At 37.3% G+C, this 72,089-nt stretch overlaps 4 protein-coding genes across 24 annotated transcripts in view; 2 read left to right on the forward strand and 2 right to left on the reverse strand.

The window, feature by feature from the left end:
• Positions 1-356: 356 nt before the first annotated feature.
• On the reverse strand, positions 357-1,334 carry LOC103544186 (olfactory receptor 2D2-like). The gene has a single exon (XM_008511039.2). It carries the CDS (start codon positions 1,332-1,334, stop codon positions 357-359), a length of 978 nt encoding a protein of 325 aa, XP_008509261.2.
• Positions 1,335-17,365: 16,031 nt separating this feature from the next.
• Positions 17,366-24,207, forward strand: LOC139084203 (olfactory receptor 2D3). Its single transcript, XM_070626173.1, has one exon. It carries the CDS (start codon positions 18,091-18,093, stop codon positions 19,033-19,035), a length of 945 nt encoding a protein of 314 aa, XP_070482274.1. The 5' UTR covers positions 17,366-18,090; the 3' UTR covers positions 19,036-24,207.
• Positions 24,193-49,765, forward strand: ZNF215 (zinc finger protein 215). Of its 18 annotated transcripts, XM_070626161.1 has the most exons (9): positions 24,193-24,485; positions 24,592-24,697; positions 24,819-24,840; positions 31,247-31,815; positions 34,245-34,347; positions 40,158-40,246; positions 41,650-41,782; positions 42,109-42,204; positions 48,131-49,765. In XM_070626161.1, exons 6-9 carry the CDS (start codon positions 40,160-40,162, stop codon positions 49,081-49,083), a joined length of 1,269 nt encoding a protein of 422 aa, XP_070482262.1. In that variant the 5' UTR covers positions 24,193-24,485; positions 24,592-24,697; positions 24,819-24,840; positions 31,247-31,815; positions 34,245-34,347; positions 40,158-40,159; the 3' UTR covers positions 49,084-49,765. The 18 variants fall into 18 exon arrangements, with proteins under 18 accessions (XP_070482262.1, XP_070482258.1, XP_070482264.1 ...); XM_070626157.1 differs by having other exon boundaries at positions 24,592-24,840; XM_070626163.1 differs by lacking the exon at positions 31,247-31,815.
• A 13,516-nt stretch (positions 49,766-63,281) lies between these two features.
• Positions 63,282-72,089, reverse strand: part of ZNF214 (zinc finger protein 214) — a 20,668-nt gene continuing 11,860 nt past the window's right edge. For all 4 annotated transcript variants that reach the window (XM_008514567.2, XM_008514583.2, XM_008514593.2 and 1 more), the window contains 2 exons: positions 71,492-71,653; positions 63,282-70,057 (listed from right to left, as the gene is read on the reverse strand). In XM_008514567.2, the coding sequence (XP_008512789.2) occupies positions 68,364-70,057; positions 71,492-71,653 (1,856 nt within the window). In that variant the 3' untranslated portion in view covers positions 63,282-68,363. The remainder of the gene's footprint in view (positions 70,058-71,491; positions 71,654-72,089) is intronic.

Consider the following 72,089-nt stretch of genomic DNA (forward strand, 5'->3'; position numbering starts at 1 on the left):
CACCTAGCTCACAGTAAGTGCTTAAGTGATGTTTGTTAATTTATAGATTATTTGATGATACAAAGAGATTCAGAAATACCAAAAGATAAAGGAGTTGCTGTAGGATCTGGGATAGATAGATAGCATTATACAGCATGATAAAAAAGATTTCACAGGTTTCTGGGTTTATAAAATGTGAATGTTTCTCAGAAGATATCCTAACTCTTAGGTGCCAAAAGACCATGGTCCATGAATTATTGTCCTTTTTCTTCTACAAAGAAAGTGCTGGATGAAGGATGGAGGGTAGATCCACAACCAGGCCCAAGGATGAGAATTGTACCATATTCCAGTCTTTTGAAGGAAGTACTGAGTAAGTCTTACAAGTAGGGAGCCAAGAGGGTGTCACTGTCAGTGGAAAATCCCAAGCCTGCTGGGAAATTCCTTGTGGCTGCTTTCCGGAGAGATCCCTTCACATCCTTGTTCCTCAGGCTGTAGATTAGGGGGTCAAGCATGGGGGTCACCATTGCATAGAACACAGACACCAGTTTTTCCTGTTCTTTGGAAGACTTTGGTGTCATGTAGGTGACAATTCCTGACCCATAAAAAAGAATAACGACCATGAGGTGGGCGCCACAGGTAGAGAACGCCTTGAGCCTTCCCTCAGCTGCCTTCATCCTGACCACAGTCTCTATGATGCGGCCATAGGAGATCAGAATTAGAGAAACAGGTATGAGGAGAATCATGACACCCATGAGGAAAATGACCATCTCTGAAGTGCGAGTATTTGTGGATGCCAGGATCAACAGTGCAGGGGCCTCACAAAAGAAATGAGCAATACTATTGCTGCCTTGGTAGGGTAGCCTTAGTGTGAACGTGGTGTTCACAACAGACAAAGCAATGTCACTCGTCCATGATCCTACAGCCAGCTGGGCACACACCCTCCACGTCATGAGGCTCAGGTAATGCAAAGGGTTGCAGATGGCCACATACCGATCATAAGACATCACTGCCAGAAGGGCACACTGTGTACACCCAAAAATGAGGAAGAGTAGAAGCTGAGCTACAAAACGTGTGAATGAAATGGGCTTCTTCCTGGATAGCAGGTGGGCTTGGGTCTGAGGAACGACGTTGGTAGAGAAATAGTGGTCAGCCAGAGATAAGTTGAAGAGAAAAAAATACATGGGTGTGTGAAGCTGGGAGTCGACCTGAACAAGGGACATGAGAAGCAGATTCCCAAGCACAGTGACCAGGTAGACACCCAGGAATAAGATGAATAACAGCTGCTGGGTGTGTGGGTCATCAGAGAGTCCCAGAGGGAGGAATTTGGTCACCTGTGTCTGATTTGTCTGTGTCATAGTTTGCCATTTTTTCAGTATGCTAAACATAGGTGTATATAACATATAAAATTATATAATTCAGCATTGGAGGGCTTAGGAATTGCCCCCAGTCACTACCAACTATTTCAAGAATCCCCTTTATAAAGTTTTTAGGTGATCGGGCTGCTTTGGTTGGACTGCGAAACTTAATACTTAAAAATGATGCATTCATTTCTGCCATCATCTGGCAAGTGTAGAGTAGATCAAAAGAATCATCTTCTTTATTTAGAATATCACACTTATAATAATAAAAACATATATTGAATTCATCTTTAAAGTCACGGCATTTAATTTCACTTTATTATCAACTAAAACCCTTGAGTCTTATGCTGCTCTTCCCATACCTCCCCCATCTCATGAGAGTGTTGATTTTTTTTCATTCGTTGGACATTCAGCTGTTCCTGTTGTCTCTTCCCTGAGAAGACAGGAATTAAAGTATAAGAAATAAAAAAGAGAGAAAGTGCTTTGCAGAACTGACATTTTTTCTTGGACAAAATAACCTATTTTAAAAGAGCTAGGAAACAAAGGGGTAACTCTAGAGACTTTGCCATAATCTCTTTGGCAATCCCATCCCCAGCTTCAGCTGGAGCTCCCAAATATCACTCTTAACTGTCAGTGATCATCTAAAATAGCAGACACAACATCACAGCGTTATTTCCATAATAAGCCACAAGCTTGGCTCATTTCCTCTATTCACACTAAAAAGCACTAACGTACCACCTCCAACCCATTGTCTCTCATTGCCTTGCATTATCTGTCTATTCCTCTCAGAGATTAAAATGTCCTCTGAAACTGTGCCTGTATTTTCATTTGTGTTCTTTATTAGACAGAACAGAACTTTATTCAACATCCCAATTTAATAATGGAGAAAGAACTTGAAAAGGCGTGTCTCCAAAGAAGACATACAAATGGCTAACAAGAACATGAAAAGATGCTCAACATTATTAGGCATTTGGGAAATGCAAATTAAAAAACCACAATGAGCTACCATTTAACAACCATGTGGATAGCTATAATTTTTTAAAAAGGAAGAGAGGGAGGGAGGAAGCGGGTAAGGAAGGAAGGAAGGAATGAAGCAAGGACAGAAGGAAGGAAGGAAAGGAGTATTGGTAAGGATGTGGGTAAACTGGAACCCCATACATTGCTGTTGGGAATGGAAAATGGTGCAGCCTCTGTGAGAAAGAGCTTGGTGATTCCTCAATAAGGTAAGTATAAAATTACCATCTGACTCAGCAATTCCACTCCCACGTAGATACCCAAGAGAACTGAAAACAAATGTTCAAACAAATGCTGGTACATGAATGTTCACAGCAGCACTATTCACAATAGCCTAAAAATGGAGACAACCCAAATGCCCATCAGCTGAGGAATGAATAAACCAAATGTGGTATATCCATACAACGAATATTATTCACCCTAAAAAGAAATGAAGTGCTGATACATGCTACAACATGGAAGAACTCTGAAAACATGCTGAGTGGAAGAAGCCAGGCACAAAAGTCACACATTGTATGACTCTATTTAAATATCTAAAATGAGCAAGTACATAGAGATAGGAAGCAGATTAGTGGCAAATAGCAGCTGAAGAGAGGGATGATATGGTACAGTTAACAGTAGAGGGGTTCCTTTCAGGGTGCTAAAGTGTTCTATAACTAGATACTGGTGACAGTTTCATAAGATCATGAATGTACTAAATGTCACTGGATTGTTCCTTTTAATGGTAAATTTTATGATGTGTATTTTACCACAACTAGATAAATAAATAAATAGTAGAAGAAACACACAAAATAATGACAACACTAGGGACCCAAGTGTATTTATTAAAATGCACGACAAAGGTGCTCTGAAGATTTTGTTATTTCTCAAGCAACATAAATCAAACCCATGGTCATTTTTGCAAATTATGTGGAGCAATGTTTTTCTCTTCTGATGCAATATTTAAGTAAAAAAATAAAAATCGTGACTTTCATTTGAAAAATGAGTGATTTTTTAAAAGGAGAGAAAATCAAATAAAATATTGGGTAATAGGAAAATAATTACAGATAAAACTTTAATTAAATGAAAGACTATTATGAACAACTATATGCCAATAAATTTTAAAATAGATGAAATGAATAAATTCATAGAAAACATAAAATGTGAAATTAATGCACAAAATAATTGAAGGAGAACTTGAAATGACAAATACCACTGAAAATAAAACCACAAAGACTTCCCTTCCCAATATACTCCTGGTCTGGGTAGTCTCACAGTTGAGTTCTACCAGGCTTTCATGAAACAGTCCATTACTTTCTTTGTACATTTTTCCCTAAAAAACAAGAAAAAAACTTAAAGCTTCCTGTCTTATTTTATAAGGCCTGCATAAATTTGAGTAGTACAAAACTACATAATAGTGTATATAAGAAAAGAAAAATGTAGATTCATTTCACTTAGGAATGTGGATGCAAAAATCCTAACTAAAATTAGAGCTAATTGATTTCAAAAGTGTATTTAAAAATAATACAGCATGATCAAATATAAATTGTCTCTGGGATGCAAATATGTTTTAACATCAGAAACCATACAAAGAAATTTATGAATTATTATACTGAAGGATAAAAATTAGATAATAATCTCAGCAATGTAAGAAAAGTATTTGTTAAAGAAAAACACCTATTTGTTATTTTTTAATCTTTGTAAACCAGGAATACAATAAAGGTTCTTTTACCTCATCAATTATACAACAAAAACCCAACAATATCTCATATTTAATAAATTTTAGGTGCAGTCTCTAAGACCAGGAACAAGACAAGAATGTTGCTATCACCATTCTGTTTAGCATAGTACTGAAAGTCATTTAAAACACCATGAAAAAAGATACAATATATGAGAATTGGAAGAGAAGAAATAAAACTGTACTATTTGCTGATCATGTGATTACCCACCTAGAAAAAACAAAAACAAAAAAATTCAATGAGCAAGTCGTTAGAGGTAGCAAAGAAAGACTTCCTGGATCAGAGCCCAACCAAAAAGAAAAAACAAAAAGCAAATTTCTCAACCAGCAATAATCAACTGGAAAATATAATTTTTAAAATAGGGTACAATTTCACAATAGCAATAAAAATTATAAAGTATGTAGAAACAAAAAATACACAAGACCTCCATAGGGAAAAACATGACACAGAGAACAAAGGCAAAAAGTCTTCCCCAGAGCAAAAAAACTGTGAGATAAGCTTTGCTAACTGCTGCTGTGCATATTCAGCATAATCAATTGTTTAAAAGTAACCAGGTCTTCCTGTTCCTCCTTAGTATATGAGGGAGCTGTCTTTCCCAGGAAGCCAAGGTCCAGATGTCAAGATTCAGCCTCACAAGGTCAAAGGCAGGCTGAAGATGAAAACTATCCAGAAAAGTCCAGACAGTCAAGGGAAAAGAAATTCAGTCTTCAAGGCCAAACAAAGGCTGATGGAAATGTGCCAACCAGCAAGGCCACATGCTCCTGCTCCCCTACCTAAAACCCTAGCACATGCTCTCCCTCCCCTACCTAAAACCCCAGATAAAACCCTTACCTTTTTCCCTTTGAGAAAGTGGATCTGAGTTCTAACTCCCATCTCCTTGTCTGGCTGCCTTTCGATAGTAGATCTCTTTCCTTGCCACAAGCCTGGCATTTCAGTGTTTTTCTTTATTGGCCCTCCAGTGCGGCAGGTAAATGAACCTGTGTTTGAATTTGGTAACAAACACAGCTCTAGTAAAGTAGAAGATGATCTGAATAAATGCAGAAGTATTTCATCTCTTGGATTAGATGACTTTAATACTATAAAGATATCATTTCTCCCCAAATTGATGTATAAATTTAGGGTAATACCAATAATAATTAAAACGAGATTTTTAGTAACAATAGATTTATTCTCAAATTTATGTGGACACATAAAAATCCACAATTAGAATATGAAAAGGGGTAGGATAGGAATGCCCTACCAGATATTAAGACATATTGCCAAGGCACAAAAATAAAAGCCAGGAGGTAAGTGGGGCAAAAGAAGACTAATAAACGAATGGAACAGAATTGAGAGCTCACAGATAAACCCAAGTGGAAATTTAATGTACTACAAAGTTAATTGCAAAAAATCATTAGGAAAAGGACAAATAGTTTAGTAAATAATGTTCGTAAAATTAGCTTACTACATAGAGAAAAATAAACCTGGATCCCTACCTAGCATGATATAAGAAGGTACCCTCTAAATGGATTAAATGTCTAAAAGTTAGAAAAATGGCATTAAAGAGAAAAAACAGAACATCTTTCTGACTTACAAAAGTAGACACCATAATGAAAAATGTGATGAATTTGATTTCATTAAAATATGAGATTTGTCTTCAATAAAGAATAGAGGAATACTCAAATTCATTAGTAATCAAAGGTATACAAATTTAAAAAACAAAGAGGTATCTATTCACTTGTATTAAATATGCAGAAATTAGAAAGTCTGCAATAAAGTGTTGCAAAAAAAAGTAGAAAATAGAGAAACTCTCATTCACATTTGGGAAGAATGTAGAGATGCACAGCCATTCTGGGAAGGAATTTAGTGTTATTTGGTCATCTTATGCTTATGCATATTCTATAAGGTAGAATTAATGCTAAATATAGAGCCAAAAAAGTTCTCACACAGACTCATGTGGTACATTGCTGGGATATTTATGGTTCAGTTATTTGTGTTGGCCAGGTGTTGTGTAATTTGGATATCCTTCAGTGGGACAGGAGATAAATGAAAATGCAATGGATGAACACTAAGGATGTCCACAGCGGTTTGAAGGAAGACATTAGATGTACATGTGGAAACGTGAATGATCTTAGAGAGTAGACTTAGAGCTGAGTAAAAAAATAAGAAACAAAGGAGCATATAACACATCATTTATATAAATTAAAAATACATGCACAGGGGCTGGCCCCGTGGCCGAGTGGTTAAGTTCGTGCTCTCCGCTGCAGGCGGCCCAGTGTTTCGTTGGTTCAAATCCTGGGCGCGGCCATGGCACTGCTCATCAAGCCACACTGAGGCAGCGTCCCACATGCCACAACTAGAAGAACCCACAACGAAGAATATACAACTATGTACTGGGGGGTTTTGGGGAGAAAAAGGAAAAAAAAATCTTTAAAAAAAAAATACATGCACAAAAAAATCATTTTATGAGAACAAAATAAAAGCATGGCATACATAAGAATGGTTATGAGATCAACAGGAATGAGGTATGGGTATATATTAAGCAAACAATAAATAAAATTAATGTATAAATAAATGAACAAGAGAGGGGCTTTGAAATCACTAATCATAGTGATATGTCATACACTGAGGAATATAATTAATTCAATTCTCTGTGCCTCAGAATCAAACAAATAAACAAACAAGCAAAAAACAGGAGAAATTAAGATTTCATGACACTTGTACAGAAATAGAAAGTGAGAAAAGGAACAGACAAAGTGAGTATAAAAATAGACTGGATCTATCAGGAGTTTAGTATCTTGTACAAAAGCCTTTTTAATTTGATGAAAAATTTTTCCATAAATGGTGCTGAGTGACCATTGGGGAAAAACACTAAGGATCTGTACCTTACTCCTTACACTAAAATATATTCTAGATGTATTAAGATATAAATGAAGCCATATATGTAAACAAAACTATGAAAATATTAGATGAAAAAATGGGTGATTTTTAAAAAGCATAATCTTTCAATAACAGAGGACAAATATTAACACAAAAATCAGAAGTCATAAGGAAAAAGACTGATTTGCCTAGATTAAATTATAAAACATTTGCGTAATGCAAAAATCCATAAAGAGGAGCTGGCCCTCTGAGCTAGTGGTTAAGTTTGCGCCCTCTACTTCAGAGGCTCAGGGTTTCTCCAGTTCGGATCCTGGGCACAGACCTAGCACTGCTGATCAGGCCATGCTGAAGCAGTGTGCCACATAGCACACCTAGAAGGACTTACAACTAGAATATACAACTATGCCCTGGGGGACTTTGGAGAGAAGAAGAAAAACGTAAATGATTGGCAAGAGATGTTGGCTCCAGGGCAATCTTAAAAGAAAAAAGGAAAAAAGATCCATAAAGAAAGTCAACTGGCAAAGGGGAAAAAGACTTATTTCCGAGTCAAAATCAAGGCGCCAATTTTTCATAATATTCGACGGTTTTATAAAGCAGTAAAAGAAAGTTAAACAGCTCAATAAAAGAAAAAGAGCAACGAAAATAAATAGTCCCTCCAAGAAGAAAGAAATAAAAATGATAAGTAACATAAAACTTTTCTCATCTTCAAGTATAATTAAAGTATCATCTAATAAAATAACAATGAGATTTTTTTTACATAACAGACTAGCAAAATTGAAGAGTTTGATAATACCAAATGTTAGTAAAGGTGTAACTAAATAAGAAACTTCATGCAATTTTGATGGAAGGTGTAAATTAATGTAACTAACAATATCTGTTGATATTTTAAAGGAATATGCCTTTAGACTCAGCAATTAAGCCTCAGAAAACTTATTCTTCAAATATATTTGACAAGGACATAAAGATGTACGTTCAAAGGTGTTCACTGTGGCACTTTGTTAATGTCTAAAGATTGGAAATAACCAAATGCCCATTAATATGGATATAGTTAAATAAATCATGGCATATTTATATCATAGAATGTAATCCATTTATTTTTAATGATTTCGATTTATACGTGCTATGAAACCAAAACTAAACACAAATAATATGTAAGACAAACCAGAAAACCAGTAAAACAATAGAATTCAAATTAATAGCATTTCCTTAATGTGATAGATGATGTTTTGCTGACACTAAATTGCCACTTGAAATGTGACTGGGGGACTAACACCCTCAGGGCATTTCCTTGAATCTTACACGCCTACACTTTCATCTGATCACTTGATTCTGCCACCATTTTTCTCTTACATCGTTTGGCCTTCAGATGATATGGATGCACCATTTAGATATAAAACTCACCTTTAAAAACTTTACTATAACAGCACACTCAGAACCCCTGTTGTCATGTTGATATTAGGACAATTCTAATGAAATTAAATTTCAGCACTTAAGGTGATCACATGGCACCAAAACCACCATAAACTGAAAAGAAAGTGGAAGCCCTGTGATCAAATTGCATCACTCAGTGAGAAAGGTGGCATCCAGACAATCCAATAGAGTAGTCCCCCTTATCTGAGGTTTTGCTTTCTGCAATTTCAGTTACCCACAGTCACTGCAGTCCGAAAACATTAGATGGAAAAGTCCAGAAATAAACAACTCATAACTTTTAAATTGCGTGACATTCTGAGTATCACGATGAAATCTCACACCATCCTGCTCCATCCTGCCCGGGACATGCATCCTCCCCTTGTCTGCCATATCCACTCTGTATCAGCTACCCGCCCCTTAGTCACATAGTAGCTATCTCAGTTATCAGATAGTCTGTCACAGTATCGCAGTGCTTGTGTTCAAGTCACCTCTATTTTACTTAGGAATGGCCCCAAAGCGCAAGAGTAGTGATGCTGCAATTCAGATATGCCAAAGAGAAGCCATAAAGTGCTTCTTTTAGGTGAAAAGAGGGTTGCTAAGATCTACAGTAAGAATGAATCTTCTATCTGTGAAATTGTAAAAAAGGAAAAAGAAATTGTGCTAGTTTTGCTCGCATCTCAAATAAGAATGTATAGACAAAATATGGTGTATATATAGGGTTCTGTACTATCCTTGGTTTCAAGCACTCACTGGGCATCTTGGAACACATCCCCCTGGATAAGGAGGGGCTGTATCTGCTCATTTTTTATTTCTGTTTAATTACCATGTAAGTGAAAATGCAAGCTTGACATCTTGTGAACTCTTAAGAATATATCTGCTGATGCCATTTTGAATGACATTGGTGTAAGGTTTGAAAGAGGGTGGGTATGTTTTGGAGACTTTGGTCTGTGATTTCAAATGTAACACAGAGTGCTATATTTGTCTCAGAGGATGGAGAGGTAATGAAGTTAAGGGCTCTCAAAGCTCCAGGGAACTCCCTCTTTACCTCACTCACAGGACCTCATCTTTAATCTTTCCTCGAAGGAAAATCCTCTGTACAGAAGGGACCTAGGAGGAGTGGAGAATTGGAGTTTGTACCTTGAACTGAGTTAGGCAGAAAGGCTTGGAATGGAGTCACACTCATAGGATGACTCTAGTGCAGGCCTTGGGAGGTATTGCTCAGGAGCCAGTTGAAGGACAACTGGTGCTGCCTTTCAAGCGTGGATCTGCAGGCTGGGGAAATCACTCCGTTCCATGCTTGATACTCCATCCCTTCACCAATGACCCTCAGCCCTGTTTCTGCCTGGCCTCTGCCCTCAGGTGAGACAGGGATAGCTGCTGAAGGGTCTCAGTCTGTAGGATCTTGCAATACTGGTTAGGGGTTGGGAGGTGGGCGTGGTGTCAGGAAAGATAAATTTTGTCATTTACTCTCTGACACATCAATGTGTTCCTTGCTAGACCCCCAAAGACAACAATTCTATTCCTACTCTTCTCCTGAACACCAGCCTGAAAATCCTCTTCCAGACTCTCCTTCAGGGATGAGGCTGTTTCCAGACAGAGCACAGAGACTGCACTCTCTCACATTACTTCCTCTTGATGTTGAAAAGCATCTCTGCCTGATTCTCTCCTGCCCTCTGCTGTCAGCCCTTCAGTCTTCATTGTTCCCCTCACTTTGCATTTGTTTCACCATCTTGAACAGGTCAGGAGCTGGAAGGAAACTAGGAATCTTTCCTTGAGGAACCCCATCAAAAGCTTCTTGCCCTTGAGCATGCTCTGGGTCTGGGAGATGTGAAGGTTCCAGGAACATAGGTACACTGCATTCCTAGGTTCTGGGAATGCTAGCACTGCCGCCTCCAATTCCCTGTGAGTTAGTGCAGATGGAGGAGAGTGGGTTCAGTTACAATAAGTGCCGTCCTTCTAGTCCAGAGGAGGATACTAGCCCCCACTGCTGGTGCCATCACATGTATACCCCATACTCCAACTTCTGTCCCGTACAAGTCAGGCATGGTGGGTTCCCACATGACCCAGCATTGGTCAGTATCCAAGCTGCTCAGTACTTACTATGTGACTCCTTTTGTTGTCGTGAAAGATGTGGTGGCCATGAGGATATGCATAACAATGTGAAATATTTATGTGAGTTTATCTGTGACATGTGAATGTCTGCGTGTTTGTGTGAGATCTTGTTTGTGAAGCTGAGCGAGCAGATCTATGTAGTAGGTGGTGTGTGTGTATGACAAGGAATAATCCCCATGTATGCAGTTGTGTGCATGAGAGACAGAGTCATTAAGAGAAGATATCTGCAAAGGCCATATTAGTCACAATGTTGTTAGGGCCTCAGAGGGATAAAAGATTCATTTCCCATCCTTTCAGTTTGAGGAAACAGCCAGACTTAACAGAGTTCTTGCTGTCTTCCTTTCTTCCTCCTGCTTTTTCTCCACATCTCTGGATTCCTGTCCTCTGTGTTCAGCTTCATATCTCTGCTTTCTTCTAACTTCTCTTTATTCTACTTTTCCAACTCATTTTTTCCTCTCATTTTCTCTCTATATTAAAGAGACATCATTGCTGAATTAATTAGTAAAGCTGACAAAGTGATGTGAAATCTTCAGAATGTGAAAGAGTAATTATTCCTGGCCTTCCTTGGAGTATAAATGATATTTCATCTTTTTTAGTTCCGTTTTTACGCATTTATTACGCTCCTTTCCTGTTTCGAGATAAAACCACATTCTTCCCCAATCCACATATTCACACACATGTACATAAATCTACAAATCCTATCTTTGAGAGATAGAGAGATAACTCTTCTTTACATATACTGTACATCCTCTACCTGGATTCTAAGTTTTATTGTGTGCTACGAGTTTATCAATGTGATAAGGGTATTATCTATTGGAATCAATGAAAGACACAAACACCCACACCCATATGTGAATTATACCCCAACGTGTTAATTTGCAACCCACTTTTTTTAACTCAACAGTGTGTCAGACATCTTTCTATGGAGAATATAGATCTACTTACCTTTTAATGGCTTAAGGTTATTGCATCATCATCATCATCTTGGCAGCCATTTCTGTAACGTACTTGCCAGACATTGAGCAAATTACTTTCCATTAAGTTCTTAATTTAATCTTTACCTCCGTACTATGAAGTTGTGATGTTATATCCATTTTACATTAAGAAACTGAAGCATTAAAAAGAAGAGCTAAGTAAGTTGTCCACAGCCACAGAGCTAAGAAATGGAGGAACAAGGATTCAACACACGTCTGTGTGACTCAGACATCTTCAACAGTTTCTCTATACTGTATAAATTATACCACATAGGAAAACTATACTTTAACTTATCACCTACTGTTTGGCTGTAGGTTATTTTATTCTGGAAACAATTCGATATGTGAATATTCTTTGAAACAAAGCTTTATGCATAGCTATAATTATTTTCAAAATATAAAGGCCTAAAAATAGCATTGTTCAGAAAAAAAAAGATAAACCCCTTTTGTAAATTTTTAATATTTTCAGATTGCCTTCCAGAGAGATTTTATAAATGTGCATGCCTACATTTTTCATATGTTTGCCCCATTCTCAAAAATACAATGGGTGATTTCAGTCTATTTCATCTTTGCTAATCTAATTCGAAGGAAATAATAACTATTATTTTATTTCACATTTCTGTAATTCCAAGTGAGAATGAACATTCTTTACATGGTCAGTTTTTGGGCAACTGTACTTTTTCTGTGAATTGCCTGTTTAATGTCCTGTTTCCATCATTTCCATTGGAATTCTTTATATTCTTGATTTTTAAAACTTTAGAGTTATCTTGTTAAATTTCCCATCAGAAACTGCTTATGGATTTTGATTATAATTGCAGTTGATTTTTAGATTGTTACTGGGCAATGTTTCTCAAAATATGGTCCATGGAATAATCATATCAAAATCACCAGGTAAACTCATTAAAAAGGTAAATTTCTTTGTTCAACAACAAACATACTGAAAATCTTTAGAACCCAGAAATATTTATTTTCAACAAACTCTTACAAAAAGAATTATAAGTAACATTAATATGTCAGAATCAATGATTTGGAAAGAACTGATATCTTTATAATATTTAAATTTCCCATTTAGGAATTTTAAATTTAAAAAGTTGAATCTCCATTTATTCATGTTGACTTCTATGTTCCTCATTAGGGTATAAATGATTTTTCTCCTGTGCTAGTTCTGAACATATTCTGTTAAATTCACACCTAAATATTTGGGATAGGTTGCTTTTATGAATTGTATCTACTTTTAGTTAATTATGCAATTAGTTCTCATTAAAATATAAGAAAAAATATGTATAGAAAACTACCTTGCTTAAAGATTTCTTATCATTTCTAATCAGTTTTCAGTATATTTTATTAAGATTTCCAGATGGAAAATAAAATCATCTACAATTAATAATAAATTTTCCTTTTCCTTTCCAATAATTATACCTCTCATTTCTAGATTCTATTGCTAACTTTTATTGCATTAACTCTTTGCAAACACACATTTTTCTAACCCAGAATTAAATGCGAATGTTTCTAATATATCACTTTTAAGCATGATGCTAGCTTTTGATTTCAAATAATATATACTATCATAAGACAGAAGTATATTCAAATTCCTTCTAAAAGGAAATACACCTAAGTTCCTATTTTACTAAAAGTGCTTATCAGGAATGAAAGATGAACTTTATCAAATGTCTTTTGCAGCATCTACTGAGATTATTTTTTCCCATTTTGATCTGCTAATATGAAGAATTGTTTTAATAAACTTATTAATATTGACCTATCTGAGCATTCTTGGCAAGAATTCACTTGGTCAGGATGCTTTATTCTTTTGGAATACTGTTGTAATCTATGTTTTTATTTTATTTAGACTTTATATCTATCTCATTGGAATTGGTTTTATGCCAACTTCTTAAAAATTAACTGACTTTCTCTTTTTTCTCTATGAACTAGGTAAATGAAATAGTAACTACCATTCTTCGAAAGTTCAAAAGAATTTCAATTTGTTAATATGTTATTTGCATTATCATTCAGTTTAAAATATTTTACAATTTCATTTGATTTCCTCTTTGATCCATGAGTTATTTTGAAGTGTGATAATTTCCAAATACTTGAGGATTTTCCAGATATCCTTTTGTTAGTATCGATTTGTAATTTAATTCTGTTCAGGTCAGAGAATGTGTTCTATATGATTTCAATCCTGTGTTATTGATGTTTGGCTTATTGCCTGCATACATAGTCTGTCATTAGTATATGTTCCCTTTACATTGGAAAAGAACATACATTCTGTGCTTGGCAGGTGGAGTGTTCTACAAATGTCCATTAGGTCCAGTTGGTTGTTAGTGTCCTTCAAGTCATCTATATCCCACTGATTTTCTCTGTTCTATCAGGAGAAGTATTGAAATCTCTAACTATATCTGTGAATTTTTCTAATTATTCTTTTATTTCTATCAGCTTTTCTTTATGTACTTTGAAGGTCTGTTACTACGTGTATTCATATTAAGTATAGTTTTGTCTTTGTGATGAATGACACTTGTATCATTATGAAATGTCTCTCATTATTTCTGGCAATACTCTTTATATTGAAGTTTACTTTGATATTGGTACAGTCATTCCAGTTTTCTTATGACTAGTGTTTGCATGGTATATTTTTCCATACTTTTACTTTCACTCCACTGTGGTTTTATATTTAAAATGTGTCCCTTGTAGACAAAATGTTTTCAGGTCTTCATTTTTTTGACCAATTGACAATCTCTTCCTTTTCATTAGAACGTTTCATCCATTTACTTTTCATGTAATTATGGATACCATTGTGTTTAAGTCTAAGATCTTATCTGCTCTATATTTTATCCATCTATTCTTTGTTCTTTTCATCTTTCTTGATTTCATTTTAAGTGAGTGTTCTTTATTATTCCAGTTTATATTTTCTATTTGATTTTTAGCTATAACTTGTTTTATATGTTAGTGGTTATTCTGTGGGTTACAATATGCATCCTTAATTCATCACAGCCCTGCTCCTAAGACCTGTCCTCTCTGAGGTAGCAACTCAGAGTTTTCAATGAAGCTCCTCCACTCTGGGTGGCTGGGATTCCCAAATCTTGCAGCTTCACCTGAACTCCCTAATAGTTGCTTTTGGGGGGGCTTCCTGTGCATACACAGCTTAGTATTCAGCCAAAACGTGGACAGATTCCTGCAGCCCCCTTACTGTGTAGCTACTTTCTTTCTGATACTCTCTTTCACAAATTACAGGTGTTTTGGCGCTATCCATTATGGATTTCTGTCTCCTCAACTCGACAAGGCCATCAAGCTCTGCTTAGGCTCCAGTTCCACAAACCATAGTGCTGAGGGTGCTTCCAGCCATAAAGCTACTGTGATCATGGGGATCACCTCTTTCGTTTCCACGATATACAGGATTTCTTTCTGAGCTGACTACTGTCCAATGTCTGAAAATGGTTGTTCCATATTTTGTTTTATATTTGCTTCTAGCAAGAGGGCTAGTCCCATACTAGTTACTTTATCAAGACTGAAAGTAAAAGCAACAAAGTGACTTTAGTTTAAACTATCCTCAATTAAATGCTGTTTGGATTTTCCCAGTTTTATATTTTTCCTATATTGGCAATATGTGGCCTTTCAAAGAACAACTTTAAAGCACAAAACATTAGAAAAGAAAAATAACGCATCCATAATTTCAGTAACCAGAGTATTACTCTCAACATTTTAGAAATTTTGTTCTTTCAGACTTTTCTGTGCATTTTGAAAACACACATTAGCATTGGTCCCTAAGGCATTAGCAAAAACACTTTTGGTCAGTACCAATGGAAGATGATTGTCATTATGATTATTAGTGATATTAATAATCACTATCTGCAGGTGTAGAGGAAACAGTCGTGTTCAGATAACACCTAGACAACAAGAGAAGGCGAAAGAGAAAATGACAGATATTACTTTGGGGCTGAAAGTGTTGAGAACAGGTAGGTTATTCCCTGTGGAATTTCAGAAATAATTGTGGGAGAGAAGTGGTTTTTTGAATAGGGAGAACATTTCATTAATTTTGGTACCTCTACTTACAGCCAGAGAAATAGATATTGTGCCTATTTGTTCTCAATATTGTGCTCATATCATGCCCCCTTTTACCATTCCAGTTAACATTTATTTGAAAGCACACTATGTATGAAATTTTAAGTCCTGTATTTTTCAATTAAGCCTACATAAAAAGTATTTTCAATGTTAGTTAAATCTCTTCAAAAATATTATTTAAATGATTTCACAGCATAGTATTCCATATTACAGAAGTATAATTTACCTAATCCTCTAATGTTGGCTACTTAAATTATTTACACCTTTTCAACCACTTTATTGAGGAATGACTGACATACAAAAAGTTGTTCATACTTACTGTACACAACTTGATGAGTTTGGGCATAAGTATACACCATGAAACCATCACTACAATCTATGCCATACACATAACCATCACCTCCAAAAGTTTCTTCTCTCCCTCTTATTTGTTATTATTTGTGTGTGTGTATGAGAGGCCGCTTAACTTAAGATCTACCGTATCTGCAAAATGTTAAGTATACAAAGCAGTGTTCTTAACTATAGTTGATTTTTGTATGTGGTGTGAGGTAAGTGTCCAGTTTCATTCTTTGGCAGGTGGATATCCAGTTCTCCCATCACCATTTATTAACGAGACTACCCATTCCCTGTTGTGTATTCTTGGCACCCTTGTAGAAGATCAGTTGACTGTATATTGTGGGTTTATTTCTGGGCTCTCCATTATGTTCTGTTGGTCTATATGTCTGTTGATAACCATTATTTTATTACACCATGTGACAAATATATTTTCTTGTGAACATTCTCTGAAATTTAGAGTATTTACTTAGAATGGATTCCTAGACTTGGATTTAGAAATTGGAGTAACTTTTGGGGATATTAGATGCTATTAGGCCTAGGAGATTCAGGAACTCCTGATACAACTCTACCCAATACTACTCTAATCCTGGACATTCCTCCCTTAGAGTTCTACAAAAGAAACAAAGAACAATGAAAAAAAAGCACCACTTTTATTTATCAGGCTAGTTCCTAATATCACTCAAGTTCAGAGCTCAGACAAGCTTGGGTTAGGATACTTGGTCTAATTTAAATCCCTTCAAGGACCTCAAATTCCCTTACAGTCTAAATCCATATTGTATCATCACATTACCTTCCGGCTGGCAAAACAAAGTGGTGGTGAACACACCCAGGCACCATTCAAAAACAAGAGAATAGGGCATGGTCTTAAGGGAGACCTTGTTCAACTTATCAGTCCAGTCTCCAGAAGAAGAGAGGAAATAGAAATGTGCATGACCTTTTCAAGCACAGTAACCCTACTCAGTAGTAACCATGGGGCAATCAATATCCCGGAATGTTACAAGTCAGATTTTAGCTCCTCCTGGGGAAGAAAGGACTCTTAAAAAGGATTTTCTCCCTCCCCCATACTACTGAGAACTGGGTCAAAGCATATGATCATTTAAGTGTTTTAATGTATTCGGCAAAATACAGTTAGCAAAATATTTTCCAGAAAGATTGTACTAATTTTCCTACCCAATTGCATTGTACAAAAATATATTTTTCTCTGCACTCTCATTATACAGTTAATGAATTCTGCCACTTACTAATTGTGTGATTTGGGGCAAATAACTGTGCCTCAGTTTCCTCATCTGCAAAATAAGATTAATAACGTCTGCTTCATCTGTTTCCATCTTCCTCTATTTTATACGTGGGACTCCTGCCACATGGCTCAATAAGCGGTGCATACGTCTGCGCCCGGAATCGGAACCAGTGAACCCTGGGCCACCAAAGCAGAGCACGCGAACTTAACCACTACACCACCAGGTCAGCCCCTACAGCATTTTTACTTTTGTCTGGCATCTTCCTCGAACCATTTTCCTCAGTTTGTAGATTATCTTTTAATTTTCTTCATGATATTATCTCACAGAAGTCTTTCAATTTATGTTGTAAACTCTATACATGTTTTGCTTGATGGTTTTTTACAAGGCTTTCATGCTTTTCAGCTCTGGTCCTCTCCAGATATAACGAAAATTGTAACCTTTTTCTTTTTTTATTGTTTTAGTTTTAATATTTTACTCTTTAATCCAAGTAGAATGGTCCTTAGTGTATGAAATGCTAAGGTTTTATTTTTAAACCCAAGTAAAGTTTGTTGTTTTTTAAGAGGTCAAATTAAGTTTGAGGCCTGAAAGCTATTTTATATTCTTCCAAGATATATTAAAATTAAGTATATAGTATTTTTGAATAGTTAGTGGTATAGTTTGATGTATGGCGATAGTCCTAATAGTACACACAAAAATTTCTTAACAGTATGTGTATAGCCATTTAGTAAAATCCACATGAACTCTACTATCCTAATTTCAGAATTAGTAAAGAAGGCTTTAACAATGTCATACTCTTCATAAAAAAAAAAAAGCAACCCTTAGGAAGAGGGAATTTGGGGAAAAAATGAGTAGATTTAAATTATAACCAATTAAAAATTAAAATACTCTATTTAGTATCAATAAGAAGTTGGGTAGCAAAAACTTGAATTATCCAATTAGGCATCAGTTTTAAATGAGCTTCTTCTACAGGAACTAACATCATAAACCCAAAGTTTGCTCTTTTTGTTTGTGCTAAACAGGTAAACAGGCATAAATCTCAATGGGAGAAGAAAACCAAAGCTTCGTGGCTGAGTTTATCTTCCTTGGCCTTTCACAGGACTGGCAGACCCAGATCCTGCTATTTGTTCTTTTCCTCAGCATTTATCTGTTGACCGTGCTTGGGAACCTACTCATCATCATTCTCATCTTTGTGGATTCTCAACTTCACACGCCCATGTACTTTTTTCTTAGAAATCTCTCTTTCGCAGATCTCTGTTTCTCTACTAGCATTGTCCCTCAACTGTTGGTCCACTTCATGGTAAAGAAGAAAACTATTTCTTTTTTGGGGTGTATGACACAGATAATTGTCTTCCTTCTGGTTGGGTGTACAGAATGTGCACTGCTGGCAGTGATGTCTTATGACCGGTATGTGGCGGTCTGCAAGCCCCTGCACTACTCCACCATCATGACCCAACAGATGTGTCTCCAGTTGACCATAGGATCCTGGGTCAGTGGGGCACTAGTGTCTCTGGTGGACACCACCTTTACTTTCCAACTTCCCTATGGAGGGCAGAACATTATCAATCACTACTTTTGTGAACCTCCTGCCCTCCTGAAGCTGGCTTCAGCAGATACCTACAGCACAGAAATGGCCATCTTTGCAATGGGTGTGCTCATCCTGCTCGCTCCTGTCTCCCTGATCCTTGTCTCCTACTGGAATATTATCTCCACTGTGATCCAGATGCAGTCTGGGGAGGGTAGGCTTAAGGCCTTCTCCACCTGTGGCTCCCATCTCATTGTTGTTGTCCTCTTCTATGGGTCAGGAATATTCACCTACATGCGGCCAAACTCCAAGACTACAAAAGAGCAAGATAAGATGATATCTGTGTTCTATACAGTGGTGACTCCAATGTTGAACCCTATAATTTACAGCCTGAAAAACAAGGATGTCAAAAGAGCTCTTAGGAAACTAGCTGGAAGAAAGTCCTTTTCACAGAGACAGTGATCTCTGGGTCTGATTTTTAGAGCTATGGTTACACACTTAAAAGAGGAGCAGAATTTCAATAGGCCGTTGTGAATTAAGCCATATCAGGAAGAAGGAGGAAAGTTAAGGATATGTTCTAGAAACTGAATATTCTACTCTATGCTAGAACATAGGGGAGAAATAAAAAGATAAAAAGTTCGTTTACATCCTGATTATGAAAAGTGTCAAGTGCTATTTTGAAGGAGTTTGGTTAATTTAGCTAACATGGACATGTTTTAAGCATGATCACAATTAAATCTAGGATGTTAAAACTGGATTGTCCTGAAATAATGTCTAATATGAGTTGCATGCATGATTCTAAGATCAAAGACATTTCAAGTTTAGATGTTCCAGTCATACAAACCTGGGAATACATTCTGATTAAAACAAGCAGCATATCTGCAAGAGTCTTTAATACTGGGATCATTTGTGGCCCAGAGCATTTCAACTTGTACAAAAGGTACCAGAGGCAATAATACTTCCTAGTTCATGTTTTCCCCTGAAAGCTCCAGAAAAAAAGTTCTGTATATCGTCACTTCTGATTTCATATAAGCATAGACTGTCAGAGTGAAAAAGGACTTCAACAGTCATCTAATGCAACCATATGTCTGAGTCTTAAACTATCCCATAATATTTCTATTGAATAACTGTCAAGTGATTGCCTAAACAAGAATGACATAGCTCCCTACTCTCTTGGATTGTTCTCTTTCTTATGCAGATAGTTTTAACTATTAGAAAGATGTTCTTCATTGTAAGTCAAAATCAATTTTCCTTTATCTTGAACCCACTTCCCCTAGTTTTACTCCTAGAAAAATTTCCATTACCTTCTATACCACAACTCACTGAAGGCAGTTTCTATATACAATTCTCACAGTGAATCACCCACTTGTTCCCTTAAAATTCCTTCATCTAACATGCCTTGGTACCCTGTATTTATCCTGATCATCCTCCTTTGATCGAACCTGATTTACCTAATGAATGTCTCTTCAGAAAGCAAAACAGAAATTAGAATTTTAGAAATTGGAGTTTACCAATCCAAGGCTGACCCCTCCAAAGGCTTAGGTGCCTGTACGCCACATCTCACTGTGACTCAGCTTCTCTAGAATGGTCAATTCCAGAGTCTACTTCAGGTTCTCATAAACCCTTAGGCCAAATAAAGTGGCTGACAGCCACTTCTTTCTTTTACCCAAACTTTGAATTAATCATATGTTTAATGATTCCATGGTAACCACTCTACAGTTACCATGAACATGGGTCCAGGAACAACAGATCTCAAATTGACTCTGCAGTAGAAGATATTTCCAGTAAAGAGATATCTAGTAGCTAAATTTCTTATTTCTTTCTTTCATGCATCCATGTGTTCATTTTAAAACCACTTACTGAACCCTTATTTCATTTCATCTTGTCCAACTCTAGGTGTATCCAATACATCCAGAGCAATGACTGACACATACTGTGTTTTAATACACACTTTTGCACTTGTTACTATCCTTTTAAAATTACTAGAGCTGCATTACAATAGACAAACTCTAGTCTGGGGTGTGATGATCAGGGAAAAGCCCTCATTCAAACAACATGTGCTAGTCCAGGTGACATATATAAGACAGAAAATTAATAGTTGAAGTCGGTGACTTGGCTGACAATGATGATCAGCACAAGATCTATTTCAGTAACGAGTGGGAAAATAAGACAATGGAAACACAAAGTGTAGACACTAATTTCCAGAAGTTTCACCATGAGTAAGAAGGAAGAAATAAGGTGTGTCTGGGAAAGTGGGATTGTGACCTTTTTATTTTATTTTAGATTCCTAGGTCACTCCCTGCTTTTCCTTGAAGACTTTAATCCCTGGCTCACTGCCACCCTCCTCAACACACTGCTGCTGTTATAGATCTTGGTGATTTTAATTTTGATACAGACTGAAATATTCAAATATTCTGCATTCTCAGAATTCCTTGATCCTCATTGCCCCATTACCTCTGTCACTCACTCCCATGGTCATTACAGGTCATTGCATCCCCACTCTCCAAATTCTGAACCCACAGAATCCAGAGCAAAATCAAACGGTTGCTGTTTTAAGGGACTAAGTTTTGAGATGGTTTGCTATGCAGAAATGGGTAACTGAAGCACTGAGACAATCATGCTCCCGTTTATTTCATCAAAACAGATGCCAGCGGGGCTTTTTCACATTACCAATAAAAAACTGGCTGCTTGAAACTATTACCTCTCATGCTACAGAGAGAGAGGGGAAATCAGGGGCCAGAAAGCTTCCAAAGAAAAAATATATTTAGTACATACACCCCAAAACCATAAAGATGATGTATTTACCAGGGCTCTTAGATGCAAATAACAGAAACTGACTATGCATGATTTAAATTAAAAGAGAAAATATAGAAATAATGGTAATTTTGGTCCTGCAGCTAGAATCACAGGCCAAAATCATATTACAGTCCAATAAGGACATCACTGCCATTCAGCACTAGATGGTGCAATCTACACTGTGATCACCATCAGCACAGGCCCTGCTGCTGAGCCTGGAAACTAGGGTGTTGCTGCTTCCTCTGCCACTGACAGAAAAAGAGAAAAAGAAATTGTCTGCAAACACCACATCAGTCAGGTGATGCAGGTTAATATCACCAGTGATAAGTCATGTTGATAGTATGTAGCTTTGATACAATGTGACAAAAATGGCACTCTATCTCTGTGAACCTCCTCCCCAAAACTTAGAATCCCAGTCTAATCATGAGAAAAATGTCAGATAAATTCCAGTAAAGAGGCATCCCACAAAATACTTGACAAGTCCTGCTTCAAACTGTCACGGTCATCAAAAACAAGGAAAGTCTGAGAAACTGTCACAGCCAAGAAGAGCCCATGGAGACACAACAAGTAAATGTAATGTGGTGTCCTAGATAGGATCCTGGGTCAGAAAAGGACAGAAGGGGAAAGACAAACAAAACAAAACAAGGAAATCTGAATAAACTATGCACTTTAGTTAATAATAAGGTATCAATCTGATTTTCTTAGTTGTAACAAATGTACTATAATAATGTAAGATATCAATAATGCGGAAAACTGTGTGTGGGTAGGTGGCAATTTGCTGTACTATCTTCTCAATTTTTCTGTAAATATAAAGCTGCTTTAAAAAATAGTCTATTTTTTGAAAAGAAAAGAAACTGTTTGCCGTCCTTGCTTTTTTATATCACCAGCTCTTAATTCATAAGTCTGGACTGGGTGTATCTAATTGATTGAATCCAAATTACATGCTGTGCCCTAGCTGCAGTGGAGACAAAGAAAGTGAATTTTGGGTGTATTTAGCTTCCATGGAGGGAGGCAGACTCTAACTTCCCCCAAGAGTCACAAAAGACTATGAACATAGAAAGGGTATTCAGATGATCAGAAGCCAAAAATTGACAAATGTTATTACACACGGCCCGTGCAACCAAATCACCCCACCAAGGTCTTCATTACCCACAAATTCCAGACTGTCAAGTGTTTCTCACAATCTATACAATGCAGTATTCTGATAAAGTGTAGAACACAGAAGGTTGAGTGAAGAGATACAATAGCTTAGCATAGGGAATGCTTCTACAGGGTGTTAAGACAGTCCTCATCTGATCATGTTTACTAATAAATTCTAATTATTTAATTCTCTTACTAATATATTCCCAAAGCCTAGATTCTCAATAAAAATTTGCTGAATGAATATATAAGTGATCTAGGAAATGTGTTGGCTTAAGTCAGATCAAGTTTTCTCTGTATTTTTCCTTAAATAAGTACAGACAGGCTCTAATTTAGAAAAGCTGCATTTCATGATGATAGAAAGGAATGGCATTTGTAGCCAACAATTCTGCACATCTTAAGGATTTAGTCCCAGGTGGCTTCAGAGTCCTTTACATTGAAAGTCATATATTGAGAGAAACTTGTGAAATTGTGCCATAAAAATAGCTGGAGCTTCCGTGAGATGACTGCGACCTGAAAATGACCCTGTTCAACTAGGCAGAAGTGTCCAGGCTTCAGCAGACCTTTGAAGACACACAGTCAGAAACCTCATGCCCACTAGAGGTATGTTAGGAAGGCTGGTCATTCTCCCTCCTAGTCTGTGCCTTTTCCATTTCCCTGCACTCTTATTTGGCTGGAGATCATGTCTGAGCCTGTTTACTGGCAATATTTTCAAGTTAAATTTTTATTTTTCAGAGCTAGTTAAATACAACTTTTACAAAGGTCAGCTCCATCACAAACAATTCATGACACACACCATACCCCCAATCTTGGAAAATATCATTCCACACTTCTGTCCTGCCTTACTAATGGGCCTCCAAATCTTGAAGCATTGAGTGAGAAGCAGTGGGACAAGCATGAAGTGATCTGAGCTTGAAGCTTAGCTTTGTCATCTTTTAGTTTCAACGAACTTGCGGATGAAAATCTCTACCTTACAGTATTGTGGTCATGATTAAGTGAGATGATGTTTATAATTTGCTTATGATAGCACTGAGTACAGAGAAAGTTAGCCAAAACATCCTAGTTCCCAGGTATAAAAAAATCCTCGTTTTACCTGGTCAACTCAGGGTCTCGATTTGAAGCTCCCTACCAATTTAGGTTCTTCCTCTGGGACTCAGTCTTAGACTCTCTCCTTTGATTCTCCTCTCTCTCTGCAATCTCATCTTCACTCATAACATTAATTATCAGCTACCCAGAAGTGACACAAATTGTACGTGTCTCGCTCCAGACACCTCTAAGCCCCAGATGCCTATATCTAACTGCCTATTTGACAGTGCTTCTCGGATGCCTCAAAGTATCTCATACTCGACAAGTGAACTCATGATCTGCAAGATCTTTACCTCGATGCAAAACTGAATGAATCAGTGAGCCATTAAATGAGAGAAAAACATGTTAAACCATGGTACACACAAAATGACATCTTGTCGAATGTTTGTCACTGTTTTTTGCTTCCGAGGAAACGTCGGGGAGAGGGAGAAGGAAGGGACGAGAAGTACGTATGAAAGGTTTTGGCCAGTTTTACCTGACAGCTTCCAGAAAGCAACGAAGTTTGACTTGCACTCCCTCGCCAACGCCAAGAGGGCACAACATCCAGACACCGGTGAGCCTAGGATCCGACGCAAGTCTACGGCGTGGGCGGGGCCTGGGGAAAGGGGCGGGACTGGGCAAAGCAGCATGGGTCTACTTGACAGACTCCGGCCGCGGGGGCTTTTGGGGGCTTCTTCCATTGCTGGCGCGCCTGCGTGGGAGTGCTTCGAAGGTGCCTTGGCTTGTGAGGGACAGAGACCGCGGCAGCAGTTCAGGGCCGGGTGTGGCGAGGGTTTCTTAGTTCTGGCCTGATTACCAGCGCCAGCTCCCTTCACCCGCCAGGATGGCGATTTCCGCGCCTAGTCTCTGAACTGGCGCCTGGGCGTGGCTGAACGGAGCCCTGCTGGCAGGTATCACCCGCGTCAGGCGGGCGGTGAGGACGCGGGCGCGTGGAATAGGGAATCCCGCTTGAGGGCGTCCGCGCGGAACACGCCCTTCTCCTCGGCTTGTTTGCAGTTACCCGGATTCCAGCGCTGCGCTCGGCAGTGTCTGCTGGGAAAGCTGGAGGAGGGCCCGAGCTGACGGAGGGATGGAGGCGAGGGCTGCGGCAGGAAGTTAGTGCGTAAGAGAGCAGGGAGAAGGGGGTTAGGAGTGGGATACAGGGCGGCTGGGTCCTAGATCCAGTCCTAGTAAACCAGGAATTTAACTTCGCTGCTGTCCCTTCTTCCTTTCTGTAACGGGAGCAATCTCCACGCGCTGAACCTGGTAAGTAGATCATGATGAGCTGGTTTTGGAATGACTGGTGTTGATTGCTCATGGAAATACCAGGTGCGACTGAATCAATCAACTGGAAAACAAAATCTAAAAAAGTTAATTCTAACTTGCCTTGCTTTCCCAATCATTCCTGGCCACTCTCCAAAACATTAAAACCTCCAGGCGTGGTTCTTATTTCAGATAGTTATTTGCAAACTGCTTTCTGCTCCTCTTTCTGAGCTAGTCTCCAAAGGCTCTCCTTACCTCAAGCTGCTGCCCTACCTATGACCTATTCGGTTGAAAGCAACCGTATTCACAGGTGGGTACTACCCTTTCCCCATAATTAGCACCTGTTCACGTTCCTTGACGCTGTAAAATCCTTCGAATTTGTGTCATCTGGTTAATCTAATGCTCCAGATTCCTGTTACCTGCACGTTCCTAATCCCGCCCCTTCCTGTGACGCTGGCTCAGCATTTTAACTCTTCATCCTGAGTCCCACCATCGTCCTCGAAGGCGTCTTTTCAGTTGTTAGAGTTTAAATTAAACTTTTCTTGACTTTATTTATTGCAATATTCATCACTTGCAGATCAATTTAGCTACTCGCGTCACGGACCTCTCGGACTTTATATGGTGCAAACAGTTCCTCCTTTGAAATCTTAAATGCAAGCGTGTCGTTCTGAACATGTTTACCTGTCCTCCCAGCTGTATGATTATTTATACTCAGTAATTTATTAACTTACGTTTTGACCTATAAATCCCTAGTATATTTTGTTGCTTTTTTCTCACTTTCTGTGTTGAATGTTTAATTCATATCATTCTTGTTTAATGTAGCTGTGCTCTGTAAATTTTGATGTGCAATGTTTTTATTGTATTTAATTTTTAGATATTTTACAATTGTACTTTTATCTTTTTTAAGAGTTGTTTTTTAGAAAAAAATTTTAAATTTCAGAGTGTTTGAGACTTTTTTCTCTGTTCTTAATTTCTGGTTTTCATTCTGGTTATAAATGTGGTCTATACCACCGTATTTACTTTTTACTTACTGAGGTTTTTGGTAGCCTAATAAATAGCTTTTGTAAGCCTTCTTCTATATTATTCTATCTGGTTTTACCTAGTGGCTTAAGGATATTATTCATATCCACTATTTTATTACTTAATTTTCGTTTATCTTTTCTGTGAAAGACTGAGAAAGTTGCCTTAGTCTCACATTTCTGTTATATCATTGTTAATTTCGTATCTTGTTTTCTGAGAGTTTTGCTATAAATATATTTCAACCATGTTATTTGGTATATTTAATAAGTCATATTTCATAATGAGTTGTACCTTCAATAATTTAAAGTTTCCTCTTTGTCTAACTTAATGCATTTGTGCTTTTAATTCAGTATATCCCTGCATATTTTATTGTTGTTTATATTTGCTGCTTATCTTTTTTTAGTTATCCCTTTACTTTCAGCTCTGGAGTTCTTTTGTTTTGAATGTCTCTTGAGTTTTTATATAGTTGAGTTTAAATTTTTACCCAGTACATTTATTGTTACAGTGGCTATCCTTGTTATTATTTCTACATTTTCTTTTTTAATTTTTATGCTTCCTTGGTTTTGTTTTGTTTTGTTTTTAACGTAGGGTCTGTGAGCTTTTTTCCTTCTCTCCCCTTTTATGTTACTTTTTAAAGTATCTGAGCCCATAGTTCAGTCTTTTGCTGACACTCAGTGATGTGTCTTCAGCACTTTTTTTTTTTTTGAAATGAACCTGTACTTTCCTGAAGTTTTGGAGAAGGTTTGTGTTGGATCTCAGAATCTTCCCTTTGTCCATCTACTTTGCTCTGTGTCAGGCAGACATGTAATGGGGGTACTACTGAGTGTATAAATGATGTCAGTACATTTCTACAAGATGGAAAGGGGAGAGACACGTGATTTTAAAGAAATAGTGTAGAAAAAGCTGCAACTTAGAACATGCTAGGAGGTGACCACAGTGGAAGTGGAAACCCATCTGCCCATGTGAATCTTAAGCAGTTCGACAGAGTGTGGGAGTGAGAATCAAATAGAACATAGGAATCAAGCAAAGGATTACATGTGAAACATCTATTCCAGTCATCTCTCCAACCCCCCACCCACTCCCTACCTATGTAGAGGAGCAGTTTAGCTCCAGTGCCTTCCTCCCACAAAAACTACTACCCTAAATAGATTGAGTAAACCATTTGAGGAGAACTAAGGCTTTTAGTATGGGTGTTGACATTTCAAAGTAAAACCTTTTCACCCTGTTATGTGAGGGGTCCCCAGCCTGACAGCCAGCTCTCCTACTCACCCTGTATCAAAGCCTGCCCATCTTCATGTCTTAACCATATACACATGGCTTTTAGTAAGATCTCCCATGCAGGGTAGACACCCCTTAGAAGACTAGTCTAGTGATACAGCAGAAGTAGAAGTTCATATGACTGTCTGGAATAATCAGCCTAACACTTGATTCTTAAATATGAGCAGAAAACTAAGGAACACCAGATAAACCAAGATAAATAGAAACCCCGACCACAGAGTAAAAGGAAATCTAGGAAACAGAAAACTCAGCATCATCAGAGAAATCTGAAATGATATTGCTACAACCAAACAAGCACAATGCTATGGCAAAAGAACCATGAGTGAACAAAAAGGAGTTCTTAAGTTTAAAATATGCCTGGTAGAAATGTTTTGTTTTTAATCAAGTCAAGTGAAGGAAATCTCCTATAACTCCAAAAAAAATTCCAGAAATTTTCAACAGTTTTCAAAAATCATCTCTGTGGAGTAAATCTGGGTATAGAAAAGAGAGTAGGGTGGAAGACTTGATTTCCATCCTGAAAGTTACCGTACTATTTCATTCTTTTTCCTTTTGCCATGTGTGTGGATCACTTTGCTTTGAAAGAACATTTCCATGATTTTAATTTTTCACTATAAAATTTTGTTCTCCTTTTACCTCCACATTTTGGAAGAGTCTTTTAGGTTTGTCTATCATATCACTGGTTCAATGAAGTGCCCCTTCTGCTCTTTACTGCTTTGAATCAAGATTTTAAGTCTGCTAATCTATTTGGTATTTACCTTCATCTCATCCTGTTTTACCAAATGACTCCCTAGGTCCGTTTTGTAAAGTTACCATGCATCCCTTTGAATTTGCAGACATCAGGCAAGTGTCTTCTAATTTTTTTAAATAAAATTATTTTAGGACAATTTTAGATTTACAGAAAAATAGATGCCAGATTACATTTAGTTGTCTTATATCCTTAGGCTCCTCATGGCTGTTACAGTTTCTCAGACTTGTTTTTAGTGAAAATTATGGTTTTAGGGAGTACTCATCAGGTATTTATAGGAAGCCCATTTATTAGAATTTGACCTATGTTTTTCTCATGATTAGACAGGGGTTATGGGTTTAGGGGAGGAAGATCACAGAGATAAAGTGCTATTTCCACCACATCTTCTCAAGGGTAAATACTATCAACATGACTTACCACTCTTGATGGTAACCTTTATCACCTGCTTGAGGCAGTCTTTGTCAGGTTTCTGCACTGTAAGTTTACTCTTTTTCCCCCTTCCCATACTGTGCTCTTTGGAAGGAAATTATGCAGAGCCCACACTCAAGGGGTAGAGAGTTATGCTCCACCTACTGAACGCTTAGTATCTACGTAAATTATTTGGAATTCTTCTACATTGGAAATTTGTCCATTTTCCCCAATTTATTTATTGATTGATTGATTCAGTCGTATATCAGTATGGCTTATGAGTATTTATTTTATAATTTGGGTTATAAGCTAGTACAGGCATACCTCCTTTTATTGCACTTCATAGATACTGCGTTTTTTACAAGACCCTCTATCAGCAAAAAGATTACTACTCACTGAAGGCTCAGATGATGGTTAGCACTTTTTAGCAATAAAGTATTTTTTAATTAAGATATATACATTGTTTTTTTAGACATAATGCTATTGTATATTTAACAGACTACAGTATAGTGTAAACGAAACTTTTATGTGCACTGGGAAACCAAAAAGTTCTTGTGACTTGCTTTATTCAATATTTGCTTTATTGCCGTGGTCTGGACCCAACCCTGCAATAGCTCTGAGGTATACCTGTATTACTTTATTCTGTTGCTCACATTGTTCCAGCCTTAGCCATTGAGAGCTCTTTCACTTGGCTCCTGTCTGCCTTTGACATACCCCAGTAAAGGTGTTTTTGAGCACTTCTTTATTTTATGGCACTTCAAGATGCTCTGGGCTCATACGTATATCCTGCCCCAGTTCTAGAATCAGCCATTTCTCCATGAAGCCCTGGTTCCTTTTATTGGAGAATGGTTTTAGAAACCAAGATCTGGGAGCTAGGTGTTCTCATTGCTGTTGGGGTGGCCCTGCTGCCAAGCCCACGCAGCTGACGGTAAGGAAATATGTGTGTGTATGCTAACCTCTGTATATACACATATCTATAAATATTTCTATATGTAACCAGCTTTACCTATATTAAGCTAAACGCAAGTTCATATTGATATCTCTAACTCTAATTCAGTACTGCATGGGTCATTCTGGCCTCCTTCCTCTGGTTACATTTAAACCCCTACTCAAACATTGAGAAACGAGGCTCTCAGTAGCTGCAAACCATTTACGTATTCAATCCCAGCAGACATAGTAGCAGTATCAGAATTGTTAATCTATACCTCCATGGAAAATAACTTTATCAACTAGAGTACGTTTTCTTTTGCCTTTAGTCTTACAGGTTTTGCTCATTACCAACTTTTTTTTTTTAAACAGAAAGTCGTATTCTAAAATGTTCTCTTGCCCAAACTCTTTTGAGCATTGTGCATTTTCCTTCTGCTACACTATCTTTTCATAGGCTTCCATATATCCTTCCCCTACTCTGTTTAATAATCCTTATTTGAATGTTTAAAGATCTATTCAAGTGGACATTGCCAATAGATAAGTCTGGAAATACTTTTGTGCACAAACTTTTGGCTAGTCTGTAAGATCCGCTAACAGACATACACGTATGTATATGATAATCTGCCAAGAAGTAAGATGAGTGTTCTTTTAGTCTCTATAATTCAATCAGATAGATATTGTTATATCCACTTCACAGTTGAGAAAACTGAAGCTTGGTGAAATAATTTTCTCAGGTTGATACAGGTAGTAACTAGTACAGCTGAGATTTAACCTTATGTCAGTATGACTCCAAAGTATGTACTCTTAGTCACTATATATTGCCTATAGCAGGACTTCTTAAGCTCAGAATTATGGACATTTGGGGCTGCGTAATTCTTTGTTACGAGAGGCTACCCTGTGCATTGTAGGATGTTTAGCAGCATCCCTGGCCTCCACTGTCTAGATGCCAGTAACTACTTCCGCTTGTGACAACCAAAACTATCTCCAAGCATTGCCAGATTTCCCCTGGTGGCAAAATTGCCCTGAGAACCACTTGCCTAGAGACTTATAATAGAAATTACCCCTGAATGGTAACTTGCATCTGGACTGGGAGAACTGTGAATCAGATAGAAAGTTGTATCTGAATTCCCTGAATGTAATGGCTCATAATTGGGCAAAGCTCTGTGGGAACCCTGAGAGCTGTGCTCATAAAGTGTTAGGTATTGGCTCCTGTGGGAAGGCTTTTCAGTCAAATGGGTTCTGCTCAGCCTATGTGGTTCTCATCTCCTTGCACTTGTGCTATCCTCTGTGAGGATTCCTACTGAAAAAAAAGGCCAGTTGCTCACTCTTCTGCTAGCAAGCTGTGTTTTCTGTCCAATAACCCTCTGAGTAATCTGGCGCCAAATATGACCTATGGTAGCCCTGTGAATCTAGATGTTTAGTTGAGCCCAAGGCCTCCCTGTGAGCATTGCAGACTGACCCACAGTGGCTTCTAACAAAAGAGAACTTTCAATTATTATAGTCTTGGAAGGCACTTTTTCACTTATCCGTAACAGTGGAATGGCTCATGGATATTTATTCTCATATTTTTAAAATCTCTTACATTAATTTCTAGTACTATTGACAGTTTTACTCATTTTATATAACTTTATTGGTATTTTAATGAGAATTTTTAGGCACATCTAGATTGAAGCCTTAATAACCTGAATATACTGTCTGCAGGATATTCACTTAGTTTTAAAGCAAAGATGAGTTGTTACCTGATATAGGAGTAATCTAATTGCAATTAAATTGTGAGGTTTGTTTTAATGAAAAGACTATTTCATTTACCCCTTTTTTTGAGATATCTGTGTTTGTTTTTCTGTGTTTTTGAGAGTTGCTTGGGGGATAGAGACAGCATGCTTTCCTCTTCTATAGAAGGAAAACAAGAATGGAAGGAGAATTCATATTTAGTTTTCTTCAGTAATTTTAAGAATATTATTTGTACTATTTTATCAACACCATGCTAATACATGTTCATTATCTGTAGGTCATATTTGTGTCTTTTTTCAGTCTCTCAGGTACCTGAACATTGGCCTTGTGTCTGAAGCTCCTAGAACTTTTCTCTTACTGAGATCACACTGTTTATATATAGTGCACAAGTGCTTAGCCCAAGCCTGAGAATTATTGGAGCCCTTTGATAAGACAAATTCAAACTACAGTGGGAGTTCTATCTAGGAAGATGCAGCCTCTGGACAAGTTGATGGCTATCTCAAAACCTCAAAACCTGGCTCCTCATGAACAAAGTGAGATCCTGAGATCAGATTTGTCTTGGCAGCAGGAAACCACCCCAGTCATGGAGACATATGACTCTGAAGCCTCTCGTCGAAAGTTCAGGCATTTCCAGTATTTTGAGGTGTCTGGGCCACATGAAGCCTTGAGCCAACTATGGGAGCTAGGTCTTCAGTGGCTAAGACCAGAGATTCATACAAAGAAGCAGATCTTAGAGCTGTTGGTGCTGGAGCAGTTCCTGACAATTCTCCCTGAAGAGGTCAGGACTTGGGTGAACTTACAACATCCAAAGAACAGCAAAGACGTGGTGACTCTTATAGAGGATGTGATTGAAATGCTTAAAGACAAAGGTGAGAGTATAGAAAATTGGAAGTAGAATAGTTGACCCTTCTCGTATAAAGAGAAATTATCTTTTTCTGAAATTCGATGGTGTCAAGGGCCAGATCATGAAGAACTACAATATTAAGAAGCCTGGACTTATTCTGTAGGCAATAGAAATACAGAATGAGATCTCACAGATTGAGGAGGGGAGAAAAACAATTTGATTTGCCATTTAAAAGTATCATGTTTTTATCAGTGTAGAGCAGGAGTCAGCAAACCAAGACCCACAGATATTTTTCGAAATAAAGTTTTATTGGAAAACAGCCACGCTCATTCATTTACATTTTATCTGCAGTTTCTTTCATGCTATGACCAGAATTGATTAGTTATAGCAGAGACTGTATTGCCTGCAAAGCCTAAAATATTTAGTAAATTTATATATATTATATAAATCTATTTATATAAAATAAGATAGTTACAGCTGGAATTTTACAGAAAAAGTTTATCAACTTGTTGTGTAAAGGATAGACCTGAGGGCTCTGTAAATAGAAAAACCAGTTAGGAGACTATTGTAATAGATTAGGTGTTAGTGAATGGGGGAGCATTGGGAAAACAGTAAAAAGGATTTATTGTCTACATATTAGGTGTGAATGGGATAAAATTTGATGTAAATGCATACGTTCTGGCTGGCATGAAAGGAGCATAAGTAGCAGATTTTGTTGGAGGGTGGATTAATATATTAATGATGTGGCATGTTGAATTTGAGATCTCTGTGGGTCTCTTAACAATGAATAAACTAATATATGGTGAACAATATGGCTTTAGTATTCAGAAGTATAGCAGTCTCTATTACTGCTTTAACAGATTACCGTAAACTTGGTGGCTTAAAAATATGAATATATCATTCTACAAGTCTGTGGGTCAGTGGTCCATTGTGGGTTTCCCTGGGCTAAAATCAAGTAAAAGAAGATTTGGAAACTTACGGGTATGAACAGAAGTAGGAGAAATACAAATCCTTAGGGAGCATCAATATTTAAGAGCTAGTATAGATCTACCTATCAGTTACAGAAAACACAGAGGATAGAGAAACATGTTAAACTATACCATGGGAATGCCATTAGTAAAATCTGAACTATGAGATAATCCAGTTTTTAAAACAGAATAATTCTAAGGGAGTAGAGAAGGGGGTATGGAAGAGGGATTTAGAGGTTAAAAGAAACATAAAAGATGTATAGCCAATCATGTGACTCTCTGGACCTTATAAGACATGAGGCAATTGACTGGATATTTGACTAGGCATTATTGCTTGGGGACAGTGATGATAATGGTATTGTGGTTATACTTATTTAAAAAATAAATAAAATGAGGTACTGAGCAAAAGAAGAAAACCCAGGTAAGCAGGCTAGAAAGGAGTAATCCAGAAAGTCAGAGAACCAGGAAAGATTGATGTTGTGAGCTAAAAAGAAATCTTCAAGAAGGGAGTTCAGCAATGGTGCAACAAAAAAGTCCTGTTATGATGAGTATTAAATAATTTATTGAAATTGTTGATTATAAAGTAATTGTCAAGTTTTAGAGAAATTTCAGAGATGTTGTGGGGGTGCTTATTTATAGTAAGTTGTGTTAGTTTTCTATTACTGCCATAACAAATTACCATAAACTTGGTGGCTTATAACAATATGAATGTATTATCCTACAGGTCTGTAGATCAGTGGTGCAATGTGGGTCTCCCTGGGCCAAAATCAAGGCATCAGTAGGACTGCATTCCTTTCTGGCCCTCGTGGTTTCCTTCTCCCATCTTCAAAGCTGGCAGTGGTGAGCCAAGTCCTGTTCACACTGTCGTCTCTGACCTTCCATTCTGTTGTCACACTGCGTGCTCTCTCTCTCTCTTACTGACCACAGCTGGGAGAGTTTCTCTGCTTTTCAGGATTTTTGTGATTAGATTGGGACCACCGAGAAAATCCAGGATGATTTCTTCATCTCAAAGTCCTTTAACTTTAATATTGTCTCTTTTGTATCTAAAGATTAGGGAATGGACATCTCTGGGTGCTGTTATTCTGGCTATCACATGGGTCAAAAAAAATCCGAAGTATGAAGAGGGAATGTGATCATGATTATAGACTGTTCTTGGCAAGTTTAGTTGGAAAGAAAATGAGAGGTTGCTGCATAATACAAGACTGAGAAAGACACAATTTCTTTTAACTTGTCATGGTTCCCTGAAGAACCCAGTCAAAGGGTTTGTCCTTATTTTACATAACTCAGAACTCTCCCAGGGCTGAGGTGGCTACTTGGGAGGGCATTTGTCACAAATATTTAATGGAAAATGTATTAGCTGCTGCCACCTGGGACAGTGAATAAACAGTTGGGGCAAACATAGACTAATCAAAAAGATTGGGAGGAAAGGCTGGGCTGTGAGATGCTTTGGAGAATAAGGATTTGGAAATCTCCTATGTATTCCTAGAGATCTAGACGGCTGGACACATGTGCAGAAAGAACTGAGAATTCCCTGACTCTCACCTCTGACTGATCTTCAGGCTCTGCACAAGCAGGAATTGAAGACTAAGGTAGAGTTGAAAACTGTTAGACTGAGTGTTGAAGGCATGGCCTGACACATGCATCCCATCTTCAAAGACTGGGAAGTGTTTTTGTTACTGTTTTTCTGGTTCCAGGCATTTTAGGAGATCTTTGTGGAATCACCAGCTGAACACTAAGCTAAGGGAACAGACTTAAGTGGGCACACACAACAAAGAATATAGACTGTATGAATTAGTTCAAAAAAGTCACTACATGAGCAAGAACTACAACAATCAGGCTCCAAAGTATATGAAGCAAAAACTGACAGAAATGAAGGGAGAGATAGATCAAGAATAATAGCTGGAGACTTCAGCATCCCACTTTCATTAATGGATAGAATGACTAGACAAAAGATAAAAAAAGAAATAGAAGACTTGAACAACACTTTAACTAGACTTAATGAATTCATTCTTCTCAAGTGCACATGGAATATCCTCCAGGATAAGTCAAATGTTAGGCCAAAAACAAGCCACAATAAATTTAAACATTGAAATCATACAAAGTATCTTTCCAACCACCAAGAAGAAATTAGAAGTCAATAAATGAAGGAAATCTGGAAAATTCACAAATACATAGAAATTAAACAACTCTTCAACAACCAAAGAGTCAAAGAAGAAATAAAATGGGAAATTAGAAAATATTTTGAGAGGGAAGAAAACAATAACACAACATACCAAAACTTATGGGATGCAGTGAAAGCAGTGCTGAGAAGTGTATAGTTGTAAATGCCACCATTGAAAAAGAAAAACCTCAAATAACTTAACTATGCACCTTAAAGAACTAAAAGAACAGCAAACTAAACACAAAGTGAGTAAAAGGAAAAAAATAATAAAGATTAGGCAGACATAAATGAAATAATAGAAGAGTAGAGAAAACCTGTGAAACTAGAAGTGTGGGACATTTGAAAAGATCAACAAAATTGATAAAAGTTTAGCTACACTGACCAAGAGAAAAAGAAGACTCAATTTACTAAAATCAGGAATAAAAGTAGGGGACATTACTACTGACCTTGCATAAATCAAAAAGATTATAAGAGAATACTGTGAACAATTATATACTAACAAATTAAATAACTTAGATGAAATAGAAAAATTCTGAAAACACAAACTATCAAAACTGACTCAAGAAGAAATAGAAAATCTGAACTCATCTGTAACAACTAAAGAGATTGAATCAGTAACTTAAGAAATTTCAACAGAGAAGACCCAAGGTTAGATGGCTTCACTGGTGAATTCTACCAAACATTTTAAAGACGAATTAACATCAATCTTTTTCAAACTCTTCCCAAAAAATAGAAGGAGGGAACACTTTAACTTATTCAATGATGTGAGTTGTACCCTGATGCCAAAGCCAGACAGAGACATCATAAAAAAAGAAAACTAGCAAACCAAATCTAGCAGCATATTAAGAGGATTATACACCATGACCATGTGGGATTTATCCCAGGAATACAAGGATGATTCAACATAGGAAAATCAATGTTATACACCATACTAATAGAGTGAAGGGAAAAATCACATTATCATCTCAATTGATGCAGAAAAAACATTTGACAAAATCTAATGCCTTTTCATGATAAAAACACTCAAACTAGGAATACAAGGGAATATCCTGAACCTGAAAAAGCGCGTCTATGAAAAACCTACAGCAAACGTTATACTTAATGGTGAAAGACTGAAAGCTTTGCCCTTGGGATCAGGAAAAAATCAAGGACGCCCACTCTCACTATTTCTTTTTAGCATCATGCTGGAGGTTCTAGCCATTGTGACTAGACAAGGGAAAGAAAGAAAGGCATCCTAACTGGAAAGGAAGAAGTAAAACTGTCTCGACTGGCAGATGATCTAGTCATATAGAGAAAATGTCTAAAGAATCCAGTAAAACACTGTTAGACGTGATCAACAAATTTAACAAAATTTCAGGATGCAAGATCAACATACAAAAGTCAATTGCATTTCTATATACTAGCGATGGTCAGTCCTAAAAAGAAATTAAAACAATTTCATTTATAATAGCATTAAAAAGAATAAAATACTTAACTATAAATTTAGGGAGGTGTAAGACTTGACCACTGAAAACTACAAAACGTTGAAAGACATTAAAGAAGACTTAAATGGAAACATACCTCATTCATAGATTGAAAGACAATATTGTTAAGATGATAATACTCCCCAAAGCAATCTACAGATTCAAATGCAATTCATATAAAAATTCCAGCTACCTTTTTTGCAGAAATGGACAGGCTGATCCTGAAATTCATTTGGAATTACAAAGGACCCTAAATAGCCAAAACAGCCTTGATAAAGAAGAACAAAGTTTGACGATGCATACTTCCCAATTTTAAAACTTCCTACAAAACTACAATAATCAAAGCCATGTGGTACCAGAATAGGATAGGCATATAGACTAATGGAATAGAACTGAGAGTTCAGAAATAAACTCATAGGCCAGTGGTCAATTGATTTTCAACAACTGTGCGAAGACCATTAAATGGAAAAATAATTTTTCAATAAATGGTGCTGGAACAACTTGATATCCACAGGCAAAATATTGAATTAGGACTTCATACTGTATACAAAAATTAACTCAAAATGGATCAACAAATGTAAGAACTAAAACTATAAAATTCATAGAAGAAACAGAGGAGTAAGTCTTAATCACTTTGAATTTGGTGATTGATGCTTAGATATGCCACCAAAAATACAAGCAACAAAAGAAAAACCATGAAAATTAAAACTTTTGTGCATCAAAGGATACTATAAGAAAGTGAGAAGGAAACCTGCAGAATGAGAGAAAATATTTGAAAATCACATCTGATAAAGGCCTAGTATGGGAAAAATATAAAGAACTCTTACAATTCAACAACAAAAAGACATCACAATTTTTAAAATGGGCAAATGACTTGAACAAGTATTTCTCCAAAGAAGATATACAAATGGCCAACAAGCATGGAAATAATTATTCAGCATCATTAGTCATTAGGGAATTTAATGTCAAACCCACAATGAGATAACGCTTGACATCCATTAGGGTGGCTATACTAATAAAAAATAAGTGTTGGTGAGGATGTGGAGAAACTGGAACCCTTATACATTGCTTTTGGGAATGTAATATGGTCCAACTGCTATGGAAAATAGTTGGGTGGTTTCTCAAAAAGTTAAACATGGAATTACTGTATACCTAAGAGAAATGAAAACACGTGTTTACATGAAAACTTGTACATGAATGTTCATAGCAGCATTATTCATAGTAGCCAAAAAGTAGAAACAATCCATATGTTCATCAACTAATGAATGGATAAACAAATAATGGTATATCCATACAGTGGAATATTACTCAGCCATTAAAAGGAATGAAATACTGATACATGCTACAACGTGAATGAACCTCTGAAACATTATGCTAATTTAAAGAAGTCAGACACAAAAGGTCACATATCACATGACTGAATTTATATGAAATTCCCAGAGTATTCAAATCTATAGAGACAGTATGGGAGGGTGGGGAATGGGGAGTGACTCGTTTATGAATATGGGTTACTTTTTGGGCTAATGAAAATGTTCTGAAAGTAGGTACTGGTGATGGTTGCACAACATTGTGAATTTGCTGAAAACCACTGAATTGTATACTTTAAAATGATTAATATGGTGAATTTTATGTGAATTTTACCTCAGTTTTTAAAAAGAATTGATAGATTATTGGATCAAACTAAGATTGGGTGTTAGATTAAAGGACAAGGAATTTGAAGACTCTGAAAAGAGTGCTGGAAGTGATTTGTCTTGAAATCTAAGCTGCAGAGAGAAGAAAGAGACTTCACAAGAGGGATGATAGACTTGAGAAAATTAAAAATTCAATGTACTAGGGTGGAACTTTGATAAAAACTTTGATAAACTAAGAGTAAGAAAGTGAAAATGGAAAGGATAGGAAAATGTAGTTAGGGATTGATTTATTCAATAATTTATTAGAACAATTCTAAGTAACAAGAACCCAAGTACAAAAAAGGAAGTAGCTTGATTCCTGATGGTTATTAAAAATAAGGATGTCAAGGGTTTTCTGGCTGGGTTGTTGGAAAGGTTATCTCTGCCATTGTTACAAGTAACTTATCGTAGGGGCTGGCCCGGTGGGGTAGTGGTTAAGTTCACACACTCTGCTTTGGCTGCCTGGGGTTCACAGGTTCAGATCCAGGCACCACCGTAGTACCACTCATCAAACCATGCTGTGGCAGCATCCCAGATGAAATACACGAAGACAGGCACAGATGTTAGCTCAGCAACAATTTTCCTCAAGCAAAAAAGAGGAAGATTGGCAACAGTTGTTAGCTCAGGACCAATCTTCCTCATGAAAAAAAAAAATTGTAACATTATTGGCAGGATTTGGGGTGGAAAACAACAATGTGAGCCATGTAACCAAAATCTTATTGACCTAGTTCAATTACTTATTTAATGTCTGTCATTCACAATAGACTATAGGCTCTCTGAGGGCAGGCATTTGTGTGCCTCCCACATAAGAGATACTCAGTAAATATGTGTTCAATAAATGAGTGAGTGACAGTTTAGTATATTACAACATCAAGAAGGCCACAGCTGAATGGCATGAACCTCTGAGAAAAATTTTTTGTGTGAGAATAGAAAAATCTTTATGAGGAAGTAGGAATGGGGAGGTATGAGTGTATCAAAACAACTTCTAAGACCATAGGAGTGGAGGATGAAAAGAGGGGGCTTTGATGATCATGGTCAAGGTCCACTTTAGAAGGGAGAAGGAATATTCTATGAACAGCTTGAGACTCTATGAATTTTTCTTGGAATGGAATGAGAGTTTCAGAGAACACAATTGTAAAGGTTCAAGAAGGAGGTCAGCAGGGAAGAAGGGTTACGGAAAGGAAACAGTATTCAGTGAGAGCAATAAATAAGAGAATAGTTGATTGGATGATTTTGCACCTTTTCAGGATATCTCGTATAATTCCAAGAATGACAAGAAGAAGAAACAATGTTGTATTGACTGACCTAGGGATTGTGGACTGAGCAGACTGAGGGCTCAGAAAGTGTTATAAGCCTGAATAAAGTTAACTGACTGTACTCTTTTGGCAGCATTCAAATGGTATGTTGCTGAGAAATTTTGGGGGGTTTTTTTTCAAATTTTGCTTTTAATTACAAAATGGTCTTATAAAATATCCTCTACATTCTTTCTGTTTTTTCTTACTTCACCTCAAATCAATGAAAACTTCTCCATAGACCAGTATTGGTCCATAGTCTGGCATTTAAGGATCACTGGTGTAACTCATGAATCTTGGAGAAACTTTAGGAAAGTGGACCTTGGGGATACTTCTCACCAAAGAGCTGAAGAAGAGAATTGGTTGCCACTGAGATTTTTATGTCCTGAAAGAGTCAGTAGTTCAAGGTGACCAGACTGCCTAAGGCTGTGTATAGTATACACAGAGCAACGAGAGGAGAAGAACCTTGAGTAGAATTCTCCACAATGTGTTTGAGGAGGGGACTGGTTGGATTAAATGTTTTTAGCTCCCAGTAGAATTACAGCCTATGATGGCCAAGCATTACTTTGGCGTTCTCCTCTCTGATCCAGTAGACCTCAGCCCCCTAGTAGAATATCAAATCACTTCTAGAGCTTTTTAAAAATAGAAGATCTGTGCGCTACTCTTGGAGATTCCGATTGCTGGTAGAACCTCACATTACTTTTTCAGAGTTCTAATGATGATTCTAAATCATGATAAAACTACTACTATAATCATTAAAAGTTTCTCCAGGGCCAAAACTTGTCTCCCTCACGTTTCCTTCATCTTTCTCAGATATGCCTTGCAAGGATTCTGTCCTGTTCCAGAAGGGGAGCATCAAGAAGGAGAAGCTGGAAGCTGACTCACTAACAGGCAAATCTCAGGTGAATTAGGATTCCACTCTTTACTGAGATGACTTGTCTTTTCCTTTTTGGTCTTTGAACTTTTGCCAAACATAGTTCCATGTAAGGACATGGGACTGTTATTCTCCCACAGGACATTGGCCCTATTTTAGTTGGTGATACACTCTTTGGAAATATTTAATCTTTGTATATTCTCTGAGCATCTGTTCCCTCAAGATTGTAGACGATAATTGAAGCTATAGAAATAGAGCCTACCCAGAGACTGCTTAGAATTAGAAGTGAAAGGAGCTGAGGGCAGAATCCTGAGCACTGTCATTTAATAGGCAGGAGCAGAAGAAACTTCAAAGGATGCTGGAATGAAAGACCCAAAGTGGAAAAGGAAGTCCAGGAAAATATGATGTCACTGAAAGCAAAGGATGAGAATATTTCAAGGAGAAATCTTGTAAAAGTTCAAGAAAATTCAGCTTGAGTAGCTTCTATTCACCTATTTGTGGAGATGCTAACATTCATGGGACTAGAAGCCAGGTTGCAGAGGGTTGAGGAAGGAGAAGAATGTGAGGAAGTAGGCAAAACGAATGTAGACAATTTATTCACACAGATTTGTCTCTGAAGGATAGGAAAGGAAGACACTTGGATATTTCACTGTGACTGAGGGTGCCAATAATGACAAGGTTGAGAAAGCTGGAGAGAGAAGTGCAACAACTGATGGTGTGAGGGCCCTTATAACAAATATTTATGCAGTGCCTAATTTGCCAGACACCTTTCTCAGTGCTGGGAATATGATGGTAAACAGAAAAATCCCTGCCTTTGTGGAAATTACCTCCTACTGGAGGTAGGCAGGCAAACACAAACAAATGAGATCATTGCAGATAGTAATAATTAGAACAAAGAATTGAAAGAAACAGTGCAGTAGAAACTGATTAGGAGGATGGCTACTTGGGATAATTAGGTAAGGCCTATCTGACAGGGTGGCACTGGGCAGTGACACCTGAATGATAAAGAGTTAGCAGGTCACATCTCTCAATTAGAGAAAATGCCTTACCTCTTCTATTAGCACAGCCTAAATCTTGATTACAGATTTCCCTCAAATCTACTTTAAACTCTTCCTGTTCTGAACTCCTTTTATGTAAATTGTTTGTACCACTCTAATTTTTTTGTTCCACAATTATTCCATTTTTCTCTTCAACCAACATGTAAGCTAATCTGGAGTTAGGACTGCACTTCCTTTTCCTTTTGCAGCCCTCACAGAGTACCAAGTTGATAGGCCCCTAATACAACTTGATTTTCATCACTTAGATCTCCAAACATTGTCCTATCAATTTCTTGTATGTTCTGGCCACCTACCCTATTCCTTCCAAATTCATTTCTCCTCTGGGAATATTTTTGGGAGTGACTTTTGAATAAAAAGGAACTTAATGTTTTAGGAACCGGTGACATTCAAAGATGTGGTTGTGGAATTCAGCGAGGAAGAGTGGGGGCAGCTGGACCCTGCTGTAAAGAACCTGTACAGGGATGTGATGCTGGAGAACTATAGAAACCTGAATTCACTGCGTAAAGGTGGCTTCTACGTATTTACCTATCTGCCCATTAGTAGTCTCTTCATCTACTGTTAAAAACTGTAGGACTGCTTAAGTGGTTAAGGGCACTTGGGTTTGGGTTCAGGTTTCCTAATATCCTTTGGGCACGATAGCAGATTTTCCTGCTGTATCTGCTTGAAAGTCCTTTCTGATGTAGTTAGAAATACACAGGTCCGTGGTAGTCTCTGGCTTTATCTTTCCACAGCTCTTTAGACTACTACGTTGGGATGGAATGCTCTTCCCTATAAAAATGTCTGAAGTGTCATGTTTGTTTGTTCTTGTTGTTTTCATTTTCCCCCTGAACAGACCATCTACTTTCCAAACCTGTTGAGATGTCCAAGTTGGAGAGTAAGAAAAAAAGATGGATAATGGAGAGAGAAATCCCAAGAGCAACCATTTTTGGTAAGAGCCAGACAGATGTGAGGCATTTGTAAGAAGTTTCTGTTTGTTAAACACACAATGTATAACTCAGGCTTTGAGTTGATAATTGGGGAGGTGACAACAGAACCACCTAAACTTTGAAGAAAAAAAGTCATCATTGCTTTTTATTCCCACATTCTTTTTCTTCTCTGGATAGACAAAATAGTGCTGTCAGTAGGAGTACAGACACTTAAAGCTGCTTGGCCCCTCTGCTAGTTTCCTCCTCTGTGACAGTTAATAATAGTGTCTCCCTCCACCTTACTGTTAGGGTTGAACGAGTTGAAATTTGTAACACACTTAGGACAGTGCCTGGCACGAGGTAAGTGCTGTATAAACAAACATTAGCAACATAATATTAAATGATAGTCTTTCTTTTAAAGAAAAGAGAAACCCTGCTTTATCCTGGAGAGGCTTCAGTAAGCCTCCATTTTTCCTTCTTTTACTATAGAACTCCTTAACTTGCACTTCAACTTCCTACCTCCTCATAATCTCTATTAACGTTTTGTTTGTGAGGGATTATAATTTATTGTGGGCTTAATATAAATGTTAGTAAGTATAGAAAAGTATGGAGAGGAATATAACTCCCCCCATTACCTCACTACCAAGAGCTGTGCAGCATTAACATGTGGTTTGTTTTCTTAGCCATTTTCTTTCTTTGTGACGATGTGTCTTTGTGAAGATCTTTTTCCAAAGTCGGGGTCATCAGGAATATGTCATTATATATTTTACTCTTCTCACCTAATATGATATCATGCGTATTTACCTATTTTACTAAATAGTCTGTGAAAATGTGGTTTCTGATTCACATATAACATTCCATCTCATACATGTATCCATATATTTAACCATCCCCCCCACCAAGTGTTGGACATTTAGGTTGCAGCCAATTTTTCAGGTATATCTGATGACTGCCATAGGACACCTTGTTAGAAGAGGAACTTCACCATCGGAGGGTATAAATATATTTAACCGTCTAGTTACATTATGCTACATTGTCTACAGAAAGGTTATACCAATTCATACTCTCAGTAGTAATGACAGTATTATTATCTCTTTATTTATTATTATCACCCTAGCAAACACTGGGTATTGTTTACCTGAAATCTTTGTTAATTTGATAGGCAGATTATTCTGTTTCTTCCTTTCTGAGGTAAATCCTGCGCATCAATTATCCTTTGGATCTCCTTTCTCCCTGCTCTTTCACTTATGTTTTCACCATTTCTGCCCCATCTTCCCATTAGCTTTTTAACATTTTCAAGTCATTACTGATTTTTAAAAGTTTTCTCTCAATCCCACATCCTCTTCTATGACTCTTTCTTACCTCTTCTTTATAGCCAAACTTAAGATATTTTACACTCACTTTTCTCATTTCCTCATGTTTTAGTCCTCAACCCCTTTGAATTTAGCCCTTAACCCAAATATTCATCTGAAACAGTCCTCGCTAAGGTCATTAATGACTTTATTGTAGCAAACTCCAGTGGACATTTTTTCATTCCTTGTCTCACTTGCCTTCTCACCACCAAGTGGCACTGTTACCTGTTCCTCATTCTTAAAATGCTCTTAGGTTCTTGTAATACTTTCAGTTTTCCTCTTCTTTCTGGCTATTCTATTTCTGTTGCAGGTTTATCTTTCTCTAGCTATCCAAATTTCATAAATTTCCGAGTTTCTTCAGCATTTGATCTCATTTTGTCTTCTCTGACTCTGTATTTTCTTCCCTAGGTTGTCACATCCACAGTTAGAACTTCACTTATCACGCATCAACAGATGAATTACAAATTTATATCCCAGCTCAGGCTTCTTCTCCGAACTGAAAATTTATATGCACATAACATTTCTCTTGGATGTCTTAAAGATTCCTTAAATTCCATTAAACCAAAGTCATGATCTTTTCCTTTCCCATCTTCTTTCATTGTTCCCTAGCTGAGTGAACTGCCGTCCAGCCAGTTATGCAAGTGTAGTTTAAGTATTATCCTTGACACAACTTCTTCTCCTTCACCTGTCTAAATTTGTTTTTATTTTAACTTCCTAAATCTCTCTTGCATGTCCCCATTTCTCTCCATCTGCAGTGTTACTACCCTAGTCCCTATATTATCATCTCTCACCTGAACTATCACCATAGTGGTTTTTTTTTTTAAATCTTCTCTTTGCTATTTTTTTTTTTTTTTGAGGAAGATTAGCCCTGAGCTAACTACTGCAATCCTCCTCTTTTTGCTGAGGAAGACTGGCCCTGAGCTAACATCCATGCCCATCTTCCTCTACTTTATATGTGGGACGCCTACCACAGCATGGCGTTCCAAGCGGTGCCATGTCCGCACCTGGGATTGAACCAGCAAACCCCGGGCAGCCGAGAAGCAGAATGTGCAAACTTAACCACTGCGCCGCCAGGCCAGCCCCTCACCATAGTCTCTTAATTTATCATCATAAAAGGTCTTGGCATGCCACTTGGCTCTATCTTTTTTTCCCCAACTTCAGTGTTTGAGCCATGCTGCAATCAAAGAGATCAAATTTTGTCATGTACTTGCTTAAATCACTGTCCTGATCTCAGTTTTGTTTACTTGACAACCTGCTTCTCCATCGTCTCACACTACGTCTTCCCCTTAGTCTTTGCACTTGAACCACACTGATCTACTTTCAGTCAGTCAGTATCAAATACGTTTAGCATCTACTGTGTCCTGAGCACTCTGATAGGTGCTGGGGTAATGCAGAGAAGAGACAGTTCCATAGGAAGCACAGTCTAGTTGTCCCTGAGTGTGGCTTGCCCTCTCCCCTCACAGGACCTCTGTACATGCTGTTTCTTTACATAAAATGCTCTTTCTCCTGCTCTTTGCCTAGTTGACTCCTAGTCTTCCTTCAGATCTCAAATAGGTCCACATTTCCCCAGGCAAGACTTTCTTGACTCAGTTAGTTTTTTCTGTTACGTACACCCATAGCACCATATTCTTCTCCTTTTAGCATTTAACACAATGGTATTTCCCATGTATGTGTGTGAATCTTTGTCTCCCACACTGGGCTTTATGTTCCTTGAGGGTAGGGACCATGTCTCTTTTTGCCTTATCTTTATATCTCCAGCCCTTTGCACATATATAGGAACCCAATAAAAAAAGGATAGATAGTTGATTATGAGAAAGGTAAAAATTATTTCATCTGTTTTGGTCACTTGTGATTCAGTAAATGGTTATTTTATGTCCTTTATCTATTAAAACTTTGGAGGTTTTTAAGTAATATATTAAGATCTTACGTAAATTGTCACTATTGACCACAGTTGAGGCAAATGAGGTACTCTGAGGTTTTTAAATTATTTATGGTGTCTGCCATACATATTTTTAAAATTTATGTTACAGATATCTTCCCCCATTGCTTGATACCTGTTAATTTTACATAAGAATTTTTCCATCCCCCAACCAAGAAACATATTTCCTGATTTTATTCTAATTTCATTATTTAAATAAAATACTTTAATCAATCTGGAATTTACTTCAGTAAATGTAATTTATTTTCCCAGTTAATGGATTGTAGTGGATTAAAGAATACTTATTACCATAATTATTTAATATTGACCTGAAAGACTTAACCATGAAAAATAAATGAAACAAATGAGAGATTTAATAGAAGAGAAAAAAACGTTATTTTCAAATAACTGTCTACTTAGAAAATGCAAGAGACTCATTATCAAAACTATTATATCTGTTAAGAGTTTTGTAAGATGACCAAATATAAAACAAAAATATTAGTAGCTTTCTTACATATTAGAACTAAGTGACTTGAAAATAACAAAATCATGGAAGTGATTTTAAAAAAACAAGGAAGTTACATGAAAAATGAGTTGTACAAAATGAGAACAACAACAAAGATTATTTAGGGAAATACAAATTAGGAATTTTGTCATTCAGTAAATACTCCTGGCACAATTACTGTTTTGGTTATCTGTTGCTTCTAACGAATCACTCCAAAGCTTAGTGACTTAAAACTGCAATCATTTTATTAATTTTCACAATTTTGTGAGTTGACTTAGGAATTCTTACTCTCCATATGGTGTTGGCTGAGGATGCAGCGTTTGACTGGGATAGAATGGTCAAGATGGCTCATTTGAGGGATAGAAGTTGATGCTGGCTGTAACTGGGAACTAAGCTTGTCCTATGAACCCGAGCCCCTATATATGGCCTTTCCTCATCTCCTCAGTCTCCTAAAGGCTAGGCCCAGAAGTGGCATAGTATCACTTTTGCCACATTCTGTTGGCTGAGTTGTCACAGGATCAGCCCAGATTCAAGGGGAAGAAAAATAGACTATTCTCTATGGGGAGAGTGTCAAAGAATGTGCAGCCATTTTGATCTATAGTCTGTCCTCTGGCCAGAAATTATCTGTTTCCCCCTTGTTAAATACATTTACTCTCTCCTAATACCTCATCTTAGATGGCATCAAGCTTGAAGCCCAAGATCCCATCATCTAAATTAGGTCCAGGTTGGGAAGAGGTTCCTCTCTCTCTGAAGGCGTATGAATTAGAAGGACAAGTCATCTGCCCCCACACATTCAGGATACAGTGGTGAGCAGAGGCAGGAAAACTATAATCAATACTCCCATTATATTCCCAGGTTCCACCCCAGGAGATTCTGATTTAACAGCCTAGTTTTCAGCTTGGGTATTGTACAGACAAATGATAATTTCTGCTAGAAATTAGACTAAACCAGGCCAAACTGATAGTTTCTTGATGAAGTTAGATGTATCAGTGGGGCCACTTTAAGGTAAGAGTCATTTCATAAAATAAAATAATAGTATTTAAGGACAGATTATATATAAGAGATAAAGAGCAGTGGTTATTCAAGATCTCTTCATGAACTCTAGTGTAAATATGAGAACAACAGTGACTCAACAAAAATGAAGACATTGAGGGAAGTTCTTCCCACATGGAAGATGATATTCTCAGGCTCTCATTCGTTGAGTTGGAAGAGAGTAGTAGGGTAGTCAAGTGGAGATGTCCAGGAGACTGGTAAAAACAAGGGTCAATAATATATGAAGATGTGATTTGGCTACCAATAAAGTTTAGAAGATAAAATCATTAGATGTACCTGAAATTATGTGGAAAAGGAGAAAGGGCAGGCAGTAAAATTTAATTTTTTTTAAGTTGCTAGAATACATAGTATACTGGGCATGTTTATACAGAAGCTAAATGAGAAAGGAATTTTGAGAAGGGAAGCAGAACATTATTAAATGAAACAAACTGAAGACAGGTGAAAAGAGAATCTAACCTTAATCAGAACAGGTGAAATTTTGAGTTCTAGGAAATACGGAGAAAAATATCATAGCACTGTTAAATCAGGAGTGGTTTTGAGCCCAGACAAAGGATAATTTCCCTGCTACCTTATATTACAGTTTTTTCTCCCTTTGTTCAAAAAGGAATAATTGCAGCTATATAGAAAATAGAGGCACTAAGATTGCAACTCTGCTTTTAGCTGGTTAAGGTATGGTGCCTGTAAGTATAGGCATGTTCCTAAAGATGTGGTTAAATTGGTATTTTAGAAGGGCTTATTTATTATTGGTGAGCAACTTTGGTTAAAAGAGCATGCTGGAGAAAGGAACATTAGGCATAATCTTCACAGACTATAAGCACCAGTGATAGTCTGAACTGTGAAATGCCACACATCCCAGTTCATGTGCTGATGTTTTACCCAAGCCCTATGTATTCTCCTTAGTATTCCTGAATAGCTCTCCTCATATTTTATGATCTCCTAACCCCCTTTTTATTTTTATTCCATTTATAAATTCTATAATTCTTTTCTAACCTTGTCTCACATTCCTATTCTGTATTTAAAACCCATATAATATGCATATACTCTGATATGGTTTAGTCTCCTTTTCCTAATTAAACAATTTCCCTTCTTCTAGTTCATGGAATTTTTTTATTTCTTTTTAGATAGAGAGACAATTTCGGAAAACCAAGATTCTGTTCCAAAGCAGAGAATTTCTAGAGAAGAACCATCCCATGGAGTGATTATGACAAGACTGACCAAAAGTGGACACCCTTCTTTAGATGGTTGGAGAAGTGACGATTGGTTATATAGGAACCAGGACCACTGGGATGTAAATTTACCACGTGAATCTTTCATTTACAAAACAACCTACAATGAGGAGGGAGACTTTGAATCTAGTGAAAGTAAGAAAAGCTCTGATGTTCTATCAGTTAACTCAATTTTTGATACGCAACAGGGAATTCCTATGAGAAAGGGGCCCCCAAAGTGTGGTAAGTTTAAAACTAACTTCAAATTTAATTTAGACTCAGTAGGTAAGCAACATTTAGAGTATAATGAATCTGAGAATGCCTTGAGCCTGAGTACAGATATTCACCACCCAAAAGGTCATACCACAATGAATTCCTATGAATGCTGTCAGTGTGGGAAAGCCTTCAGCCGGAGTTCATCCCTTGTTCGACATCAAATCATTCACACTGGAGAGAAACCCTATAAATGCTGTGAATGTGGGAGATTCTTCAACCGACGTTCAAACCTTACTAAGCATCAAAAAATTCATACTGAAGCAAAGGCCTATGAAGGCAATAAATTTGGAGAAGCCTTTAGTAAGAGTGAAGACAGTAATAAAAATCCAAAACTGCATTCTGGAGATAATCCCTATGAATGTAACTGTGGAAAATCCTTCAGCAGGAGCTCCTCACTTATTCGACATCAAATGATTCATACAGGAGAAAAACCATTCAAATGTAAGGAATGTGAGAAAACCTTCAATAGGAGTTCAAACCTTAAAAAACACCAGAAACTTCATAGTTATAGGGCAACTCAAGAGAAGTCCTATAACAGAAAGAAATTTGGGATTAGCTTCAGTCGGAGTGCAGAACTCATTCAGCATCCATGAATTTATGCTGGAAGGAATCCTATGAATGTAGTAAATGGAATAAAATATTTGTCAGAGATTATTCTTTAATTGATATGACAGAATTAATATTTGAGAGTAAACTGTCGGAGCTTTTCCCAGCTCCCAAGGCCACAAGGGCTTGGAGACAAATGTATTACCAAACAAGTGTTTGTCTGTCATTATTCTGATACCCAATACTGTCATCTCTCCCTACTTCATAAATGGGACCTATGGTATACTTATATTCACCTGATCTATTGATGAAGTAGATATTAAGGAGGAGCCATGCAATACCCTTGGAATTGATATTTAACGAAACTCACACTTCAAACTGGCAGTCCTCGTAAGGTCACAAGAAACCAGGAGCTCACAAGAATATAGGCTACTGCTAAGGACTGAATTCTCTCTGAATTAAGGGCAAAGACCACAGTGACAGCCAATTAGTCCACTCCTGATAATATCCTTGTTTCTCCTGCTGCTAAGTGGGGACTAGAATTGGAAGAAGGTTATCAACTGCAGTGGGAAGTGGGTGTGGTGGTGGTAATCTACATGTATTCCTCAATATCTGCATTTTTTTAAAGTACTCTTTGGGATCTAGGCTGGAGAGACATCCATTGCCTAGGTGTATCATTTGTCCCAAACATTAAAGGATCAATAAAGTTTCCTAAAAGTCTGTGCACCAGACCTGCCTCTTGCTACTTCTAAGCTACTTCAGGATCCCAAAGGGTTCTTGAGCAAAGATGCTTATCTTAACTCTGCCCAAAAAGATTCATACTGGAGACATTTCTAGTGAATGATGTTGGTGGCTCTTTGTCAGAGCTCATACCTTATGCAAAAGCAGAAAAGGTATACTGGATTGAACCTCTATGATGAGTTGTTAAATGTGGAAAATTCTGTGTTCATTTGTTCATCCTTTGCATCACAAGTTGTATTCTTTAGGTCAAAACCCTATACAAATAATTGTTATGAAAATTCATATAAACATAAGGAAACTTGTAGAGCATCCTAACAGGAGAAAAACACTCTGAATGTAAGAAGTTCTTGATGCATATAGTTCAGTCATTCATCAAATGAATTCTGGCGTTCTCATTTTAGGTGTTCTGAATGTAATAGTTCACGTTTTTATATAAGTGATTTTCTTTTGCATGGTTGAAAGATAAAAGTACTCTTTTCATTTTTTATCTTTTTTCAACAGCTAGCTATTTGGGGAAAAGTAAGATGCTTATTTTTTTTCTCCTAAGCTTTCTAAAAAATAAAAAGTTTATTTTTTGAAACATATGTAGCTTCAAAAAATACGTCTTCAGAGTGCATTTAAAATTTAATTTTTGCAGAATATTTACAGCCAATTAACATTTTCCCCCAGCCGTTTTCCATAAACCTACTTATTTAATTTGAGTTGTACTGTGTGCATTCAAGGGTAGATATCTAAGCTGAAACATGAAGAGTGAGTGGAAATTAGATTGTGTGTGTTGGAGGGTGAGAATGTTAGAGGTGAAAAAGGAGAAATGAGTACAAAGCTACAGAGGAATGAGGGCATGATACCAAGAAACAGAAGTCCACTGGCTGGAATATGGCACTGGAATAGAATGGAGCAGGAATACAGAGAGGTGAAGCTAGAGAGAGTCAAAGGCCAGATCGTGAAAGGCCTTGTAAGCCACCTTTGAAGTCTTGACTTTATCCTAAAGGTAATGGCAAAAAATAAAATTCTGATCTCCACAATTATTCAGTGCTTTGAAAGTGCTAATTGAAATAGAGAAGAAAAATAAATGTAAATTGGAAAGGAGAAAGTCGTTTGCTGATGATATAGTAAACCATCAGGACAACCTAAGAAAATTAACGAAAAACTTAGATTTAATAAGTGAATTCAGATATACTAGATATACCCTACTTCCCTCAAAAACTACCTGGATAAATGGAGAGATCTTGATGAGAAAACTATTCTAGATATGTTGAATTTTCCCATATTAAACTATTTAAAAAATTCTAATCCAGTATTTCATTGGGAAGATTATTTCACAAAGTGATTATAAAGTTTATTTTGTAGAAGTAAGCTAAAATAGCTATGAACGTTTTTGTGTGTGTGTACGTGTGAGGAACATTGGCCTTGAGCTAACATCTGTTGCCAATCTTCCTCTTCTTGCTAGAGGAAAATTTTCACTGAGCTAACATCTATGCCAGTCTTCCCTTATTTCATGTGAAGTGTTGCCACAGTGTGGCTTGACCAGCAGTGCGAGGTCTGCGCCCAGGATCCGAACCTGCGAACCCCAGACTGCTGAAGCAGAGCATGCAAACTTAACCACTACTGAGCCAGCCCTGCTATGAACATTTTATTAGAGGGAGAGTAATAATCTTACTACTATACTAGTTATATAGTATAGTCCTAACCTAGGAATTGACATCTCTGGGACAGAATTGATTGTAACTAGACCTAGATGTTTATAAGAATTTAGCATATAAATTGTCACTTCAGATTGGTGTAGAAAAAATATATTACATATATATCATTGCAGATGCATTAAACATGAATATATAGGTTGATGTTAAAAGCAAAAATAAAAAGCTGAACATCTATAGAAAATAGTATAAAAATTAACTGTCAGTTCATGAAAAAAGGAAAATACTGTTTTCACTAAGCAAAACAAGTTAGAAAGATAACATTTGGGGCTGATAGACATCATATGAAAGGAATAATAACACAATTTTAGCAGGACTGTCAACAAATGGTAACTCATAACCACTAATGGGAACGAAAATAATGACTACCTTCCTGGAAAGGCAATTTGACAACATGTATCAAGAGCCTTTAAAAAGTCAGTACGCAGGGGCCCATTAGGTGGCATAGTGGTTAAGTTCACGTGCTCTGCTTCTGCAGCCTGGAGTTTGTGGGTTCGGATACTAGGCACAGACCTAGCACTGCTTGTCAGGCCACGCTGTGTCAGCATCCCACATAAAAAATATAGAGGAAGATTGGCACAGGTGTTAGCTCAGCAACAATCTTCCTCAAGCAAAATAAGGAGGATTGGCAACAGATGTTAGCTCAGGGCCAATCTTACCAAAAAAGAAAAAAAAAAAAAAAGATCATTACACAGAACACAGAGGGGAACAGAGTTAAGAACTCAAAAACCTAAAGTATCATCCCCAAAGGGCAGCACAGAATGCACAGTCTACAAAAGGAAACAGCAAAGAGTTTTGCAGAAAGGGCCAGGCATCCAGCCTACAATGAGAGGGAGGAGGTAACTGCAGGCCTCAACCTGGGAGCAAAAAAATAAGTATGGTTCAAGAACCATCAGACCCTCAGCAGCGACAACAATCACTGAGGGACTGGGTCACAGAGGGCCTATGTCAGGGATGAGGAGGTAGTAGACCCATCACCCAGGCTCTCTTACCTTTACGTAAATATATCAATGAGCATATTAATAGGCTGTCCGTCTATTTCACGTTTAGGGAGCTGTGATCAAGGTGTCATCAGCACAGATTACTCTGGATCAAAACATTCTGATTACTCCTCCACTCCTGTAACTTATTGTGGTAATTATGATACTTTGTCTCTGACACAAGCCCCCCTCTGGCCTCTGCCGCTCCTGAATTGTATAATTACCATTAAGATCAAGAAATCCGCTTCAATTGTGGCAGTTTTCACCATCTTCAGCCTACATAAAACAGACACTACAAAGTGCTTCAAGAATGCTTTTGCTTGTCTTTCAAAACATCTCTTAACTCTGGTGACGAGAGTAATAATAAATCTCTCCCAATAGTCCATCACCCTGCACCTCTGAATACCTTTCTCTATGGTATATGAGAAGTCATGTTATTAGAAGTAGGTCAAGTGTGAGTCCAGGCTTTAATTAGCTAACTCAATAGGTTGCTCTTTCTGCTGCTCAAGGTAACACATTAAATCCCAGGTGCCAGAGATGTTTGCACCCATGACAATGAATTCAACCCAAATGTAAGTTATATTTGGTCCATCTTAGAATCTACTCCCACACTCGCTCCCCAGGTTCTTGCTAATACAATTACTGAGGTCTTGTAATTCTTACGGTAATAGATATCTCCTCTAGGAGCAGGGAATGCTTGCATTTTTTCTGTGAGGGTTATGTTGGGTCTAAGTCTCATTACAGGCCTGGAGCCAATGATGGTGGTGGGGATGGGTAATGAAGAGATTTGATATCAGCTTGTGAGGCAAATGTCCCAGGTGTAGTCAGGAATAAGCTTTAATGGAGAGAGGGTTTGACACCCTCAAACAAGTGGATAAGGATATCATTTTCATTGACAAGAAAGGTCCAGAGGAATGGAGTGGGCATGTCCTTAGCCTTACCGATGTCCACCCAGATGCCTTATCCAATGGTCTTCACCAATTCTCTTATATCTCTGACCAGGTTATGTATTTAATTGGTGCTGCAATTCTGCAGCTGTTTCAGTCAGAGTGTTTCAGGCCTCAGCTGTTTGCCTTGTAGCCATTGAAAATGAGGAACTATTTCAAAACTGCTGTAAGGCCCTTTAGGTTATTCTTTTCTGTTTCTTAATTGTATGCCCACATTTCTTGGTTGCTCATTCCCTGTGTTCATTCTCTAAGGTGACAGGAGAATCCAGATGGCTTCAAATCTTTAAAATCATTATTTTCATCATAGCAACTGGGTACCATAGTCACTTGATCTCTCAAAACCTTGCCCTCCCCCTGCACTTTTATTCAATTCTATCACCAGTGACAATCTGAGAAATCTCGATGCTCTCAAATTCTATTTTCCCTCCAGCAAGGAGGTATCCCTGGGCTCCTCCCAGTAACCTAATCCTGAATCCCATTTAGAGGGTCTATTTTCTAGGACCACTTTGGTCTCAAGAATTACTTTAGTCTAGGTCCCAACAGGATACAGATGTCATACCTAATTTTAGAATAATTTAATAATGGCATAAGGATAAGGGACTATTTAAAGAGGTGTGGGCAGATTTGGGGGAAACCACAAGAAATAGGGAAGCACTGCAGAGATAGTAGCAAGGAGGTGTTTTATCCCCAGGCCTGAAGAGGCAAGAGAAAGGAGCCATCACTAGAAACTAGAAAGAAAGGGTCATGTAAAGAAGGCCCTTTGGTAAGAGTTGTGATGTCAGATCTAGAAGAACAGGCAGTCAAAATCAACCTTCCAGCCTTGTCAGGGCTCCCCATTGGCCAAACCTAGTCAAAGCCAGAGGGCTAGGGAGCCTCTTGATATAGTCCATTCAGGACAGCCTCCCAGTGTTGGAGAAGGGTAGGGAGTGAATCTAGAAAGGCAAATAGAAGATATCTGGTACAAGATCCAAAATAATCTGATGAGGGATTTTAATGAACCGTAGTCCTCCTGGATATATCTATGATTCATATCCTTGGAAGTCCAAATCTCCTTGAACTGATATCTATAACCAATTAGATCATCTATAGCATAAGTAGAAGTTTTTTTTTTAAATTGAGATATAATTGACGTATTAGCTTCAGATGTACAACATAATGATTCAATATCTGTATACATTGTGAAATGATCACCACAATACTCAGTTAACCTTCATTACCACACAACGTTACCTATCTTTTTTCTTATGATGAGAACCTTTAAGATTTACTCTCTTAGCAACTTTCAAACATACAATACCGTGTTATCAACCATAGTCACCATGCTATACATTACAACCCCAAGACTTATTTTATAACTGAAAGTTTGTACCTTTTGACCACATTCACCCATTTTTCCCACCTGCACACCTTACCTCTGGCAAACACCAATCTGTTCTCTGTATCTATGAAAATTTGGGGTGGTTTTTTGGGGGGGAGAGGCTTAGAAATTCCACAATAAGTGAGATGATACAGTATTTGTCTTTCTCTGTCTTATTTCACTTAGCATAATACCCTCCAGGTTCATCCATCTTGTCACAAATGGCAGGATTTCCCTCTTTTATGGGTGAATAATATTCCTGTGTGTGTGTGTGTGTATGTGTGTGTATACCACATCTTTATCCATTCATCCATTGATGGACACTTAGGTTGTTTCCATGTCTTTACTATTGTAAATAACGCTGCAATGAACATGGGAGTGCAGATACCATTTCAACTTAGTGCTTTTGTTTCCCTCAGATAAATACCCAAAGTGGAATTGCTGGATCATACAGTAGCTCTATTTTTAATTTTTTGAGGAAACTCCAGACTGTTTTCCAAAGTGGCTGCACCAGTTTACATTCCCACCAACAGTGCATAAGTGCTCCCTTTTCTCCACATCCTCAGCAATACTTGTTATTTCTTATCTTTTTGATAGTCATTCTAACAGGTGTGAGGTAATAACTAATTGTGGTTTTGATTTGCATCAGTGATGTTGAGCACCTTTTCACATACCTTTTGGTCATCTGTACATCTTCTTTGGAAAAACATTGATTCCGATCCTCTACCCATTTTTAAATGAGATTGGGTTTTTTTTCCTATGGATTTGTAGGAGTTCTGTATATATTTTGGATATTAACTCCTTATCAATTATACAATTTGCAAATATTTCCCCCATTTGGTGTTGCCTTTTCATTGTGTTGATTGTTTCCTTTGCTATGCAAAAGTTTTAGTTTGATGTAGTCTCACTTGTTTATTTTTGCTTTTGTTGCCTTTGGTTTTGGTGTCAAATCCAAAAAATCATTTCCAAGACCAATGTCAAATAAAGCCGTAAGATATTTAAAATGTACATCCTGGTGATTTGATATGTATACATCATGAAAGGATCCCCCCCATCTAGTTAATTAACACATCATCTCCATGCCAGCCAGACTTCTTGAACGTATTGTCCGCACTAGCTCACTGCCCACTCACTCTTCAACCACCTGCAATCTGCTCATAGTCCTCATTACTCTAAAGAAAGAATTCTAGACAAGGCCACCAACGGCTTCTTCATTGGTGAACCTAGCTGACGCTTTTCAGCCTTTTTTTTCCTTCACCTTCATCTCCCTGTGGTTTTTGATGTTATTAACTGCTCCTTTTCTGGAGGTACTATGTTCCCTTGGCTTTTATGACACCACAATATCCTCACTTTCGTCTCACATCTTTGGCAACTCCTTCTTAGTATCTGACCATCGGGTCACATGATGTTACTCCTCAGGGTTCTTGTCTTCACTGATGATCTAAAGCCCAGGTATCTTTCCTAAGTTCCAGACCCACAAGACATCTCTATGTTGGAGGAGGTCATTGAGGGTATGACTGACGATTGACCTTCAAGCTGGACTGAGGCAATCGGAGGTTCCTCACCCCTACCCCTGTGCTTGGAATGTACATTCCATCCTCTATTCCCACGCTAGGAGCTGTTTCAAGGACACAGTCTCGAGAGAGCAATATGTTGTTGAGACCATCTGGATGTTATACATGACTGAACCCAGTTAAGGCTCTATATAAACTTGTAAGATTCCGGCAGGTGGGTGCAGAGATCTACTCGTCTTGTGGCCGACCAAGAGAAGCCTCCTATGTAAGTTCCCTTGCTTATTAAACCTGACACCTACCAATCTGGAGTGGTCTGCCTCTTTCTTTGGTCTCTCCTTGCCCTCTGTATATGTGGGCCAGTTTCAGATTTCCCCCAGGAAGCTCCCAAGTTTTTGGACCAACATTCCATTTGGATGGCTCACAGGCTTTTCAGCTTCAGTGCAGGAAATGGCACTACAATCTACCCAGTTGTCCAAACTAGAAAATCTGCCTTCTCTCTCCTCCCATACTCCATATCCCATCAGTTACTAAGGCATTCTGCTAGTAGCTATTCAGTATTCATTCATCCCATTTGCACTGTTAATCTTACCAGGGCACATAGCCACCTAACTTTGGATTACATTTATCTCTGTTAATAAGTACTAGCTAATGGGATGAGCACAGAAGTGATATGTGTCACTTCCAGGTCTTTCCTTCCAAGCAGCTAGACATCTTTCTACTCTCCTGAACCATTTCCCTCTCCCTGCTGGCTGAGAAACAATGAAAACTGTATAACTGCGCAGAACTACAAGCAGAAGCCAGTATTTAGAATGGAATCCTGGACCACCTCTGGACTGTTTATGAAAGAGAAATAAATTTAAACCATATATAAGCTACTGTATCTTTTTTAAAATGTCTTTGGTACCACAGGTTGGCATGTATCTTACTTAAAACACTCACCCAATCCTTTAGACTCTTCCTCCTACCTATCTGCATATACTCGCATGGGTCCTATAATATTTTTGGTTAGTAACATCTCTCTCACATTACTTCAACTAGTGTTTCCACCTTGAAATTTTGTAAAATGCAGCCGGAGGATCTTGCTGAAATACAAATTTTGATTATTGTACATAACTACTTAAGACTTTCAAAGACTTCCCAAGGACTTTTAGGTAAACTCTAAACTGTGCAACATGACTTATGTTGCCTTTCATGTTCTAACCCGTGCTGAATGTTCTCTTGCACTGCCCTCCTATACTCCATATGCCAACCATGCAATAACTTCCAGTTCCCCAACCACGCCACATGCTTTAGCTCTAGGTTTTCCATATTCCCTATCATGAGACATTCTTATTCTCTTTATCCAGCTAATTTTCACTTCTTCAAATTCAACTAATGATGTTTCTTCCTTTAGGAAGCCTTCTCTGGCAACCTAACACTGAGTTAGAAAATCCTTCTATGTGCTAAGTTCAACATACTTATACCTTTTATACTACTTATAAGAATTCTGTTGCAATTATCTGTTAAACTGACTGCATCCCTTCACTATTTAGTATAGTTTCTGAGGGCAAGTATTCTGTATTGTTTACTATCATACCCAAAATTCCTGGAAAGTATATGAAGTACAAATTGGCAGAAAATAAATAGTATTGAATAAAGGAGTAGCAAGTAGACTTGACTATTTCTTTTTTACATCTCTTATTGTAAGGCAATATGACCAAGCACATTTTTAAATGAATAATAAATAAGAACTGATAATCCCACTACCATAACACCAGTACTTTTTTTAAGTTTGTGATTCCTTTGAATAAAAACTATTTCTCTCTATTGTTCACACTGAATTGTTATAAGCGGCTCTGGGATCTATTTGTTGTTATCTTCACAGATGTCATCTCTGAACTTACTAATGTACCAATAGTAGTTCCGCTTTGTCAATTTTCCCAAAGTACTCCTTGGTATCTAAGTTGTTGTCTCTTCCTCTCATTACTTTATTTTCATTTTAATTTTCAAGGGCTGAAATAGGTTATTTTTTTAAAAGAAAGACCTACTATTGTCAGAGACATTAACTAGGTACCACTCTAGCAAGAGAGGAAAATCCTAAGAGATTATCACTAACTAAATACATATGACAATGAGTTTGGTGGCTAAAACAGCAAAGCTTCTGAGAAAGAAAAATATATATAATTAGTATTTTGATTTTCTTTTTTTTGATGAAAATTCTTCTTATGAAACACCTACATCTACTAACACAGTCTTACATATATGGAAAACCAAACTTCTAGGTTTTAATCCTGCATTTGCCACTAATTTATCCTCTAACCAGTTATTTAACTTAGGACTCTAATTTCTCACCTGAGAATGTGGATACCTGGCCCACGTTTTGATTATTATCCAGCTCAAATGAGATAATATATTACTTATTGCTTAAGTACAAGAATTGCAAATAAAATGCAAATGTATGATTTTAATATTATTATTAGAGCTCGATGATTAGGACAGTGTTTGGCTCATAGTCAGTGCTCAAAAATCATAACCACTATTAATTATTATCATCCAACAAACAGCAGCAGCCTGGCTCAGAAACTCACAATCAACCCTCCAAAACATCGAATAGTTCCAGGGATGAAAGATTCCCCAACTATGTGTGTTCAGAGGTTTTCTAAGAGTCAAACTTCGATTCTGTGGAAGAAATTTCACCACTAGAATCCATCACAGATACAGTGATTCACTTTTAAACAGGGATAGATCCCACCCCGCCCCCACTATTTGCATTAACATATTTTCAATTGTGAAATGGCTTGACAATTTCTTTCAAAAGGAGAGAGGCTTGCCTTTGCTTTTCCCATCTATCATTAAATTAGAAAAGTTAGCAACTCTTGGGAAGGTATTCAAAGATAAACTATGGAAAAACCCTGTGCCAATACTCTTAAAAATCTAGATGAGTGTGTGTGTATTAACGCATGTGAATGCAATCTTACCAAAGATAGCAAATACTGACCAGACCAAAGCAATTATTTCAAAAACAACAAAACTCAGAAAAAACTAACATGTGGGGGCATATTCACCACTTGCCTGACAATCTAAAGGTGGGTACTGATAGGCATTTGTCCTACTGGGAGACATGAGAAGAGCAAAGGGGGCCTTTTGCCCACTGAAAGACAAAACCAAAGATATCTGGTCTAATACTAGAGTATGCACATCATAGCAGAAACGAAGTAATTAAAAAAGGACAGGCGATAGAATGGCTGCGGGAAGGAAGGAAAAGGCTATTAGAGGATTAAGCTTCTAAGAATAACAGAATTTTCCTTTATATCTTCATGGATACAAAACGGTAACATCTCAATGGGTCTGACTTCCTAATGAAAATGTCTAACTTTTTGGAATTAATAAAAATCTAAATTAATATTCTGCATAAGCTACTATTTATTTGGTCTTTCATTCTAAAATAATTCCTTCGTGTTCATTATGTAGTGGATAATACAAAGCTGCAGAGAGAAAGCTGACATAAGTACTGCCTGCAGAATGTACATGACTTGCTTGATGCTGTTTTAAAGTTTTATTTTTGTCAATTTCATTATGAACATAGTCATTATTAAAATAGAGTGCTATCGTTTAAATAAGAAGGGAATTTTCCAGTCCAGTTTCTCTTCCTATGAATCAGTTTTCACATAAAAGCAACTAGAAATATTTGTGTGGGGCAGCTGCAAAAATTTCAATGGATTCTTTTCTCCTAAACTCCAAAATTCTAAAATATTTTCTCTCGATGTATTTGAAATCATTGAAGATGTGGTGAAGTTATGGTGATGCTGTCTCTTCACCAACCTCCTTTAAACATTTCCACTACGTCAAAACTGTGCTAGCAGCTGGAGACACTCCAGGAACTCAGAATCTCTAAACATCATACAAGGTGGCAGGTACCATACAAATGATGTGGAAGCACAGGATTCCAGAGACCAGACTTGGCAAAGTTTAAGCCTACAGCGTGGGGCAAGATTTCCAAGATGACTCTGAAACTGCATTTCAGGATGGAGAAGACACGCCTCCTGACCTGAGCCCTGGCTGTGAGGGGCTCCCGCTCCAACCCTCCTTTTCCGTGCTCCTCTCCTAGGGAAGGGTAAAATGGCGAGAAGCCGGAGCTCTAAAGGACCACAGCGGCTTATCTGGACCCGAAGGTAACGGCTCCGTGTGCCCGGCGGGGCGGGGAGACCGGAAGTGGAGCCGCGCGGCGCCTGCGGCGCCGTCAGCGGCTGCGTACGTCCTCCTGCGCCAGCGCGGGGTTTCCGCTGGCGGGGTCGGTTTTGGGGGTCCCGGAATCCACAACGTTTTCCGCGAAAACCGGATAACCCTTCTGTCTTTTGGGCTTCTTTTCAATTACTATTGGAAGTGTACGATGACTTGTAGTCCCCATAGTCACCGGTACCATGAAAAACGCTTGCCGTGTGGTAGCTGAAAACTTAATGAGCTTTCCTGCGGGGGCTCTTCTCGTCTTCGGGCTAACGTTGAACCTTTCGGAGCCAAGATTTCTCTTGACTATAGAGTGCACTTAGTAGGACCTTTCGTGAAGTGATTGTGCAATTCAAATGACATTAAACTTTTGAGAAGACTTTCCAGAATTGGTGTGCTATGAAAATTAATATTTTATTATGTGGCATGCACTATTCTAAAGAGAAAAGTTCATTTAGGGGACCTTAGGACTCCTGTCATTTCAACCCTTTAATTTACAGCTAAAGATTCTTAAGCTCAGAGAGAGCAAATGATTATGCCATTCCCATACCATCAATAAAAGACAGATCATTGATTAAACACCAGCGAGTTCTTCAGATCTTTCAGCCACTATACTTTTCACCAGGAAAGTTTTTCAAAGAACACTAAAGTTCTAATTCACTTGCCAATTTATTTTATTATTTTTCTTAAAGATTGACACCTGAGTTAACATCTTTTGCCAATCTTGTTTTCTTCTTCTTCTCCCCAAAGACCCCAGTACATAGTTGTATATTCTAGTTGTAGGTCCTTCTGGTTGTGCTATGTGGGACGCCACCTCAGCACGGCCTGATGAGCAGTGCCATATGGGTGCCCAGGATTCCAATGGGCAAAACCCTGGGCTGCTGAAGCTGAGAGTGCGAACTTAACCACTCGGCCCCAGGGCTGGCCCCCATTTGCCAATTAATTTTAATGTTTGGTGAAAGACATCTGTACCCTTGACTCATGATGGTCTGTATTTTAAGATCTAGAACCTAAGATGATGAATAAAAACTAACCATAACAAAAACACATTTGGACTAGATCACATAGTTTTCCAGCTTCTGCATAGGCTAGTACAATATTCAATAGACATTAGGATTTAATGAATTTGGTAGGCATTTCTGACAGGATCTGCCTGACTTTGACACTTGGCCTACCAGGATTGCTGATGACAGTCTGTATTACTCCCAGTTCACACTGACCCAATGATTCTAACAGTTTATCGACATTAGGTAGAAATACACCGTTTTCATAAAAACTGACATGAGCACAGGTAGCCTAGCTTTTAACCACTAAACTATACTTAAACCTAAGACTTTGAATATTTTGCTTACTCTGCTTGAAACTCTTTTACTCATCTCCCCACACCCCACCCCCAGGTTATTCAATTTATTCTGGACTAAGATCAGAACCACTCTCTCTGAAGGGCCTCCCCTGACTCCTCCCAAGTTTGGGCTTGACTATTCCCGTGGCACAATTTGAACTTTATATTATCCAAATAAAAAAATCCTAGACCTTTAGGAGTAGCTCAGACCCCAACATGGAATCATTAATCAGGAAGGACTGATTTCACTGTCCCTAAAACGCTATGTGCTTAACTACAAGTTTTTACAGGCAATTCCCCCGTCTATAAACTATTTTGGTCTCCTTTTTACCTATTAAAATACTATCTAAAGTCTAATTTTAAAACTACCTTCTGATATATTCATGATACTCAAAATATGTCCAAAAATTTGATTATTTCTCTCACCTCTGCTGTTAACACCTTCTCTTTCTTAGGCATTACTGCAGTCCCTCCTAATTAGAATCCCTGCTTTGGCTCTAGCCCCTCCCTTCAGGCAATTCTTAACAGAGCATTCAGGGTGACCCTGTTAAAATTTAAGGTGAGATCATGTCATTTAAAACCCTCCAGTGTCTTTTTATAATACCTTTAACCTCATTTCTTAGTAAATATGTTTTCAAAATTTTCTCTGGTGAGCACACTAAAAAAGAGAAAAATAAAACCAATGGTTAAAAAGGGAAACTGCCTCCTACTATCAAAACTCATTGACCCCACCTAGTTGCCTTTACTAAATGGTCTTGTGACCTCCATTCTTGTTCATTATCTTCCCCTCAACTCTACAACATGTCCAGTCTCTGTACTGTTGTTAGTCATCTTTCCAAAATGATAGTGTTGCTCTTTCATTTAAGATTCTGCAATATATCTTCATGACCAACAGAAATTTCTTAGCTTGGCACAGGTATCCTGACCTCTCCTTTCACTTTTACACTTTGTTTTCCAACAATGCCAAGCTACTTGTAGCTGACTGTATACATCATGTAATTTCATTATTCCATTTCTTTGAACAAGTATATCTTCTGCCTGTCTTTCGTTTTTTGGGTTTTTTGTTTGTTTGTTTTTGGTGAGAAAAATTGGCCCTAAGCTAACATCTGTGCCAATCTTCCTCTATTTTTTGTATGTGGGTCGCTGCCATAGGATGGCTTGATGAGTGGTGTAAGTTCCTGCCTGGGATCAAAACCCATGAACCCTGGGCCACCGAAGCAGAGCACATGAACTTAACCACCACACCACCAGGTCAGCCCCTTCTGCCTCCTTCTTTTAACCCAATAATTGAATACAGAAATTATAAAACTTACCTAAAATAAGAGAAAACCATATATAATGGCATTTATGGCAGTTCAATCCATGACATAAAAATGAAGACAGTCTAAATCCACTATAATTAAGTATTACGGTACACACAACACATTGGAATATCATGTAACTATTTACATTTCAAATAAGTTGTATGTAAAAAAGAGATTTTTATTTTTTATGAAAACAGACACTAATAAAAATATAAAAATATGGGAAAGCATGAAGAACATAAAGATAACCATAAACCATCCTATCAAAGAGACCCACTAATAACATTTTTGTATATATCCAATATTTTCCCCATGGAAATATCCATATAAATATATATAGAATCTTACCCCATATACAGTTCTATATCTTGTACTTTTCACTTAACACCATTAGTATACTCTTAGCATTAAAATATTCTTGGAAAATATGTCTTAATGACTGCATACATTACATCATATAGATGTATCATAATTTATTTGACCTTTCCCCTTTTTGTGGAGAGGGCAGCATAAAACAATCCTGCAATAAATATCTTGACATTTATCTTTGGGAGTTTCTAACATAGTTCAGAATGCTTGGCCCAAACCCACCACTTTCTGGGGAAAGCTATTTGAATCAGTCTTTAACAATCAAGTTATATCTCTTATCACCCCATGCTGGGGCATGTCTGAAAAGACCAAAGTGAGCATCTGATACGAAGCTAGCCAATTCATAGCCTTACCAGTAGTCTATGGTTTGGCCTGGCCTCAAAGTTTTGTCCAGAGGTAGTAATTATAAGTTAAACCAATCATCTTCCCCAACTCAGAAATCTGAACAGAGACCCAGAAGGAAGTTACAAGTCAATGGTGTGCAACAGCATTGAAAAAACATATATTCAGGGATGCGGTGGCAATTACATAGAGTGAGTAAACAGGAGGTCAACCTGTAGAGAGAAGAGAGGATACCCAAAGAGAAACAGAAATAAGTTCTGGAAAGCGTAGCCTCATTTTCTAATGTCTTTCTAGAGCAAGTTTCCATTTTGAAGCTTCTGTCCTTAGATTTTTTGTGTGTGAGATTTTAAAACAATGTTATATAACTCTACTTTTTATATGAAATAACTTAAACGGATCTCTGTTCTTTTCAAATACAAGTTCTCTAACAGTGTGTAACTCTGTTTCCATAGGATATATGCCTAGATATGAAATCACTGTAGGAAAGAGTATCAAGAATTTTAAGGCTTATGATTGGCCAAATAGCTTTTCCAGAAAGTCTAACAATTTACCCTCAACGTACATACTGTATAAGTATCCGTCACTCCATACTCTCACTGAAAACAGCTATTATAATTTTTGTTAATAAAAGCAGCATTTCATTGCTTTAATCTATTGATGTCCTTTGCCATTTTTTTTTACTAGGTGTCCATCTTACTAATTTATAAAAGTTCATAAGTGTCATCATCATGGCAAATATTTTTCCTATTGTTGTCTGACTTCCATATGTTCTTAACCTACAGTTTAAAAATTTTATGTGGTCAAGTTCCTAGGTATTTTTTCTGAGTTCTTCCATTTCATCTAACTCTCAAAAAATGCACGTGAGCATGTTTTCAACCATACAAAAACCCACTTTGGTGAATTTTAAACATTTTATGTTTAAAGTAGTAGAACTTCCTTTAAAAAAAAAAAAAAGGACATCCGATGCTAATCTTGAATATGAATCAGATAAAAAGGGGGTTAAATTTGTGGATTTTCATGAAACCATATAGGGAGGTTCATGGAACACAGCTTGAAAACTTGTGCTTTAATCATTATATATTAGATCAATATATATATGATGTAGGTCATGGGATGAATGCCTAATTTTATTTTTCACCAGAGTTAAATAATTTTCTCAGCACCATTTACTCAATACTCTTCTCCTATTAATAGATGTTTATCATAAGTAAAGTATATGAGGATATGTACTACATATGTTATATATACATATGTAATCCATACACTGGTCTATTTTTAAGCTATTCAGTGACTGAGTATTCTGAACATTTTTTCAAATGTACAATCAAGTCTCCATTATTTTCACTTCACTATATTATTTATTATATGTAAAGGCAATATCATTATCTTTCTTATAATTATCTTTGCTCTTCTCCAATGTCTATTTATCTTAAGAGACTTTAGAATCTTTTTTTTTTTCATTTCAAATCTCATTGGGATTTTCATGAGATTTGAAATGCTAAATCTATAAATTAATTTAGGAACATTCCCTCTAAAACAATTATATGACTTCTCTATTCAAGTGCTTTTTTATTTTCCTCAAATGTTTTGTTTTCATTATTTTCATTCTATGGTTTTATTTATTCCTTTTAAAGAAATTTTAGTAGTATTACAAACTATATTTTTTCCACCCATTATATTTTCTGGTTATTGCAAGAGTTTAGGAAACTATTGGTTTTTGTATTTTTTACACACCTTAATGGGTTTAATTAGTTCATTTTTTAAATTAACTTTTAAAAACATACTGTAAGCACCCCTTTGTCTGCCTAATAAACCTTCACCTATTCTTTATATCAATAAAATAAATCAATATCATTTTGCTTTAATATTTTCATTTGTAATAGCACATAAGTAAAATTTTAACCCAGTCAAGTGTTTTCAAAATTTTTTAATGGGAGAGTTAACCTATTTTGATAAATTTGTTTTTCTCTCAGCTTGATCCATGCTCTCTAATTTTTTAGGTCATTTTCTTGTTTTGTTTTGTTTCTGTCTTTTGCAACAGGGCCTAATATTCTTTGCTTTTATCTTCTCCTCCATCCTGAAATGTGTATGTGCATTTTTTTGGTTTTATTAGTTGCAATTTCTAACCTTGTAAAAAAAAAATCTTAGACTTTTATTTCTTGAATTGTTAAAGTAAAGAAGAAAGTGTAATGAGTCCCTGCTATTTAAGATAAAAAACGTAGCGCTTTCTTTTGCTGTCCTTCCCCCATAGGGTTGCTGAATTTAGCAATTAAAAACACAGGATGCCTAGTTAAATTTGAATTTCATATAAACAATTTCTTAGTACAAGTCCCATGCAATATTTAGGTCATACTTACAGTAAAACATTATTCACTGTATATCTGAAATTGAAACTTAACTGGGGGTCCTGCATTTTATCTGACAACCCTACTCTCCCACCCAGACTTTTATAAATAATCTGCTTTTATACTCAGCATTTGTATATGAAATATTTTCCTGCACAAGTATTTAAAATTTTTGAAGTTTGGTAAACAAATTAACAATTATCCAGACTTAACTTTATGTTTAACTGATTTGAGTGTTCATCACCAGTCCTTTATACCATGACTTCCACATTGTTGAGCTCTCTTTAAGAAAAAAGCAATGTGTATGGTTAAGTTTCCTTGTCTATCTAATTTGTTACCTGCACATATAAAGACAATTTAGTTGATAAACAAAGAAAAAAACTCTAGGTGATAACAGATTTTTTAATCTCACAATTCTAAAGGTGGTGTTCCATTGCCTTTTGACATTTACTGCTGGCAGAGGTCTTTATCCAGCCTCCCTTTTTGGTTTTGTAGATGACCAGAATTTTTCTTTCTGCACGCTTTCAATTGTTCTTTTTTTCCTAAGCAGTTTCTAAGCATGGTTTTTATACTGGTTTTGCCTAAAATCTAGCGAGCATATACTTTTAGCTCAGAAGAACTTCTTAATTTCTTTGATCACTGATTCTATTCCAAATGTTCTTTTATCTTCCTTAGAAACACCTTTAATTCTTAGATTGGATCTCCATTCTCTGCACTTCGCATCCATCTTTTCTCTCATTGTTTCCATCTCATTATCCTTTTCTTACACATTTAAGATCTCAAGTTTCTTCATTACAGTGTTTGATATTCTGCAGTGCCAATTCTGCTTCTTATTGCCTTTTACTTTGATACTGCATTTTAAATTCCCCTGTACTCCTTCTTCATTATATCTATTTTTCTTTTTATCTTAAAAGCTCTTCTCTGCTTATGTATTTCTACTCTACTTTTATTGATTTCAGGTTTTCTGTCATGCTACTGAGGACACCAGTTTTTCAGAAAATTTCTTTACGAGACCGAAATAGCTAATTTTCAGGCCATAGGATTAAGTCTACAAGATAATATTCCTTTCTTTGGTATTGCAATTCCCTGTTATTTCCCTGAACAGGTCAACTTAATTTATTTTCTCTTGGGAAGTGATATCTAGATGTTCATATATCAATAGTTAGGACTTATGTATCCCCATTGAGTCCACTGTTTATATAATGACCAAATTCTCCTATAAAATTAGCTTGAGAGTTTATTTTTGCACACAGTTCTGAGTTCAATTCCATTTCTAGAAGATGTTTATTACCATTCTACTCTTCTGAGATTAAATCCAATTCTACTGCTTGGATCTCTAATGCTGAACTGATAGAGTATCTTCAGTTTCCAGTATTCACTTCTATCAGCTTTTGTCTACATCTTTCACAACTTACTCAGAGAAACTACATCTTGTACCTCCTGTTACTTGGTGTCTGAACCTAGGAATAAACGTGGAAAACTGGGGAGGGGAAATGGGTGAGAGTGCATCATGGTAACCTCAGAGAGCAGCACCTCTGCAACAAAAGGATGGTTCTGGAGTTTCCTGGTTAACAGAGATAGCATTCCTAAAATATTCTATCTCAGATAAAGGGTCATACCATGTTTTCCTATCTTTTGTCATAAACAATTGAATTCTACTGGCCCTATAGTTAATTCTTGCACATTTAAGCAATAGGCTGTCTACCAGTTTGAGTTTCAAGTTTTGTGTGTTTTCATTTTTTTCTGTGGCCTCCTAGGGACTTTACAGGGGAGTCAAGATGCTGTTCCATAGATAGCTAGCAAATTTCACTTCAAACCAAAATGTGAGTGAGTGTTTTGAAGTCAGTGAAAATACAAAGTTGAACACAGAGTATGATTTCATGCACATGAAAATGCACAGAAAAAGAGGATGAAACAGGATGGAGATTTTTGTCCTTGAATTCTTAAATATATTTTACAATGACCAAGTATACTATTTATAGTAGAAGAAAATATACTTTAATTTTAAAGATAAAGGAATCTTCCTAAGGATCCTCTTGAAGCAAATGATTCTTAATGGGAGTTAGGGGAAACTATAAATGTTGCTTGGGATTACTTGGGTTATTTACAGAATTTTCTTCCAAGCAGCATTTATTGGGCTTAAGGTTAAGCTTTGATTAAAGCTGTCAACTAAATGAACAGAATTATATGGTTTCTCTTCTGTGATTATTGTGAAGATGTGAATTCTGATCAAATCTCTTATAATACTCATGGCATTTATGAGGTTTCTCTCCTATGTGGACTCTTTGATGAATTCGAAGAGCTGAACTATGACTGAAACCCTTACCACACTTAGCACATTGATAAGGCTTCTCCCCTGTGTGAACCCTCTGATGAATGTGAAGATTAGAGCTGTGACTAAAGCCCTTTCCACAATCACCACATTTATAGGGTTTTTCTCCTGTATGGACTCTCTGATGAATGAGAAGATGTGAACGCTGACTGAATCCCTTGCCACACTGTTCACATTTATAGGGTTTCTCTCCAGTATGTACTCTTTGATGAGTGTGAAGCTTTGAACTCTTGCTGAAGCCCTTCCCACACTCATGACAAGTATAGGGTTTCTCCCCTGTATGGACCCTCTGATGAATGCGAAGATCTGAGCTGTGACTAAAGTCCTTACCACAGTCGTCACACTTATAAGGCTTCTCTCCGGTATGCACTCTCTGATGAATTTGAAGATTTGAGCGCTGGGTAAAACCCTTACCACAGTCATCACATTTATAGGACTTCTCTCCTGTGTGGACTAACTGATGAATTCGAAGATTTGAGCTCTGACTGAAGCCCTTACCACATTCATCACACTTATATGGTTTCTCTCCTGTGTGGACTCTCTGATGAACATGAAGTACTGAACTCCGACTAAAACTCTTACCACACTGATCGCACTTAAAAGGCTTTTCTCCTATGTGAAGTCTCTGGTGAATGTGAAGTAATGAATTTCTACGGAGGTCCTTATCACACTGAAATTTATAGCGTTTCTCTTCCGTATGGACTCTTTGATGATTGTGAAGACTAGAGATCTGACTGAAGCTCTTACCACACACATTACATATATAAGGAATCTCTCCTGTGTGGACTCTCTGATAAAAGTGAACACCTAAACTCTGACTAAAGTTACTGTCAACTTCATCACATCCATACAGCTTCTTAGCTATGTGGATTCTTGGATGTCTGTATAGGTCTGATCTCTGAGAGAAGCATGCTGTACTAATGGAGCACTGATAGAACTTTTCTGCAAGTTGATTTCTCTTGTGGAGAACACACTGTGAATTCCAATAATAAATTTCTTTACATTTATTACATCCACAGTATTTCTCTTCCATAGAGTCTTTCAGTAGGTCATTTTGGCAGATCTCCCCAATGTACTCTGGAAGGGCTTCTTCAACTGGTACGTAAGAATGCTGAACTATAAGCTTCTGTTCTTTTTCCATGGAGAAATTATTCCTGCATATGCCAAGATGGGATTTGCTTCCTTGAAAACCATGTGAATCACTCACATAGATTTCTCTACCATAGTCTTGAGTGTGCTTTGTTTCTAAGGACTGCCAAGGTATAAACTTTGTATATTTTAAGTTCCTGGGACTTTTACCTCCAAAAGTCACTTCATAGTTCCCATACCCTGGTACTTGTGTGCAGAGTATTAACCATTCTTGATAGTGGGAAAGGTCTTGCTGCTTTAGGTCTTGAGAATCTATTTCTTGAACGGTTTCCACATAGTTTTGATTCTCATGTATCTGAGTGTTGGCATTCCTCCAGCCTTGCCAGCAGGAAAGATTTTCATGTTCTAAATATCTGAATCTTTCTTCCTGGGGTTTGTAGCTCTCTTTCCAGTTTTCTAGGAGAATAAGCAGATAATCCAGTGGTGAGATGTAGGCTCTGTTTAAAAATTTCCAAGTATCTCAATCAATGACCTCCAGAATTATAGGAATACATGTGTAGGTGGAAGTGTGAAAGGTTTATGACTTAGGCTGCTCCATATTGGGGTCTGAAATTCATTTGTTTATTCATATATGTATTCTTTCACTCACTTATTCATTCATTCCACAAACATATTTTGAGCATCTACTACTCACCCGGTACTGTTAGAAATAAAAGGGTAAGGCTGACTACTCCACAGAAATAGTCTTAAAGACTGAGATTTAATTAGCTTACTTTATTTGAGGCATTAGTATAAGAAATAAAATACTGTTTCTATTTTTCTGTTCTAAAATAGTGAGGTAGATTGTGTGGAAAAAACAGCTGTATTGACTCTCTACTTTATCTACATCTTTGTGTGTTCCCCTTCTACAATGACTTTAGGCTTGGCTATACAATTTGCTTTGGTTGCTGAGACAATAGCAAAAATGATACAAGCAGAGATTTGAAAAGTGCTTGTGCTTGGGGGCTTGCCCTCTCTCTTGCTGGTTTTGAAAATCCTGTGACCTTCACCATGTAAACGAGCTTGTGCTAGCCTGCTTGAGGAGGGACATATGGGCAACACATCCCCATGATCTCTACTGATACTGACCAACTACCCAACATGTGAGTCAGGCTGTCCAGTCTCATCTTAGACCATCCAGCCCCAACCAAGTCACTCCATGACAAAAGATCCATCGAACAAATTAGAATCATGAAAAACAATAGTGTTTGTCTTAAGTCACTAAGTTTGGGGTAGTCTGTTATACAGCAAAAGCTACCTCATACAAATAGTATGAAGAGAAAACAAATTTAGGACCACACAAAACTGATTATGTGTGGAGGTCTGAGCTTTGAATGTAATCCAGAAAAGAAGTAAGAATAATAATCACAAATATCTATCAATTACATAGCCTAGGGGTCTTGGAAAATGTCTTGCTTTGTTTATCTTCTATTTGTCATCTGATTTAAGATCCTCCCTTTTTTTTTTTTAAAGATTGGCACCTCAGCTAACATCTGTTGCCAATCCTTTTCTTCTTCTTCTTCTTCTTCTTCTTCTTCTCCCAAGAGCCCTCTGGTACACAGTTGTATATTCTAGTTGTAAGTGCTTCTGGTTATGCTATGAGGGATGCCACCTCAGTATGGCCTGACGAGTGGTGCCATGTCTGTGCCTGGGATCCCAAACAGTGAAACCCTGGGCCACCAAAGTGGAGCACACGAACTCAACCACTTGGCCATGGGGCCGACCCCAACACCCATTTTTGAGAATATTTCTTCCACCTCAATATAACACCCAGATAAAGAACCAAAATACTCAACAAAACTGGTTCCAGAAGAAACTAACTCTGTTCCCTAAAAGCTGGGGTAACTTTACCTACTGACAGGACATTTGTGTAGTTCTCCCACATGACCTCTCTGTAGAGCTTTCTTTGAGAAGAATCCAGGAATCTCCATTCCTCCCAAGTAAAAATAACAGTTATATCTTCAAATGTTACCGCCATCTGGTCAAAGAATAGGCTTTCCAGGAAGAAGAAATCTAAGTGAGAAGATGGACAAAGAAAAAGACATTCAGTAGGTAAAATAAGTGGCAAACCACACAGAAAAAGAAAGAACTTCAATAATGAAGAAAAACAAGAAAGGTAAGAAGGGACATAATAATAGTAGTCAAATGGCTAAGTAATGTATCCAATTGAACCCCATCACCATAAGAAACATTTATATAGCATTTGTCTGCTAACCACTGGGCTAAGCTCTTCATGTGTATTTCAAATAATCCTCAAAGCAATCCTATATTGTAGATACTATTATTATCCCTATTTTACAAATTAGTAAACATGGTTGAAAAAGTTTAATTAAATTCCCAAGATCATGGACCTAGAAAGTAGCACAGCTAGGACCCAGGTCTGCATATTTCCAACCAGAACCATTTGCTAAATATAACAATATTGCTTAATGTTGCTTATATTATTGCA

Source organism: Equus przewalskii, chromosome 6 (genome assembly GCF_037783145.1).
Source record: "Equus przewalskii isolate Varuska chromosome 6, EquPr2, whole genome shotgun sequence".
In the NCBI taxonomy this organism is placed as follows: domain Eukaryota; kingdom Metazoa; phylum Chordata; class Mammalia; order Perissodactyla; family Equidae; genus Equus; species Equus przewalskii.

Excerpts from the sequence above, each read along its gene's own strand:
- LOC103544186 (XM_008511039.2), bottom strand. The coding sequence starts at position 1,334 with ATGACACAGACAAATCAGACACAGGTGACCAAATTCCTCCCTCTGGGA.
- LOC139084203 (XM_070626173.1), top strand. The coding sequence starts at position 18,091 with ATGGGAGAAGAAAACCAAAGCTTCGTGGCTGAGTTTATCTTCCTTGGC.
- ZNF215 (XM_008514614.2), top strand. The coding sequence starts at position 31,416 with ATGCAGCCTCTGGACAAGTTGATGGCTATCTCAAAACCTCAAAACCTG. Across the intron at positions 41,783-42,108 it reads CCTGAATTCACTGCGTAAAG|ACCATCTACTTTCCAAACCT; the intron begins GTGGCTTCTACG and ends CCCCCTGAACAG. Across the intron at positions 42,205-48,130 it reads CCCAAGAGCAACCATTTTTG|ATAGAGAGACAATTTCGGAA; the intron begins GTAAGAGCCAGA and ends ATTTCTTTTTAG.